Source organism: Acanthochromis polyacanthus, chromosome 18 (genome assembly GCF_021347895.1).
Source record: "Acanthochromis polyacanthus isolate Apoly-LR-REF ecotype Palm Island chromosome 18, KAUST_Apoly_ChrSc, whole genome shotgun sequence".
Classification (NCBI taxonomy): Eukaryota; Metazoa; Chordata; class Actinopteri; family Pomacentridae; genus Acanthochromis; species Acanthochromis polyacanthus.
Window position 1 is genome coordinate 11,144,498 of NC_067130.1, and position 63,975 is coordinate 11,208,472.

The 63,975-nt window shown below is 40.0% G+C and overlaps 3 protein-coding genes and 1 non-coding gene across 18 annotated transcripts in view; 2 read left to right on the forward strand and 2 right to left on the reverse strand.

The window, feature by feature from the left end:
- The window catches only part of LOC110957698 (alpha-synuclein-like), a 14,259-nt gene extending 12,867 nt beyond the window's left edge, over positions 1-1,392 (forward strand). The window contains exon 6 of the mRNA XM_022203877.2: positions 582-1,392. Coding sequence (XP_022059569.1) covers positions 582-599 — 18 coding nt within the window. The 3' untranslated portion in view covers positions 600-1,392. The remainder of the gene's footprint in view (positions 1-581) is intronic.
- A 5,638-nt stretch (positions 1,393-7,030) lies between these two features.
- Positions 7,031-7,103, forward strand: trnav-aac (transfer RNA valine (anticodon AAC)). Its single transcript has one exon. It is a non-coding gene; the product is annotated as a tRNA-Val (tRNA).
- Positions 7,104-8,479: 1,376 nt separating this feature from the next.
- nop14 (NOP14 nucleolar protein homolog (yeast)) lies at positions 8,480-20,230 on the reverse strand. The gene is made up of 19 exons (XM_022203852.2): positions 20,074-20,230; positions 19,508-19,690; positions 18,413-18,547; positions 17,820-17,961; positions 17,254-17,402; positions 16,328-16,465; positions 16,098-16,220; positions 15,850-15,981; positions 15,430-15,757; positions 15,114-15,244; positions 14,925-15,010; positions 14,684-14,819; positions 14,134-14,235; positions 13,589-13,742; positions 13,329-13,488; positions 9,664-9,811; positions 9,460-9,578; positions 9,171-9,326; positions 8,480-9,089 (listed from the first exon to the last, which is right to left on the reverse strand). Exons 2-19 carry the CDS (start codon positions 19,688-19,690, stop codon positions 8,993-8,995), a joined length of 2,619 nt encoding a protein of 872 aa, XP_022059544.2. The 5' UTR covers positions 20,074-20,230; the 3' UTR covers positions 8,480-8,992.
- Positions 20,231-21,475: 1,245 nt separating this feature from the next.
- Positions 21,476-55,186, reverse strand: add1 (adducin 1 (alpha)). 15 transcript variants are annotated; one of them, XM_051938158.1, is made up of 19 exons: positions 46,746-46,982; positions 41,953-42,161; positions 40,841-41,003; positions 39,295-39,446; positions 38,884-38,964; positions 38,564-38,713; positions 38,323-38,466; positions 38,137-38,235; positions 37,625-37,798; positions 36,395-36,745; positions 32,444-32,539; positions 32,159-32,251; positions 31,759-31,776; positions 30,426-30,512; positions 29,398-29,554; positions 27,337-27,426; positions 26,401-26,434; positions 25,805-25,820; positions 23,552-23,663 (listed from the first exon to the last, which is right to left on the reverse strand). In XM_051938158.1, coding segments are annotated over exons 1-18 (2,208 nt in total). In that variant the 5' UTR covers positions 46,855-46,982; the 3' UTR covers positions 23,552-23,663; positions 25,805-25,819. The 15 variants fall into 15 exon arrangements, with proteins under 15 accessions (XP_022059457.2, XP_022059473.2, XP_051794117.1 ...); XM_051938157.1 differs by lacking the exon at positions 26,401-26,434 and having other exon boundaries at positions 23,500-23,663; XM_022203797.2 differs by lacking the exon at positions 25,805-25,820 and having other exon boundaries at positions 23,522-23,663; positions 46,746-46,981.
- Positions 55,187-63,975: the final 8,789 nt, after the last annotated feature.

A 63,975-nucleotide genomic window follows, 5' to 3' on the forward strand; every position in this document is an offset into this window, starting at 1 on the left:
TCAAAATTCAAAACCGCAGTGAGAGTGAACTGGTCAAACTTTTGTCATGTTTACATATTTTGGGGTAATTCTTGAAAACATGCATGAGTTCACATCTGAAATTGATTTGTGGGGAACCCTGTTTTTGTTCTGTTATGCCCAACAATAATCTTGACTATAAAGACATGGGAACAATGATCTTTAAATCAAGGTAGCATTTCTGATAAATTATTGAACGGCGTCTATATTTTATGAGATCTAGGGGAGAGCTTTCATTATTAAACCTTACTAAATAGCTCACATTTTAGTTTCAGTTGTCTAAATCTGTTCAATGAATCATCCAAAGCTTAAAAAATGCTGAATCTCAGAGGTTAAATGCTGCTAAGGGCAAGGACTGCCTTGAGTACTTCATAACAGCAGCCAGAGTTCATAAATAAACCATTTTGATGGGTGGTGTGATTCTACCTCAGCTGCTTCAAACAGTTTCTAGGATGTAATATCATTTCATGTTACAGCGATGTCTACTTTAAGGTTAAAATGATCACTTCTCAGGAAGTCATCTTGTCGGTAAATTCACAGCTCTCGTTCCTTTTCTCTCTCAGGAGGACTCTGATGACTGAACAGCTCGAGAGCTTCACAATCAAAGATCGATGAACATTCCATGTTGCTCTGCCAAGTCCAGTCGTGCCTCGTTTTGGTCCTTCATGGAGTCTGTGCTCAGCGTCCGTGTGTGTGTGTTCCTGTTTGTGCTGTTATGTACGTCTGTGCAGTATAAATGTTGTGGTGACTGAGAGATGTGTGAGTGATTTTTTTTGTGTGTGTGTGTGTGTGTGTGTGTGTGTGTGTGTGTGTGTGTGTGTGTGTGTGTGTGTGTGTGTGTGTGTGTGTGTGTGTGTGTGTGTGTGTCTGTCTGTTTGTGCCTTTTGCACATCAGTCCTGAAAGGGACCTCAGGTGTGTTTCGTGTTTCGTCTGTGACCAGCCGTCATTTGCAGTGATTCCCTCCCACTGAGAAGACCACCTGGTCACTGTGCGTGTGCGTGCATGCGTGTGCGTGTGTCTATGTGTTTCTTGTGTGGCTATGTCAATAACTCAAACATGAAAATATACCACGATCCACAAACACCTAAGTGTCTATATAAATGAACAATTTACAGTGATCTGTTTGAAATGGAAGCATAACGATATTCTCTATTTTTGTCTGTATACTGTCACTGTTTTTTGCGGTGGACTATAAAGTGCTGAGCTATTTGTGCATTCATATAAGTATTTTTTAAGTTGTCACTGCTGTGACAGATATATATCATACTGAATGGACTTTTGAAAACCCAACAGCATGGAAACTAATATTCAGCTTAACCGCTGTGTTATGAATTTACTGGGATTTAAATGTTGAATAAAACATGTCAAATGTGGGGTCCGAAAAGTTTTTAGAATCAATTAATGCATGTATTTTTGCTAATTAGTCTTGCATCAATAGAATGAATGAATGAATGAATTTTTATTATTGTGTCTTACATACATTCAGTATGCCCAGCCCTAACATGGGCTTAGAAGACACCAAAATACACACCAAGCCAATTGCCAGCAGTAGGTACAATAAACACATTTTAGAATTTCATTATTTAAATAAAGAAGTCTGCCGCCTCTTCCAGGCTTTACAAACAAATGCAGCCAGGTTATAAAAATTATATGTAAGCAAATATTTCATCTTGTCATCGTCACTACACCAGAACAAATCAGGCTTTTTAACAGATACTTCACTGAACAAAACATTTCTGAGGTCATCATAAAAAGAATAATACAACAAAAAATGAGATTCACTCTCAGCTTCTCCCAATTGACATAGTCCACAGAGTCTCTCTTCCTCAGGCATTTATGAGAATCTTCCAGTCTCTAAAGCCAGAGGTAGAATTCCAGTTCGTATTTGAGCAATCAGAGATCTCTGGCTCCTTGTCAGATTAGATTTAACGTAAAATTCTGCCTCGAAATTATCCTTTATCTGAACATAAGTCCGTAACTTGGGTTTAGCCAAAATCTCACTTTTCCACTTTTCTTTAAATGTAGACAATAATTTTGTTTGAATGTCTTTAATATTATTATTAAAGACATTAATAATAGATTTCAATGATCTAATAGTATATAAAGGTGATGTCAACCAAAGAAAAGAGCTCTTTTCCATATAAGAAGAATATAAAAAAATGTGCTGCCATGTAACCCTCTATTGTGTACTCTGTGTAGCTCTTATATATAATCCTATTTTAAATATTATCTCATGCTTATATGTCATAATTTATGACATGCTCCATGAGAATTACATTCGTAGCTATGTAGGTATAATGTCTTTGGGAAAGCGGAGCCATGTAGCCCAAAGGCAGTAAAGTTGAAAATAAGGGACTGTTTGACATCTTTGAAGCAAAATATTAAGTTGGACATTATTTAAGAAAATGCATCAATCTCTAAAGAAGCATCATTAATGGTTTAATGCACAGTGACCTGAATAGGAAAGAAATCACATGCAGAGGTGTAAAGAGAAAATATGAGAAAGACATACATAAACAAAGGAATACAGGGAAGACACTTTAGAAACATGAATTGCTATGAGCCATTAGGGGGAGTGATCTCTTGTGGTTTGTCAAGTATTTTTGTCTCATTTCAATTAAAGCCAGGGTATGCAAATATCTAGAAAAGGATTTTTTTTTTTTAAAAAAAGGTCAAAAAGTAAATTCTCCAGCCCACCTCCCACAGGTCTCCCCTCTCTGTTCAGACCAGATGAGTACTTTGAAAGCGTAAAGACAGTTGAGCTAAAAGCCGACATGCATTTGTGACTTCACCTGAGATTTGAACCCAACTTTTCCAAGTAAAAGTGTTCTGTCCAAAAGAATTGCGCCTCCACATTCTCTTTGTACTATCTCGCCTGTTCTTGTTGACAAGCTCTGTGATTGGCTAAAATCTTCAATCATGAGCAAGATTTTCAACAACCTGAAGACAGAGTCAATAGGATGTGCAAAAGTCTAATTTCCCTTCAGACCGTTTAAATCACAAGTGTATACAAAGTGTATACAAATATGATCAAATCAGCCAGATGACCACGATGGATCCTCAATTTTATTCCACAAGAATTTCCATTTTGATTTTGCAATCAGTAACGTGTTAACAGCCAGTTCTCATTGTCATGAATGAAGATAAAATGTAAGCCAATGTAGTAATCAGCATTAAACTCTCGCTAATAGGAGAAAATTACTGTAAAGTAAGACAATGTAAACGTGAGCTGGATGTCTACGCCTCAGGAGCAAAGTGGAGAAAAAAAACTACTCAGTGAACAATTCCACCAACAATAGTAGCAGCAGCAACGTTTGTGTAGAGGTGTATTTGTGTGTAGGTGGGAGAGCATGCATGTGTCAGCTAACAATCAGCTGACGGAAAAATAGAAGAATATGTTGATCATGCGCCAATAATTGATTTCAGTCTCTTCCACAGATTTTTAGCAATATAAGGTTTTGATGTACTGTCATTTTTGGTGCATTTAAATCAGAAAAAAACATGTACTTCAACATTTAGTTTGCACAATAATAATAATTCTACTTGTAGCCACAGAATCAACCACTATCTGATGACAATAAAGCATATTATCCTCTACAGTGTGATGTATCCAGCTTTAGGCTCTACAGTGTGAAGGAAAATGAAAAAGACATGTACTTATAAAGGTCTGTCCTTGCAATCAGCTCCTCCAACATGTTTTTCTCTGACAGACAGCTCTGCTCCAATTGCGCTAAGACCGCCAAATCCTTTAGTCCTGCAGTATATCACCAGCTGGACTGTGCTATTTGTTGCTCACAACACATTCCTCTACAGCTGCAGCAGGATAATATGTTATACTGCAAGCGAGAGGAGGAGCTATGACACAAGAGATATGTCTGTTTTTAAAAAATAAAGACAATCTGTTTTCTTTCTTGCTTTGTTCACAATGGGATCATGTCTTTCTATTCAAGAATTTTAGTTTTCTCAAAAAAAAGTGAAGTTGCCATATATCAATAATGATGATAAACATCATATTTGAAAAATTAAATTCTGAAATCATGTAAAAACTGTAGGGGTGATAACATGAATAAACCAGTAACTATCTGATGGACATTCCAAGAAAGGAGCAACATGCAGTGTAGATTTTCTCCATCTCCACACATTTATATTTGAGTGTATTTTATTTGCCCAGAAAACAGTCAAAAAGCTAAGTTTAGGATTTGTTTTTGCATTTTTTTTGATATCGCAGACATATTGTTATGAGAATTCTTAATAATCATGTGTTGTACACATTTCTAACTAACAGAGTGAGTCATTTAAACTCTTCACCTGCACTTTTTCACTAATGAATCTGCTGAGAGGCCTGGAGTTGTGTGACTCAAAGTTGTTTCTTTTTTACATCTTCGCCTGTAAATGTACGTACCTGTCAACTGCCGTTTCCTGGAACAACCCTGTAGTCCCAAAGTAGCTGATGACTCTCTGTTGTTATTGTTCACCATGGACCACGCAGAGGGGTCCTGTGACGACAGCATGAGTCAGTCGAGAGGCACTCTAAGTGCATTTAGAACAACAGAAGCAGAACCAAAGTAATTTCCATTTAAGATAAAAGATTATAGATTTACTCGACTAAATCAAAGTCCAGTGATATTCTATATATCACTATATACAATATATACAATGATATTGTCATTGATATGACAAAAAAAGTCGCCACCTGGATTTAACTAAAAAAAATAGGTAAGAGACATGTAGTAATGGAGACATTGCTACGCGTCCGTGTATGGTGCCATAATTATCCGTGGAGCTCTGATCTACGCGCGGGGAGAAGACTTTTGACCCTTTGTGGGTGGATACCAGTGCTCGCCACAACCTCACTATGATTGACTGTCTGCGACAGCAAGAACTCACCCCCATGTGGGATGCCACTGTATAGGAGAGGAAATGACACAGTCCACTGGAGCCCCTTTGATGCTGCTGCCGCTGTTCTGCTGTGCCCATGGACTGCAGCTCCACCGAACACACACAGAGCCGAGGCCGGATCTCCAACTGCCGGTGGGTGAGTGTCTCCACGTATTTCTGGCTCTAAACGGGAGGTCTGTGTTCCATTGCGGGGCTGTCAGCCTTTAGTACAGCGATTAGACGATAGTTAGCTATTAGTATTTTTGGCCACTGTGGAGATTTTGGGGGGGGCGGGGGTTGAACATAAACACAGCAGACTGACTTGAGCAGCTCATAGAAAAGTTTTACTCCCCGTCGGGGAATCGAACCCCAGTCTTTTGCGCCCGGACCGCGTATAGTTAAGCTTAACTTCCTTAACTTTTCCCATTCATTCTCTATGGTAGTTCCTTACAGTCAGCCCGATCGCACGAGGATTCGTGAAACTGTCACGTAAGTTTTAGTTTCGGTTTCGTGCGCACCAACACGATTTCGTCATGTTTTTCGTGCCGCTCACCATGAAATGCGCACCAATGTATTTTAAACGGCGGACTTTTCGTGCCACTCAGAACGTATTTCAAAAGAATGTGTATATTATATTTTTAATGTAAAACCGTGGCGAATCCAACGCTATATTTTGCATGACATCGTCCCTAAACATGTGAGCGGCACGAAAAACATGACGAAATCGTGTTGGTGCGCACGAAACCGAAACTAAAACTTACGTGACAGTTTCACGAATCCCCGTGAGACCGGGTTGTTACAGTACGGATGTAATATATTTTTGGCCACTGTGGAGATTTGGGGGGCGCTGTTTCACCGACATGACTAGAGTGCCTATATAATGAGAGTGGCGACATGACGGGTCCAAAAAAATTTGGTCACGTGATCTATAGGAGCCATTTTGTTTCCTATTCATGAACGCCGGTTATGCCTGTTAACGTTGTTTACAACGCAGAGAGTAATTCTAGGTCTTTTTTGGCTTCATAAGTACCTGAAAAATGACGGGCTGTTGTGCCTTTGGGTGCACAAATCGATCGGAGAAGGGATTACACATGTTTAGATTTCCCAGGAGTAGTGAAAGAATGAAACTGTGGGAAAATAAATTCCGGAGAGTGGGATGGAAACCGACTTCATCATGGTTTTTGTGCCAGGTTAGTCCCATGTATGTACTTTCATGTTATGATGTATGGGTGAATGACAGATAGAAAAGTTTGATGTGATTTTAGGCAGTTGTGGTTATTTTGACTTTGACCATTTTCATGCATGGAGATGCATGAAATACGGGCCGCTGAAGTTTAACGGGTTACCCCGTTAAACTTCAGCGGCCCATCTGAGCTTCGACAACAGCCTCCCTGTTCATTCACGATTTTCAATTCAACACACAGCTGACAGTTTTCTGTTTCCTATTTTCTGTTTTCCGTCCAACCTGCAGTCACTTATCAGCCTCATATGACCCGAACAGGCTCCGTGTTGTTCACCTGTTTCTGGGCTGTTAGCCGCCGTTAGCATGAGGATGCTGTTAGCCATATGCTAACAGCTGCAGCACCGTACAGGGGACGGGAAAACGTATTTTACTAAATTGACCGAAGCTGCAAGCTCGATGATAGAAACATTATACACCTATGGAAAGCTTAGATTCTCATGAATCCGCCGGTATAAACCACTTTCAGATGTGATTACCACAGCGGGTAATATAAACACATTTGTCCAACAAACAGCAAATAACGTAAACAGCACAACTCACCTTTGAAGGCTCAAAACTAGTCACAGATGAAAATATTCCACTAAAAACGGCCATAATCCAACATTGGACATCCAGACAAAACAAGCCAGTAAATTATTTTGTCCAAAACATGTCTTGAAATCAGTAAACACTCCATAGTTTTCGTGAATGTGCACCTCGCGCTGCGCGTCCCATATTGAGTGAATGGAAACAAAATGGCTTCAAATCCCCAGTTGTCGCCACTCTCATTATATAGGCACTCTACTTTTGGTAGCGCTTCAAAGCCCCAGCTTCTTACTGTATGATTGCCTCCATGTCTCCAATATTTTCTGTTTAGTAGTTTGACGTCATCTCTACGTCTACTTTACGCAGTTTCTGTAGTGTAGTGGTTATCACGTTCGCCTAACACGCGAAAGGTCCCCGGTTCGAGACCGGGCAGAAACATTTTCATGTCTCCATGTGGTGCTGAATAAGGACATCGAACTCTACATCAATACAAATTTGTACGCGGTGTCTTTTGGCCTCCACGTGTTAGGCAAACGTGATAACCACTACACTACGGAAACGGCGTTAATTTACTGGAGAGAAGACATCAAACTACTAAACAATGTAATAGTTGACAATTTCTTCTTTTTTCCTTTTCCTTCTAACTTTTCCCTTCATGGATCACTTCAGTGAATCATGTTTCTACCTAACCTGCATCCTCTTCTCTCATACCAACTAACGTCATGTAAAGTTGAAAATATAACTACTATATTATCATAATTAGGTAAACAATGACAAATCCTTCAATCCTTTCCTTCAGGCACATCTCCCTGTGAATTTAAGGAAAGAAAAAATATTAAATGTGGTTTCCATATACATACATTTCATTTAGTGGTCCTTTTGAAACCAGCTGGAAACAAACATATTCTTTGTGATTTCCAATCGAATGTCCATCTGCCCCTTATAAGATTGGCAATAAGCCTATTTATTATCATTTTTTAATTATCTATCTATCTATCTATCTATCTATCTATCCAAAATCCAGTGAAATTCGCTGGATTTCTGTTGCTTTTTTGTGAATGTTCTTAAAAAACATTTTTTAACATTTTTTTTCCCCACCAAAAAATGTTTAAAAATTTTCTTAAACAACTCAGGCTTTCTGGTGTCTGTAGAGAAATCATGTTGCTTTTTTACTGCGCAACCACTGAGTCCATACTGATTTGGGGCTCTGAAAGTCAAATCAAAAACTCATAACCTGATACACATGGCAAGCAAGATTATGGGTATCCCTGCTCCACTCATGCCACAAAACTTGTTAAACAGGCCACCATCAGGCTGGCAAACGGTATTCTTTCAGATTAATCACACTGCCGAGTATGTTCTGTTAAATTCAGGCAGAAAATAGAGTCCTGCTGTGTAGACTCAGCCATTTCAAACATTATTTTATGTCTCTCTCAATCAATCTCATTAATGAGCAGTTAGGTGAAGCTATCAAAAAGAGGTAGCCAAATGTTGAGTTCATAGGGATGTATGGTAGTTTGTGTATTTTTTTCAGACTCACCATTTAAAGCCACACCGTCACAAGAACACTGTTTTGACTGAGCATGACAAAACCTGTAAATGCAAATATAAACACAACCCTACTATGAAACCTGTGCTCCCTACTATCACTGTCTACACCCACTCTACTGCGTTCCCTCATTCTATGTTTAGCATCTTCTCGATATGACTGACCTGTTTTTACAAATAAAAAACAGACTAAACAGCCGGTTTCATCTTCTCTAAATACAACCTGTGAAAAATCTGAATGTTTTTGTGACAGAAGCTGACAAACATTATGCAAAATGAAGCTTATTTATTGTTCCTCCTCTACCAAAGCATTTGACTGTGACTTTATTAGAAGTTTTACCGTGATTGGAGTAATCCTTTAGCTTGCTTGGTTTTACTGGAAAATATAAGCTTTGCTGACAGGACATATGACACAATAAAGATGATGTTTTTTCCCCCTGTATTTTAGCACATTATCATGCTGGTTTCTGTGGCAATAAAAAGGAGAATGTCATCAAAATATTCACTGCTTTGTTGACTGACACCTCCAACAACAGTATCTAATTGTCACGTCAAACGCCTACGCCGGCCACATTTGACAGTGAATCACGTCAGCGAATTCTCGGACACTATGAAATGTGTCTTTAACAGGGAAGCTGAAGGATAATCATTAAAAAAAACAGTACAAAGAGTTAATACCGCACATTTTAAACTTGTACAAGCTATCCACAGCTCATTTGAATAAGTCCATACGTAAAAGAAGAGGTGATGAAGGAAATTGTTGACTAAGAATCGATATTTCACTTCCTCTTCTTTCTCTTCAGGGCTTTCCACTCTCCCTCCTGAGTGGCCAAGCTGCCGAAGAGCTCTCTCACTTTTCTCTTTCTCTCCGCATCCCTGAAACACAGAAATTGAGCGAGTTAGATGCAAGAACATTTTAATTCACCGTTCTACACGGACATCCTGTTTTATTCACACCTGTTCATGACCTCGTTGAGTTTCTCTCGGGCCAAGAAGCGTGAGTCCTTCCTGATCTCCCTCAGAGCGCCCTTGAACTCCTTCTTGTACTTGTGGTTCAATCGCTCCCTCTCTTTTTCCTCTCTGGTGCTGCCACGCTTCTTTCCGTAGTCCAACCTGATCAATATCGAAGATGCAAATGAGATATTTCAAACAGATTCAACACACGCAAATACACATGTTCACAACCAGTTTCTTTAATGGAGCTAAAGTGACAGGTCTGGATGGATAATTCCTCAGTGTTGCTTACACTTCAACTATCTTGGGTGTGAGCAGCTTCAGAGGAATCGGCTTTTTCTTCTCAAAAACTAGCGGACTGTGAGTCACAGGAGCGCTGCTGATGATCTCCAGGATCTCGCTGTGAAGCTCCTGTAGCAGAAACACCAGAAAATACTGAAGATGCAAAGAGATAAACAGACAGGCACTCTGTGTATCAACCCAATCTGGCACTAACCTGCAAGGGCTCTGGTAACGATTGAATGGAAAGATGTTTGGAAAGAAGCATCCTAATTGGCTGGAAGATGTGCTTAAAGGACGTGAGGTCTTTGTAGAGCAGGCAGCATCTCTTCACCAAATCCAGACAAGTAGACAACAACATTAACCTGTGGAGAGACACAAACATGAGCATTATAGAGTCACACTTCATTGTTATGGTTTACTAGCATCCTTACATCTGATTTCTCAGACCTTATTGGCTGAGTCATCTCATGGAAAGCACTCGCTGAAGCAGATATTACAGATCACTGCCTCAGTCGTCTTTTCACATATGGAACTTCAGCCTTTTCGCAGATATAAAGCCCTAAAATGTCCTGGCATCATAATTTCTGTCAAATGAGCTCTAAATAAAACACCTTGCTGAACACTATGCATACGTGTATGTAAATTAATATGAGCATGTGCTGAGGATGTCTGTGATCTAAATACTGTGCGCCATGTCTGCAATTTGGAACGTACAAATTCCACCGCAAATTACCAACCATATTTCACCAAACACCAACGTCCTGAGATAATACAAGTCCCGTGTGAATCTGTATCTAAGAGATTAGGGGGTATTCATTTTATTTTTTTTATTTGCGCGCCTTTTTCTACCTCTTTCATGGTTGAATCATGTGCGCTGCGGTGGAAATTATTGACAGCATTTTAGGTGCAAATGCAGGAGTAGATCTATACATAACAGACCGATGGAGCATTCACAGAAACGGCAAAATCAAATTAACAAGAGGAGGGAAATGTGGGAGGATACTGAGATGGATGACGTGTGTTAGCAGCATGTGGTAAGAAACATTTTTCTAGGTCTATCTTTCAACAGGGTAAATAAATACAAACGCTCTGACATGCAGATTGCATTGATGGCAGCATTAGGTGTCACAAGAAATTGTTGATTGCAAAAATTAAAAAAATGTAAGCTCACACGTGTTTCAAGATTGCGATTTTTTTTCAAATTTGTAAAATGTGAAATAGATTTATTGTCATGTAAAGAAATGAGGTTATGTGACAACACATCTTTAGGGGAATATGAATGTACAAATTTTAGGGTAATCTATACAACAGCTGACCAGAAATGTTAATCGCACTAAAGACAGTTAAACAAAAAAAAAATTAATCAGTTCAGCTAAGTCAGTAGGATTCACTGTCTGGGTACTATAATGCAGACATGAACATTTTGTGTTAGTGGAAAGTCAGTGGACCAAAGTCACTTGGATGCATCATCTAGAAAACACGAGTCTGTGCAAAACTTTATGGCCATCTAATGCAACCATGTGGTTTCCAGCAGTTGAGAAGTGTTGTTATTTAGCTCCATGTGCAGCTTTCATGAAGAATCTATGACCACTAGTTACTCTGAAGGGCAAAAAAAATGCAAAACATTTCACGATAGGTGAAAAACTGTGACAACTTTAAAAGTGCAAGTTACTTCCCCGGCATGTAGCGACTGAAAACAACTGTTCCTCACTATTACTGCATGAGCTCTATGTTCTGTGTGCAACGGCGTGTCTTCATCTTTACACATTTAGACACTCTTCAGCCTTCATGCAGTGCACACTCACTCTATCCTCTCCTTCAAGAGGCCTGGCAGTGATTACTAAGAGGACTGGACCTGTCACACAGCTGCTGGTGTTTATGTGCCACCCCACATCCTGAAGGAATGTAAGAATTAAAATATAACCGGGCACTCAGGTGTGAGAAACAGGAGGACAGAGGTTTGGATCAGACTGTCAGGCAAAGCACTGAAGATGATTTACTGAGCATGTATTTATTGACACTACAACATTTAATTTGCATTATTATAATATAAAACATTGAAGTGTTGCTTTCAAATTAATGCATTAGATAAATGGGTGCAGTTTTTTTTTTTTTTAGTAAAGAAAAAATCTGCAAGTGACTGATTTCTTTCCATCATGTGTTTCAGTCTGAGCGTTTTATGAAATGTTGTAAGTAATAATTCTAGTTGGGTACAAATAAAAATGTATGTTCTCTCAAACTGTGCACAATCACGGCTCGCTGAAGCCCGTTTGCAAGCTTTGCTTTGTGCCCACACACCAGCTGCTGTGTGAAGCCGTGCTGGCGACTCCTCACAAACACATGATTTGGATGTATCACTTCTGAGCCATACAGTGTATACAGGTAAACACAGTACTAGAGCCTATCTGGGGTTTTCATGTGAAAACAGTGGCAGCCATGATAAGGAATGCTCATACTTTATCGCCAATGCGGAACATGCAACTTTTTGCAAAATGCTGCAAAGCAACTAGAGACATGAGATATCTGTAGAAGTGCATGTTTGTGCACTACTGCTTTGAGGTCACGGAAAAAATAAGTGAGCTTTTATTTCCGTCCACTTCTATACAAGGGAATTAAATCCTCATCGTCACTTTTCATGTTCCAGTGCAGCCACTCCATTTTTTGGTGGTCTTACTTTGGTCTAAACTGAACATGAGAAGCAGTGTGAAGATGAAGATAGAAGCTTTAGTCACACCTTCGCTCCCTCTTTGCTTTCCTACTGTGCTTGTAATTGTCCACAGAAAAGTGTTCATCTCTGTTATAACATGTTGTTATAGTTTGAGAACACTTATTCTCATACACACATCAATAATTACACTGAAAGATGTATTTGTCGTGACCACTGCTTCTGTCAAGAGATTAATCCATATGTGTGGAGAGAGAGAGAGAGGACCAAATCTATAGTCCTTATTTGTAACAAAAAATACACTTTAAAGTTTGGCAGCATGAGAGAGAAGATCTCATCAAAGTTAATGTAATTGTAGTTTCCTTGCTAGGATTTAGTGGAGATCTAGTAGAACAAGTGGCTAGATGGTTTACAACAGACTGGCAAAAAAGTGAATTTAACCTTTAAGTAATGTTAACAAGCGTTAGTGAAGATTAACCGTGGCTATTGTAAGATATGCAGATGAATATTATAGCTAACTTACAGTGAAAATGACAAGTTGTTTTACAGGGTGCTATGTGCAACCATCTATTGGTTTTAATCTTTTATGGACAAAACTAATTACATTAATTTGTTCTATTATCTGACTCTACTGAAGGCCAACAAACTTATTTTTTTTCTACAGAAACACTTTTAGGTGAGCTACATAACAGAATCACATCTTGTTAAGTCATGTAACTTCACTGTCTTCTTTGTTCTTTATTCAAATGAACTGGGTACCTCAGAACCAAAACATTTTGTTCTGAGGCTAGTCCACACACGCACACGCACACGCACACCAGCTGGCTCTCAGCCAATCAAAGGTGAGCTAACTAAACATGGCATGTTCGCTGACATCAGGTAAATCTTGAACTGAACAATAAACAATAAAACCTCAACATCAACAACAATTTACATACCGTTACAGTATTCTGTTGTCTTCTTGTAAAATGACTCATACATGCATGAAAGTCATCAGTTTTCACTTTCCGAAGATCTGATCAATACAGCGATGCACATAACGGCTTTGTTTACATTTTCATCGGCGTTCTGACTTAAGGCGAAAATCGACTTATGTAGATGAGTAGGAACAGAACTCTGATGTACGTCAAAACCCCCCTGTATATAATATCATTCAGTAGTATTGAGGTTTAACTGGTCTCTTTGCCTACATGTCTACTCTCCTGCCCTCCTACCTGTGGTTGTCTCGGTCCACGTCACTGTTGAGCTCCAGCTTTTGGGTTGCATACAGCGGCAGGCATTTCTTGCTCCAGTTCTTGCAGGACTCTGAGGCTGACAACACCAGCAGGTCACTGTGTTTCCCTGATGGCCTGAAAGGTGGCACCACTGTGTAACCTGGAACACAGTGTCATAGTATGTCAGTTCCTTTTCATACTTTATCAAAGCTGGAACCTAAACATGCATGTTAGATTGTGGAAAAGTGTAATGAAGCTACCTAAAGAAGTCTTGTCCTGCACTGCCAGGTGAAGAGTTCCAGACAGAAAGTTGATGAGCTCAGGCAGGAAGCGCTTTGAAAAAGAGACGTACTCCACCGCCAGACAGCACAGGAACAAACCTGACGTCAGGTCCTGTAATGATCTCACCGGACACTAAATGGACAAAATAGAGATATTAAAACACAGACATATAAACACAGTCAACATTTCTACAGCATTTTTACTAAAAGCCGAACACCTCTTTCTTCACTTACTGCCCTGATTGTTTCAGAGGCAGCTCTGGAAAGAAAACAACTCCTCACAACTGTTGTGATCTGGCACACTAGAATAACTGTAAAGGTGTCAGAGGTATATATGGTAAAAAGGAAACACACAAGAAAATAATCACAATAAACAATAAGAATGAGAGCTGAATTCAAAACTAATGACAGATGGTGAAGCCTCATTAGAAGCCACAGAGATGTAATAAGAGACACACAGACACAAAGATCAAAACAACTCGAACAACACAGACAATAACAAGCATATCAAAGGCTGTGTGTACCTTAGTGAGCGTCTGGCTGATGTAAAGCAGCGCTGGAGTTGTAACTGGGTGTCTGAAGTCTGAGGTAGGAAACAGCAGGGCTGTCACCTTCGAGTAGATGAACTTAAAACACAGGAACAAACATAATATGATTGCATTTGTCATATATAGTATGTGTAAGTGTATCTACTGGGGATCAAAGGGCATATCTCCAATCATTTTTCAAAATCCTATTCATGTCTCCCATAGATTTCAAAAGGACATAATTTCAAACAGTGTGACTGTTGAGCTGCCAACACCAGATGAAAGAAAAGAGCTGATAATGTATATGTCCCCTCAGTACAGTCATTTCTCACCCAGGCTTAGGGGAACAGAGCTTAATGAGTTTCAACAGGCTTTGCTGAGTTTCATTCTGTACAAACGCTGACCATCAGCAAACACAAACAGCAAAAGAAACAACAATAATCATAGCTGTAGTTAGAATGGTGCTGATCTACAAATAATGCTTCAAAATATTCACTTTTGTGACATTTAGCACAGTTTTTTGGTACTCAAAGCAAACAGTGCCCACCATGTCTAGTGTGGGGAAAGCAGCATGACCTTTGACCTCAACCACTTCCTCCATGCTGTGACCAGCATCACCGAGGACAGTCTGCACGGCCTGACAGGCTGCTTGAGGAAACATCTGGCACAGAGCGTACAACTCACTACAGGAAAGGGAGAACGTAACACAAAACAGAGACATAGCTTTGAGAACTTCATACTTGAATCCAGAGGTAAACCTGAGGAAGAGAGGCACTTAAAGAACTCACGGTATAAGCTTATCGATGGTGGGAAGTTCAGGTGGACTGCTGGTGGCCAGTTCTCCAATGTACTCCAACAGAAAGCCAAACAGTTTCTGAGACAGAGAAAACACTCTAAGTTCTGCACATCCTGAAAGATATATATGTAAAAAGTACTCCACTAATTTACAGAAATGATTAGACTGCTGGATTTTGTACCTGCAGTTTGAGTTTATTGCCCACAGCCAAACTAGGGTGGTTGCACTTCTGAGTCCTGGCCACAATGAGGCGCTGGTTGTCAGGGGTGTGACCATGGAGCAAATCTTTTAGGCCGCTGTAGCTCTCTGGGGCTTTAGGAGGAAAACGTATGCATTATTGAATGCTTTGTGAGGGAAAATGTGATCAATATTCATCTGAGCATCACTTAGAACACTGCATTGATCCTATTTAAAATGAAAACCAGAAGCAACCACCCACAGAAAATGCAGGAAATGTAAAAAAACAAATTGATTTCAGATCTTTTAGTAATAGTTACCAGCAAATGTGTAAGGGAGCTCTGCTTTAGCTGCCTGCTGCTGGGCCTTTATTTCCTCTGTAGTGAGGCTCTTCTTTGGTTTGGCACTGATCTCTTCATCCTCCTGTTCCCCCTCCTCATTCTCACTTCCTTGCTCAGAGTCCAAGTCTGAGTGGCCATCTTCTTCTTCCTCTTCTTCACTGCCCCCCTCCTCCTCCTCCTCCTCTTCTTCCTCCTCTTCTTCATCATCTTCATCTCCATCTTCACCTTCCTCCTCTGCATCAGATTCCTCTTCTCCATCTTCATCCTTATCTTCCTCCAGCTCCTCTCCGATGTTCCATTTTCCATCCTATAAATGGGAGTAAAACACATTCCATATCATCACAAAAATCAAGAAAAAAAGTGGCATCTTATGTACAGGACACACACTAAGTCCCATACTTGATAAGCCAGAGTCTTCTTGTCGTGTTTGTCCAGGATGAAGCCGTCATTGAGATCATCAGCAGATATGTGGATTTGACTCTGTGACCCGTCCCCGTCTTCATCTCCCATCATCCTCCTCAGACGGTCAGCCTGGAGAAAGCACACAGCAAACAAATCCACCACACAGAGCATTAAGACATAAAAAAAAAAATCCAGTAATATTTTTCAACCATTGCAGATAACACAAGCACACTTCTGCTCTATACCTCCAGTTTCTGCAGCTTCTCCCTCTCCTCCCTGGCGAGCTCCTCTGGGGTTTTCATTTTCTCCGAGGGCTGAGCCTTCATCTCAAAGCCGAGCTCTCTGACCATCATGTCATATTCATCCAGCTAGAACGTACAAAGAGGAAGAAGCAGAGATCAAGGGAATATCGGGGTCTGACAAGTGGAAAGGAACCGAAAAACAGCGTATTGTTGATTGACCGATGCATTCCTACTTTGGGTTTCTCTTCCGGTGTGTCGGTACGTTCAGCTTTGGGCGTCTTTTTCACCATCAGAGCCTGGATGCTTTTCCACTCCTGATCCAGCTTCTCAGTCAGCTCCTGCGCCTCCTCTTTCTGCACCTGTCGTTCCCTCTGAGAACGAACACAAACATCAGTCATCTCCTCCAGAAACCCACTGCAATCGTTAGTCGGTGGAAAAAAGAGCCAACAACCCTAATTACTAATTAAAATTCCACAATGTCATCAGTTTAGTGCACTTTTTAATTTAAATCCAAGAGTAACAACGCAGCAAAAAAGTCAGCAAGAATCCACATCCAGACAATAAAATGCTTTTTAATCAGCAGTAGAACCCGGGTCAATATATAATTGTGAGACTGTTCGTGACATAGTTGACATTTTTGCTGTTTTCAGGCCTAAAAATCAACATGACCACCTATAACCAAACACAACAAGGCATTTTTACAGAAAGATTCTTCTAACATATTCTATATACAATTGAGTAAAATTGAAAGTCATTTACAAAGATATTGTAGTAAACCTGTTGACACATGACTCACACATTATCTTAAATAACTCAGAAAGCCTGGGAGTCTTTTCATTCGTTTCTTCAGGAGGAAATGACATCATGTGGAGCAGGTCATGTGATCTGGAATTAACACACTTCTTTGGGAGGTGTTTTTGTAATGATAACTTAGGTGAAAGTGATTTCTGGGACACAGATACAATTTGTTACTTGTTTTCCATATAAAATTTGATATCTTGCCAAAAAAATATCTGTCATAATTATCTCAATAAGAAGAACACAATCGAAACAATTCTTGAATAAGCTCATTTTATTGTTTAGCTAATTAGAAGGTGGTTGATATTAAATTTGGACGGTTAAAAAAGTCCCTCAATGATATATTAGCCCAGCAGCTCACCTTCTCCTGCCTGGACTTCTGGATGAGCTCTTCAATGAGCTCCTGCCTGGACTTGGCCCTCTGGCTTCCTTCCTCCTCCTGCTGGTCCCCTGATGTTTTCTTCCTCAGCAGGCCTCCTCCTCCTCCAAAGTGGGAGGCAGTCAGCTCAGCTAAGCGAGACAGAAAAAATATTGTCACGGAAACATGCCAGCTCTGTCACCTGTAATATGAATTATCAAATCAAGCTGTGGGCTGGGAATTATCAAACCATGAACAACAAAATACACAAGAAGGATGGTTATGAACAAAAATGCTCACAAACATCATGCTTAATCAAACAAAAGTGATTATGAATAATAAGGACCAGCACACATAAACAGATTATAAATTTACTCTGTTGATATAAATGGATTTATGCATCAATTCTGAAGGACTACACAAGAAAAGGGCAACTAATAGTAACATCTCTAAGATTATATATACAAATTCCACATATTTTTAAAGGGAAAAAACTGTATTTCATCAGTTTGAAAGGTCCCACATAAATGCTATATATAAGTGTTATAAATGTGGATTCTAAGACTCACCTGACAAAAGACCTTTCTCTTCTGATTCATCGTCACTATTCACAGTGTCGTTGAATTTCTCGATTTCAGCCAAGGACTGGCCATAGTGAGTCAGCTCTTCCTCCTCGTTCAGGTTGTACACATCCTTCTTTTCATGGGTACGCTAAAAGACCATGCAAAGTAGAAAAAAAGAGAGGTTTTACATCTTGTCACAGACGTAAACATTGTGATACATTTGCTCTTTTTATCTGTATGACTATTACTGTCAGTTCTGTAGTGTAGAGAAAAGAATTGTAGAAAAGTCTGCTCTTGAGGTAGCTTTTCCTTCCACTCTGATACTTATGGACAGAAAGACAAGCTGCAGCCAAGGCCTCAAACCTAAATTAATCATGCGAGATATAATAACTGAATAAACTAGGACGAAAAATGGTTTTATGTAGAAAATAACACAAAAAATATGTCAAGTTAGTGGAAAACTGGGCCTTAAATAGAGATGTTACATGAATCAGTCAATATATCTGCCTGCATGTTGGGCTGGTTGCATCCTTCACATCATGACCTGATGTCCAATCGGTCATTTCAGGTCATAAAAAGAGCATCACCACATCACTGACCTGTCTCTCCATAGCGAACCTCTGCAGGATTTTGTCTTCTGGTGCCATCTTGGTGTCATACTCTCCAAAACGTCTGTCAATGAATTTGCTGGACTTGTTCTTGTGTTTGTATTCCTTCAGGAGGGTCTCTTTCCTCTACAGATCAAAAATAAATATGATTGATTAGGTGCACTCCCTCTCAGGTGAACACGCACACAAAAAAATAACCACAACGACACTTAAGGCTGAAAAACACATTCAAAATCATACAATAGAGGCAGTTAAGATTTCACTTTTGCCTGTATTAAGATTGCTTCACAGTTCCCTCTGTTCTTACAAAGCTCTCAGTCACTCCTGTGGAAAATCCCTCTCCCAGCATGATGCTGTGAGCGCCAGGCTTTACAGCACAGAGAGTGTTACATGGATGGTGAGCTGTGACCAATGGTTGACAGATACAGTGCTATAACAGGAGATTTTATCCCTTATTGTATTTTTAATTCCATCAAACTGCAGAATCTTTTAGATTTTACTCAGTTTACCATTTTTAAATTCATTCTCTCAAATTCTCACAGGTATTTTTCCCATAACCTAAGTGTTAAGGATAGGAGTACAGAATTCACAAAAGATTTTATTGCTGAAACAAACTCCTCGGTGTGGGAGAAGTTACAGGTTGTACAATAAACTCCTAAGACACAAATTATGAACTTTCAGAACTATAATTTGATGACAATAGACTTATTAAGGACCCAGTCACTAATAAAAGTAGGTAAACTGTGAGATGATTTGCATGGCAATTGTCTGCATAAACACACAGCACTGATGAAAATCTCAGCTAGATATGTCAGATGAAGAAGAAAATTTTACAGTATCAACATGCAAATAGGGTTTAATGGCCAATTTGCTTCATGTATGACTTCTAAGACAGTTTACAGGATTTACTATAAAGCGCTTGGTACTAAAATCTGTTTATTAATGTAATGCAAACATAACTACACTGTAAAGACCATACCAAAATATGAATTTACTGTATTAGATCACATAAAACTCATTTAAATGACATGTGCATTGAGGTAAATGAAGGAGGTGTGGTAAAAACAGGAGGTTGTTATCTCTTACCTTAGAGATGGCTTTGGATCTGGATACACCTGGCAGACCCACATCGTGTTTGCTTTTTCTGCCGAGAACATCAAACTTCTTTCTGTTGATTTTCACCTCAAACGGGTTGTTCTTGATCTCGGTGGAGGTCTTGGTTTTGCGGACCTTGTCAGCAAGACTCTTTTTCTTCTGTGGCTTTCCCATCTGAAACAGGGCAGAAGGCTAAAGAACTGCTTCTACAGCTATTCTGGTTGTCTAAATTGGATTGCTGTAATGGTAAAATTATCGTTCCTGGATATGTCAAGCTTCCTGTGACTACTATGGTGGAGATAACGAGGTAAAATAGCTTGTGGAGTCTGACGATGCTACAAGCTAAAGGTTAGCATTAAAGGCATTTTACGTAAAGACTAACGTACATGAGTGACTCAGATTTACTCATTAAGAAGAAACTATCAAATTATTTTTTTTAAAAAGACGCCACTATAACGAAAACATTAAATTTAGAACTTATTTACAGATAATTTGCTTGTCTATGAACCGTTCACAGATTGTAAACAAGCTAACGTTAACATAGATAAACTGTTTACCGTTTAGCCGCGTTCAGGAGTCAAATTAATGAATCCGGACGGAACAAAACATGGGACAGAAACGCTCTGCCAAAGCTCAGTTTAATAATTATTAGCGAAATATTTTACTCCCCACGTTTCTTTACTGAGTTGCCATCTTCCAGCGTGCACAGCCGGGGGGGGGGGGGGGGGGGGGTGTCAAAGTTGAAAACAGTTCAGCTGGAAAGAGCCACTGAAAATCCCCACAGCGCCTCTAGTGTCCAAAAGTGGAAGATTATCCTAAAAAAAGCACAAAAACAAAACAAAACAACAAAATTTGTTTTTCATTATCTCAGCAAAATATATATTTACAGTTCTGGGTGGAATAAACCTTTGAGCTCATAATTTGTTTGTCAGAAAATCCTATTTACTTGGACAAAAAGTAGTATATTGAGGGTTAAAATCCTTTAAAACTAGAACTATATGGACAGAAAGTAATATTTTGGGTAATATAAACCTTTAAGGTTGTAACCCGTTCAGTATGAAGTACTATTAAATACTAAACATTAGTAATATTTCAGGTGGGATTTGTTAGTCAGAAAGCAATATGTGGGTGAAATAATCCTTTAAAATATATGCATTTAAACAGAAAGTAAACTATGAAACCTTTAAAATTATGACTTGTTCATTAGAAATCTTTTTTTTTGTGGCTAGAATCAACTTTAAGACTATAAATACCAGTACATAAAGTTGTATTTTGGTTTGAATAAAATTGAAATTTTTCAGTGCTTGCATAGAAAATAATATTTTGGTGGAATAAACCTTTAAATCAGTAACTTCCATCCATCCATCCATTCTCTATACACCGCTTTATCCTCACTAGGGTCGCGGGGGGTGCTGGAGCTTATCCCAGCTGACTCGGGCGAAGCCAGGGGACACCCTGGACAGGTCGCCAGTCTGTTGCAGGGCTAAATCAGTAACTTTTTCCAAGTACTGTTGCAGCAGAATAAACCTTTAAATCTACAAGTATATGCACAGAAAGTAATATTTTGGGTGATATAACCCTTTAAAATTGTGACCGGTTTGGTTGAAAGCACTATTTGGGCAAATGTCAGTAATATTTCAGGTGGGATAAACCTTTAAATCCATAATTTGTTAGTCAGAAAGCAATATGTGGGTGAAATAAATCTTTAAAAATATATGCATTTTCATAGAAATCAAACTTTTAAACCATTAAAACCACAACTTACTCATTAGAAAGTAAATTTTTTGCTGAAATCAACTTTGAAACAATAAATGCTTGTACATAAAGTTGTATGTTGGTTTGAAAAAAAGTACTTTAAACTCTAAAGTGCTTGCACAGAAAGCAATATTTTGGGTGGAATAAACCTTTAAAGCCGTAACTTTTTCAGATTCTTCGTAAATGACTACAACAACACAATGCTGATTTTCAAGGTAGTGTTTTTTATTCATGGCTGCAACCATGAGAAAACAGAGGTGAAGTATTAAGTCTGTAGATGGTATAATGATGAGACATTTAAATTGGAAGTAGTTCAGACAGAGAATACAAATCAGCATAGTTGTGAGATTTTTTTAAAAAATGACTGAAATGACTACAAGGACTTTAGTATTGTTATCGGCACACAAGAAGTGAAACAAAACAGAACTGAAATATAAGAGGGTAGTTACAGTCATTTATAGGACAGCTCACGTTCTCAGCTCTCTCCACATGCAGTCCTTCAGCTTATACGTAGCGTGTAAGTAAACCACTCGCAGTGAAAAAAGGGTTGTTAACCACATCGGATAAGGTGAAGCTTGGACGACCTTCGTTGAAACAGGAGGACTAAACACAAGTAAAGCAAAGCATGGGAATGGCCTCGGTACTAATGCCCTGCAACCTCCAGCACAACTCATGATTCCAGTGATTCTCCAGTGTACATTTGTGTCTTTAACTGGAAGCGCACAGGGGTGTTTAAAGTATTTCTGCTCAGAGTGGAGTTTAAACACAGGAAAGTCCTGATTCATGATTGCTCGCACGGCTTTGTACTGTAACAGTGGCATTGTCATTTTTGTATGAACTGCATCCATCTAAAAGCAACATGTGGTTTGAGTTCCCAAACATAAAAGAGGAGGTTCACAGTGCTCTCTCTCTCTCTCTCTCTCTCTCTCTCAGCAAGAAGTCACGGCTCAATCTACGATGTGAGAAAAGGCATAAGAAGTTGCAAAAATGTAGTGACACAATCGGGAACAAAATAAAATCTCACAATATGTAGCATCACTGCTTGTTTCTCACCTTCAGAGACAAATCAAAACGCAAAACAAGCTCAAATAATTAGAATAAATGAAAAGCACAAACTGAGAATTTGTTTTACACATTCCTTCATATTAAAGACTTATAGCCAGTAGCAGATACATTACATCAACCCTGAAAGCATCCAAAAGCACAAAGCCTGTCGCACTTGCAGGGATGACACACATTTTGCTGTGAACTATGCTCAAAGCTTCAGACAATATCATCTGCACGTTTGCAGCACCTCAGACGGATATTTTTGAGGAATCTGGCCTGTGAAAGACAAAACCAAACTGCCACATCGTATCAAGATTGTAAGCACTTTACAACATATCTGGCCGTTTAGGTCAAAGATTTGGAGTTTTAAAAAAAGTAAAGAAACATCCAGATGTGATAAGAGTGAATGTAGTGAAATATTTAATCAGAGAAATTGCATTATTGGACACATTTTCCAGTATTTTATAGCCTATGTGCAAACCGTACTTCTCTTGGTCTGCTAACAAGTCATTACATTGGTGCACAGCTTCAGGGGCAATTAGAACTATGCAATTTGTAGTTTTTCACTGTCAGAATTCACCACCAGTTAAATGAGAGGGTACAAGCTGCTCTTCCTGCATTTACTGTTTTTTTTAAAGACACTTTTGACATATTTTGATACAATCCCAATACATTCTAGTGGTTACAATGACTTAGTATTACTTGTTTCTTAAAAAAAAAGAGGGCTAAAACCCTAAAACCTCACATCAAGAGTGTGGGCTTGTAGTAAGAGACATGCATAAAAGGCCAGATGGAGTGGACGAGACAGAATGCATCACTCACTCACAACTCAAAGCCTCTAATAATTAAAAACCTTTATGCAATCATTTTTACATTGTATACAAAATTGGCACACACTAACGAGGAAAAAGAGGTTAATAAGCCAGCAACGAATGATATCAAAACAACAAAAAGCATAACTGCGTGTAACTGTGGCTTGCTCGAAGGGTGCGATGATAGCAGACAAAAAGCGAAAACGAAAAGAAGCCGAGGCCAGCCTTGAGGACCGATCCAACAATCTCCAATCTAGGACTCTGTCTTTTTTTGTTTTTCTTTAGGAAGGAAGGAGTGCGGAACTTCTTTTTCTTTTTGGAGGGTGACTTGCTGGGAGACTCGTCGCCCTCCTGGTCGCCAGCATCAGCGGGTTCCTCCCCCTCGGCTGCTTCTGCGGCTGCAGGGGCCGAGGCGGAGTCTTCGGCAGGAAGTGCTGGAGCGTCAGATGGGTCGTCGGGTGTTAGATCTGGAAGGGTCTGTCTCAGGGTGGCTGCGTCACTCTCGTCCTTAAAAGTTTGTTCTGGCAAGGACTCTGGTAGGGGGGGAGAGTGAAGAGAGTTATGGATCTCAGAGGACAAACTGATGGATATGCACTGCTGAGCTCACAATGCTACAAATCAACCACGAGGTAAACTGAAGAAACCACACAATATTTCCACACTTTCATTTATATGCAACACTTACATATAGAAATCAATCCACGACACTCTTAACTTCGTGCTCTTTAGTCTAAGAAAGCCTTCAAAAAACTTTGACAGGCAGAGAACTACGTAACAAAACACTCCACTAAGACAGTATTTATGTTCTACACCTTTCCTCAAATCAAAAGCCAAACCGAGATGCACTGTTTTTACATCACATACACCAACTACAAAGTTTTTCTTGTGACTATGAACACCACGCAGCTCTCACTAATCAGGAGTTCTTCTCTCTTGATTCCTTCTACTTTGACAGATCCAAGCTGGGACACGGCATTTCTGCTTTACCTTCATTTCAACAGGCAAATCTTAATGAGTGCAGTTCCCTTGCTCATTTGTACCCTGTGTACAAACAAAACACAGATGGAACAGAACAGAACAAGCAAAAATGAAAGTCCACAGCGGTTTTTTGGATTTTCTTGACGGTTTTAATAACGAAACCACAAAGTGAGTTGAGATTATACATTTAAAAAAAACATATAAATGTCAATTAATTGAAAACACGAGCAGCTCTCAAGAAGCAATAAGTGCTGAATTATTAACAGGAGCCACAAAGCCTTGACCAGTGAGGACAGTTTTACGTGTTACTGTATTTTAATCCAGATGCTGGGAGCATAAAAACTAACTACAGATCTTCCCTGGAATCTTGAGAGAGTGTTTACATATTACAAGTAGAATACTTTTTACTTCTAAATACTGATAATGTCCATATATAGCCTATCATGAGCTTGAAGAAATGGGGTTTACATTTCCCATACAGCAAGCCTCAAGTTGTCTATACGTAAATGGGAGATCAAACTAATTGAGAGTAAAGGGATCAATATATAGTTGAGGGACTTTTGAAGTCCTTGGGATATATCTTGCATACATTTTTATTTAAAATAAAAAAACTAATGTTTTATGATCATGTCTTTACAAATTCCATAATTATTTTTAAGGAAACAATCACTTAATAATAAAAAATGATTGGCTATCACTAAAATGTCAACTAAATAACTGTCTGAATTTAATGACAACCAACCTTCTCAATAGCTAAACAATAATGAAATGAGCTTATTCATTATCGTGTTCTTTTATTAAGTTGAGATATTCATAACGCACATTTCTTTTTTGGCAATATATCCAATTTTATATGGAAAATAATAAATCATATCTGTGTCTGAGAAATCATTTTCAACTAAGTTACCCATTACAAAAAACATCTCTCAGGGAAGTGTCACATGACCTGCTCCACATGATGTCACTTCCTCCTGAAAAAAACAATGAAAAGACTCCAAGGTTTTCTGAGTTATTTCATATAAAGTAGGGTTTGAGTAAAATGTGGATTTATGGCATGTCAACAGGTTTACTACAACGTCTTTATAAAGAACTTTCAATTTCTATTTTACTCCATTGTACACAGAATATTTCTGTAAAAATGCCATGTGGTGTTTGGTTATAGGCGGCCATGTTGGTTTTAGGTCTGAAAACAGAAAAAATGTCAACTACGTTACAAAAAGTCCCACATTTATATATTGATTCATACACTGCATGAATTATAATTTTACAATCAGTCTGCAATGAATCTGTGAAGCTTTTCTACTAACCTAGCCAACTGATCTTTTAATATACTCCCAGCAGAGAGATTTGTGGTGCACAAGAAGGGTCGGCTTCAGGGATCAGTGGTTCTAACAGCATCCATAACACTGCTACAAGCTCACACTGTGCAGCCAGCTGCAAACCAACTACTTGTTTTTAATATCACTCACATGCGACAGAGACTAAGAACGAAACAAGAACCGAGAAAACACTACGCATCAGTCTTCATTTTACACCTCTCATGTCTGTCAGGACAGAGATGAGACCAAACAACACAGACAGATAAATGGAGACTAAGCACCACACAGCCAAGCTTTGGGCCTCAACCATGTTTCACGCTAAACCAAAAGCAGCAAGTTTGGTGGGAAAGCGACACTCAAAGAAAGCACTGATGTACCTGGTAAAGGACTCGTCTGGAAGACAAACGACATACAACACAATTCAAAACATTACCTGACTTTTCCATGAGACAGAAGTATACAGTAGTACGTAACATTTAGAGGATGTGCTCATGTGCAAGAGAGGTTGGTTAATTCCATAGTGGATAATCGACAGGTAGAAAAGAGAGGTTATCTAATGTAAAAGAATCGGCAGGTTGTGAGGTTTACTTCAGGAACATCCTCCACTTTCATTTAGACCAGGTCGCTATCATTCAGCTTGGATGGGACTCAGATCTAAGGAAATAAGAATGCCAGGGAAATGTAGTGAGATAACCAAGTATTTCTTTGCCATGGTCATTTCAAGTTTTGACACAGCTATGAGAGAGAGAGAGGAACTCTGAAATAACCCCCATTAACCGCCATGGAAGAGATTTAGAGGAGTTTAGAGAACCAACTGAAGAGTCATAAACCCCAGCAAACGGGTTAGTTCAGACCACAGGACAGCTCTGCTACTGAAGCCATGCAAAGAAAGAAGGGTCAATGATCAAACACAGGCGTGGAGGGTGACCGGTAATTAGGAGGGTGGTGAGGAGGTGGAACAGTACATACTTACTATGGCAACAGGTACTCTTTTGTATTTCCATCTCCTGATTGTAATCGCAGCCACAAAGAAGAAAAAGCACAAGTAGAAACAAATGTCTATGCAGATCAAACCACAAGCACTGTTAAATAAAAAAAATAAAAAAAGTAAAACAAAAAATGTGAAAGAAAAAATAAAAACGCCAGAAGATTCTGGGGGAAAAAAAGAAGAATGGTTGGGAACCATTCTTAGTAGACCCCAAAAAGATGGAGAATGGAAGTGAAGGGGGAAATACTGTACAGAGAGACATATGTTATATAACAACATTTCTGGTATTAGATTACACCTGCGATCATATTTGCTCATCCCCTTTCTCCACCCTCACACTGACTGTAGCTGAGTTACTGAATGAAGCTCTCAAGATCATTTAAATTTAGTAAATTGTGCCTACAAGCTAAAGATTCCTGTTTTTAAAGGTGAGTTTTAGTATCATTATGAATGATACTATTGACATAGGTGTAATCCAATAGTAATAAAGACCAAGAGGGAGAAAATAAAATAAAATAAATACTTAAAGGTCTGCACTGGGGTCTGACAAAAGTTGCTAAATAGCCACTAATATAATAATAATTTTATTTAACTCAATATGTCACTGTCTATTTCAGGAAGTTAAACTAGGAGATGCTTGGCTGATTATCAACCCTCGCAGCATAAACCTGATCAAATAATCAAAACCTCTTGGCCTGTTATTACAGAAAACACAGCACAACACTTGTAGTAGTATTATTAAAGACCACAACGACAACAGATCCCTACACAGACAGGCAGGTGGATCGACAGGAGCCTCTGCATTCCTTCTGTAAACCCTGGAAGCACCCAAACCACCCAGCAAGAGAAGCTGGACAAACCCATGCTGTACCAGGCAGGACTAGGCCAGGCCTGTCAAGTATGTCTGTCTGGCTATCGTACCTTCCTCTGCTCTGACCGGGGTGCTCGGTGGTGTGGAGGTGGGTTTTGGGCCTTTGGGCTCCTCCTCAGATTCTACTTGTTGCTCTGGATCTGAAAGAAAATCAGCAGAAATTAAATAGTGAGAAACTATTCTGCCCAAATAAATGGGGGGGGAAGGATTAAATTAATCCACAATAAAATTATCTATAGTTGTCTGGGTATTTTTGGCCTAAATTTTTTGCTTAAACACGGCATTTTATGTCAGAGAACCATTTTGAGGTAACACCAACAGCAATGCAACACAAAGGAAAAGGAAAGTCACACAAAGAACCAAACCAGGGAGTAAGCTTTAATCAGAAGCACACTGCAGATCTATGCAAACAGACCCCACTAAATCAAACGTAAAATATCCCACAGACCTGATTCAAATTATTAGCTTTAATTGAAATGAGTCAGATGCACAGAAGGGAGAGCTGACACCAACAGAGATATAACCAAGACAAGTTAGCAGGAAGAGAAGGAGGACCATTATTTGCTTTCCACACACAGGATGCTCTGATTGGATGACTGAGCTCGGATGCAGCTTCCTCAAGACTTAGCAAAACACCTCATAGCTAAAGCGCTTTCACACTTACGTTAGATCCCTAAAAGAGAAGGAATGAGCCTGAATCTTACAATGAGCTCGATTTTACTTTAAACACTCTCTCTTCAGCTCCTCGTCCAATCAAACTGCAGAAAGGTTTCTGATCTGCCAGAGCTCTGATGTCTCGTTCAAAGACATCAGAGACAGGAGATGGGGGGGGAAAATAATCAAGCAAAGGCATCAGATTGAACTGTGGGTGGGGAGGGTGCTTGCGCATGGAAAAAAAATATGGCAGCAGACTCCAAACCCTCAGAAACAGGAAAAGACACAGCAGGCGGGGATCCCCAGTTTCCCAGTGCAGTGGTATGTAGTAAGACGGACCAGGACTGAGCGGGGGAGGAGGGAAGTGGAAGGCCAGAGCTTAGGCAAGACTCCGCTTCATCTGCTGTACCTGGAGCCTGACCTGCCTTAGCTGCCTCTACCACTGATGGCTCCTTGCTGAGGGCTCGCAGCACAGCCGAGTGGAACTCCTTATGTGGGGAATCTGGAGCCGAAAAAACCTCATCTGCGGTCGAAAAATCGTCATCCGCTACTGTCCCTGCAGAGTCTGCCCCGCTCTGAGCTGGCTCGGCCACACTGGACGGGCCAAGGGAAGAAGATTGCTGCTCAGAGGCTGCTGTTGGAGCTGAAGGCTGGGCTTTCTCTAAGCTGGGCGAGTCGGCTGCAGACTGTCGAGGTGTGGAGACCGAGGCCTGACCCCTCGGCATCGTTTCAGGCTGTGGACCGGGTACGCTGGAGGCTGATCCCTCCCTAACATCGCCTCGACCCTGCACTGTGAATCCATGCGTGTGTGTGGAGAGATAACATCACAGTTTGGCCAATCTGAAGGTCATCGGGTTTCTCCCTCAGTCTGAAGGAATTCAGCTATTTTAATACTTTTAGATTCACATCTGAACATTTTATACACACTGGAAAACATGTGACATCAAAACAAAGTGAAACTGAAGACAACAGCTTAGGTGGATTCAGCTTGATTCTTCACTGTGTAGAATTACAGCAGCAGTAACCCTGTTCTAAACAATTTTACATTATTATGATGCATTTCCTGATGGATGCCATGTAAGTGATTACAGATGGAAGAACTGTGAAATGTGCAACACATTTCGCTGTTGTTCCTGCAATTTTACCACGAGAAAATAAAAAAATATCCCTCTGCTACATAGGCTGTTATGTGTCAGAGCAGACTAAACTGATATAAAAATGACTCATGGCCATAGAAAATGTTTGGTCTTTTTCATGTTTGCCTCCATGAGAAAGGTCTTAAAAATGTAAAAAGATTAATAATTACAGGTGAAATCTGCCCTTCTAAACATACAAAATTTACTTTTTTAACAGTTGTGACCACTCAGAATTAGATACCAAAAACTCTAGAAGAATAGATGCATAAATAAACATAATTAACTTAATTTCATGCTCTCTGTTCTTCTTATCACCTTTACCTTCGGTTCCTTTCTGTTTCTGCTCCACCTCCCTGCGGTATTCCTCCAGTTCCTGGTCGGTTAGTTTGGTGAAGGGGTTGGGGCCCTGCTTGCTGACAATAACCTTGGGCTGGTACTCCTTTTCAATGATGGCCTTTGATGCAGTTATTAATTCGCCCTTCAGGACACACAGAAACAAAGGGGAGCATAAGGGGAGGAAATTTTCCTCTAATATGCATAATATATTCCAATATATAAAACTGGTTGCAATTCAGAAACATTTTAAATGTAAATATCACATAGGAATCCTGGCGGCATTAGTAGTAACATGATCCATAAATGGATAAATGTTTAAGAGCAGAAGTAGGAGCTGTCAGGCTGTCTCCTAATTAAAAAAAACATACAAAAAAAAATCGAACAACTAGACATTTTATTTATTAGAAAATACAAGCACTTGACCTTTGTGAAATTTCATATAGTACAATTGATACAGCACAGCTCTGACAGGTCTAAGAAGCAGTCCAAGCCAACAGTAGAGCACAGAGAGCAGTCAAGATGAAGCAGATATTCATGACTTTCGTGCACTAACAATCACCTGCAGAAACCGTATATCTTAAGCTAAAAACATCCCTTTAAGTCACTTATAAATGTCAGGCAATATATTTAACATACTGTCAGAAACATGCAGTGAACGCCACCATCACTGGATCTAAACTCACTACACTCCTCACCTCACCTTCAGAAGAAAGGTTGTAAATAACTAAAGTCACAGCAGTAAGGTATACTTAACATCTATCAGCAGCAACATGAAAAATCCTAGCCATCAAAAAAAACTAACTGCATTCAAAGACTCTAGAATAAACAAATACGTAGAAATGACCAGGTCACATGATGCTACAAACATAACGAGACAGAATATGGCCTCATTCTAGCGCTATTCTCCACTTTGTCTACGCAGATCCAAATATCAAGTGCCTGTCTGTAGAGGACTGATTAGAGGATGATGTGAAGGACAGGTGAAAAATATTTGTGATTGGAGCAGTAAGTACCTTTCTAATTGATTTAGCAGGACTATAGGACCCCTCGGACACATCGAGGCCATCAATAGTGTCTGTACAGTCAGACAGAGGGGCGTCCTGCAATAGTAAACCCAGTGAGGGGGGGTGGAGGCATAACCCAGCTCTTCAGCACCAGCATTCAAACTAGCAATCTGTCAGGCAGCCGTGAATGTGTGCAAACATTCACAAACATGCCACCTTACACACACACACACACACACACACACACACACACACACACACACACACACACACACACACACACACACACACACACACACACACACACACACACACACACACACACACACACACACACACACACACACACACACACACACACACAAAGGGGGAAAGAATATAACCTCTCACTCAAGTAGAAGTAAATGAATGTGAGTAATCCTCAAGCAGATATGAGGTTACTACTTGAAAAGTTTACTCATTATAAAGGAGGCTCAAAGGGAACAAGTCCTCTTTTTAGTTTAGCAACTGCAGGTTTATCTATAATTCTACCTTTTCAAAAGTAGTTGCATTAACTTACTTAGTGTTAATATTATTTCCGCTGTCTTTGTGCTTCGTGACTTTCCACCTCTGCATTCATACGTACCATTCGAACATACACAAATACTGTATGCATGCAAAGAGAGATGGCTCTATAAAGATGTTATGAAAAGCGCAGCAGTGATGGGACAGGGAGCCAGAAGCATGCACTGTAAAGGCAAAGTATCCACACAAGGGGGTGCTATACAGTGTGTGGATCAAACAAGCTAATCAGCACCTCCTTTAGTTTTTACTGCTGGTGCACCGAGGAAGTTTAATTTACCTCTAAAACTTGATAAACTTACTCAAATATATATACAAATAAATAACAGCCCAGTCTTAAATTACCTATGTTATGCTCCTCTTGGTGTTTGGGAAAAAGCTTTCTAAGTCTATTTCACAGATGTGGGGAAAAAAAAAAAACTTAGCCAAGAGTTGCACAGTGAAAGGAAGGGCGAGCCATGCAAGCTGAACTCTAAAAGAATATTTTAAGCATGTTCTCATGTTTTGCATTTGTTTTTCTCAAAAGAGAAAAAAAGGTCACATGCACAGAGAGAAAACAGATATTATCTGACTGCAATGGGGATTTTGTTTTTAGCATTTCAAGACACCAAAATGACCGGCTTACAAATGCTGTGAGAGGTAACAGCCGTGACTCTGAACTCCCGAAAAGAAAAAGGCAAACCAAATAAAAACGCTCACAAACAATGTATGAATATGGACACAGCCTGAACTGGCAGGTTTGGAGAGCAGAGTGAGGTTACCTCTCCCACATACTACTCACCTGCCAGATTGACATTCTCTGTGGTCAAAAAATAATGTCACAGTTACAAAGTCCCCCCATGCTCTGGTAACAACATGGAGGACATGTTTTGCTCTCTGTTATTAATGGATATTCTGTCTGATAAACAGATGTCAAATTATAAAGGGAAGTTTTGATTTCAACCAATTTCTGTCATTACAGCTCAGTGTCCAGGACAATTTTATGCACAATATTCACACATTGAAGCATCTTGGTTTATGCAGCGACTCCAGACCTGGACAGAATATATTAAGAGATTTTTGTTTTAATCTCAATAGAAGCAATATAAAACCCAGCTATTTCACAAGTATGAGATGCATATTCATCTCCAGGTCAGGATAGTTGCAGCAGGGAGGTATTTAAGAGCTGATTTGAGACTGACCTGGTTTAAAGAACGCTCCACCACAGTGCCTGCACACAGAACCTGAGACTGGGGTCCTGCGGTCTTTATGTCCTGCAGGTTCTGCTCCCGGATCTACAAACAACAACATTTCAATTTGTGAAATATGATGAGAAGCATTAAGTGCATCCTGCTCTATGCACTTACATGCACACCAGGAGCCTTAGATGGTCTTTAAAGTACAAGCAGCATCAGGAGAAAATTATTTATAAAGGGCAAATGAGCATTAACTCAGCTGAAACCAGAGACGGAAGAAAGCAGCGATACCTTATTCCTCATTTCCAGGACTTCCTTTGGGTTGGTGTTCAACGGGATGAACTGATTGGCTGCGGCAGCCTGGCGGAGCCCATCTTCCTTTGTCCACTGTAAACACCACGTAAAGTGTTAAAATCAGCTAAAACCAGAGGCAAAGACATGACCCAAGCACAAAAATATATTTAGACATAATACTATGCAGGCTTCACAACACAAGAATCATGCTCAACTGAAACTGACAAAGTTGGATGACTGTGAAAAGATCTGAATGTAAAAAATGAACCAATGATGATGAGGCACATTTTGGAAAATGTGAGCAAGCTTCCTTTTACTAGCTTTTATTTTTATTATCAACCCCTGATAATAGGTGGTATTTTCTAAGTAATACAAAATGCCATATTTTAATTGAGGCTTGATTTCCGCAAAAAATGCTGACTGGAACACGGACTAAATTATAGAAATGGAGAGTATTAAGAACGTGCTGATATGATAGATCATATTCCTAACTGTAATTTAGAAATTGTGCAGTCACAGTTGGTGATTCTGTATAAAACTATGAGCGCTGTGTCTGCAGCACATGCAGCAGAGTAGAGGATGGTGCAGAGTCAAGTGGTGTCTTCACAATAAGCTGCTAACTATTTCTTGAAATACATTCAAGATAAAAAGCTAATAAACAACGACCACATGATTTTTCTTTGTCCAATGATACTCTAACATATATATGTATCTATAAAGAATATCAGCTGATACATCGACATCAGAATGTTTAATCGCCAGAAAATCATACATTGGTCAGGCTTTGATATAAATTAAGATTTTTGCCAAGAAATGCAAGAAAGCTCTAGGCATGATGCAAGTCCTTTAAATCAGTTACAGACTGTTCTACTCATGTCACAGAAAACAGCTGAAGGGTGTGGTGTGCACATGATTATATTTATAGGTGTCAATGCTACTAGAAGCTGTCCAATGAACCTTAATTAAACAGTTGGAAGTAAAAAGTGAATCACTGCTGACCAGATGTTTTTGAGACTGGGCAAATCAGATTGAATGTTTTCTAAACATATCTGCTGTATAAATTGAGGTCTCTAGTTACTTCTAAAGTGCTAAGAAGCTTCTGCAATAAGTTGTAGGTGCCCCCGCAGACAGGACAGACTGTGTTTAAAGGGAAACTTCAGTTTTTTTCAACCTGGGGTCTGTTTTCATGTCATTTCATACATGTGAGTGATGGAGAAATGAATTTTCGACATAGCTCCAGTATTTAGCCAGGCAGGCAGCTTAGCAGCTCAGCTAGCAGCTCAGCTAGCGAAAAGTATGGAGCAGCTGGCCCCCCCGCGTCAAAGTCTGCCCTAACGTGCTTTTTTGCCCCACACTGACCGGCTCGGATAGTCTCAATGAGTGTCCCATAACATACTAGAGATGAGAAGTGAACGAAAACCTCCACATTACCTGGCGATCGCTCTTTGTTGTGGTCTGTATCCAAATCTCAGGACGCAAGGAAGCATAGAGGACGAAATCGCACGAGAGCTCGCACCAAAACAACGGTTTTGGCACGAGCTCTCGTGCGATTTCGGAACGAGATTTGCTTTCTAGCGTCCTGAGATTTGGATACAGACCACAACAAAGAGCGATCGCCAGGTAATGTGGAGGTTTTCGTTCACTTCTCATCTCTAGTATGTTGTGGGACACTCGTTGAGACTATCCGAGCCGGTCAGTGTGGGGAAAAAAGCACGTTAAGGCAGACTTGGGTCAAGTTGCCCCATACTTTTCGCTAGCCGAGCTGCTAGCTGAGCTGCTAAGCTGCCTGCCTGGCTAAATACTGGAGCTATGTCGAAAATTCATTTCTTCATCACTCACATGTATGAAATGACATATGGAAACAGACCCCAGGTTGAAAAAAAAAAACGAAGTTCCCCTTTAAGGCTGTGTTTTAACATCCTTCAGATTGGTATAAGCCCTCTTGCTTTCAAGACGACCCGTGTTGGTGATGCTCAGTCAGAAACAGATGAAAAGATCTTATGCAGGACAGGTTAAAGCATAAGACGCACTGGCTAACAGTGCATCTGTACTACTAACGATCATCTGTTCATATGTCATCATCATTGATGTAGAATTTGATTGAAAATAATAAAAAAAACAACAGGAGGAGCACACTGAAGATCAACTGAGAGCATCACAGAATGATATAAAACATAAAGGGGTGAAGGAGAAGTGAGGAGTGGGTGGTGGCGAGGGGTGAGGGAGAAGTGAGAAATGCCTGGGTGAGTGGGTGACTAAGACGATGAGGCTGGCTTACGAAGCGAGAGTGGCAGTGAGGGGTGAGCTGGCATCACCAAAGTCATTTTCCAGGCTGATACACAACAACAAGGACGACAGAGATAAGAGAGAAACACACCCGAGGACACTCTCCCATGTTGGGACAAAAAAGCCATTGTCACAACACTACAAACTAAAAAAATATCTTCCCTGCAGAGGCTGAAACCTTTGATTTTCTTGGTAAATGTGAAGAAATACCCCTTATACTGTGTTTTTGTAAACCTGGTAATGCTCAGCATGATTGAGGGGAAAAAAATCTGCAACCTTTTCTTGCACCAAACTGAATGAGCAGCAGGTGAAAATATAGAAATCAAATCTTCAGCTTTCATGCAAAAAATGTTTCGTTCAACCTTTTTTTTTTTTTTTTTTTAAAAACTAAGCATGTAACTCGCAGTGGAAAGCATAAGCTCATGACTTCATTCCTGTGTTTACTCCAAGCTTGGCTGGTTAGCTGCCAAACCAGATGAGGAAAGGGTTCTGGATGGAAATAGCTGGGTTGGGTTGGTTGAGTATGAGATGAACATGTAAACACGATATACTCACTGAGATAGAGTCTCACAACACAACATTTCCTACTTTCCCAACAGGAGATAATTGATTCAAAAGTCAGGTCAAATTTCATATTCGTTTTTGTTTGTTTTTTTTCTTCCAACAAATCCACTCATGCAGGCCTTGAGGTGCTCAAAACCACTTTCGGAATAAAACTGAAACCAGAAGTTAGAGAGAACAAAAATAATAGAGGAAACACAATCGTACAACTGGGAGCAGTTGCAAGTGTTCAAGTAAAATAAAAGTTAAAAAAAAGCAGGCTGCATAACTCATTTGCCAAGGAAAGCTTTGCTTTGTTGTATAATGCTAAGTATTTTTTAATAAATGTTATATTGTATCTAGTATTATTGTGGACAAATGTTCTCAGAGACATGCCACTTTCCTCCTTTGTCTAATAAAATGTCTAATAAACACATTTTCTGAGAAGTCCACAAAGCAAAGTCACACTTGCGAGGTTATGGTTAATATAGTCTCAAATCTTTCTTAACCTTTCTTTTCTTGATCATTTCCCCCCCAACTCATCTTTAAGTAACAAAGTTAGCCGACGTCAAGATGCAGAGACAAAGCTAAGAGTGTGAATTAAAGAGTGGTGAACAGTAGTGTGGTTAGCAGAAACATCACCTTGTCTTGCCACATTCACCTGCCTACTTGAGGACTCATGCCACACCCCTGCTGCTCGCTCCTCTGGGAAAAACATCAACACCAACAATGCATTTCACTACTACACATGCAGTGGGGCATGCAGTGGGCAGCTGGCCTGGCATCATGAAGCATTAGGAGACCAGAAGGGAAAAAGAGCAAAGAGGGCTGACAAATAATTACAGCAACGATACGAAGTAATTAACAGACAGAGCTGACAGCATTAGAAAGGTGGGTTAATAGGACACTCAGTATTACAGTGAGAGTGAGCCAAAAGTTGTGAAAAGTGGCAAACAGTTTGGCAAAAGGCTCATGAGAAGATGATCAGAAAGCAGCAGATTCAGCTTGTATATAGTTTAAGTTTAAAATGTCCCCAGACCCTCAGGATGCCGACCATCTACCCGTTTCCACCAACAAGGTAGCTGTAAAATCTATACTATGAACAATAAGGTAGGCACAGACCAAGCAGTTGGTTATACAGCTTGGCACGCAGACACCGGACGAGAGAGACTGCAGCAAGGGTTTGACGTGATCGTGTGTTATGTTCGTCCACACCTTAGGCTTCGACTTGGGGCTGCTGCCGTCGGGCCCGTCCTCGTAGGGCTCGTCGGGGCGACCGCCGGCATTGAGCCAACGGGTCTTGTCGCGCTGGCCGCGCTGGAAGCTGTGTTTCAGCGGGGAGCGAGCACCTGAGTCGCTGTCCTCCCCGTATGAATAACCACCGTGGGCGGAGGAAGCGATCTCCACGTCACTGTACTTTTTACCTTTGTCTCGCAAGGCCGGGCAGCGGTAAGGATAGCCCGTCCTGTAGCCCTAGAATGACAGAAGATAGAAGAACAGGGGACAGAAAATACAGAGTAATACATCAGAGTGTAACTTTTAAAATACAAAATAACACATACGAATAATAAAACAAACCCTTGTTCAATCATACACATCAGAGTTTCACTGCAGCAGTCTCACTTTAGCACTAATTTATGATGACAAATGTTCGCTGATGTTAGTAAACTGCAGAAGGATGTTGCTGTGCAAATGAAAGCAAAAAATGTCTAGCTTGAATTTAAATCCCACAACTGAAAATTCCACAGAAATGTGAGCACATATATTAGGAGCTCATGTGGTGACCTGAAATTTGAGGTTCGGGTGATCCAAAAATATTTTAGCCACATTTTAAAGTCACTGTGGAGCTTATGCTGGTTGCTCTATGCTTTCTGTGGAGATATACTTTTATTTTTAGAGTTTTTGAGATATACTCCTCATCAACATTTGTCCACACCTTCAAGTATTTTAATACTGAAAGCATGTCTTTTCCAAAACATCGTCTTAAAAAGAACATGTTATCACACAGATCTAAAGGGAAACATGCCATAAGAGCCTTTTAATGCCGTTATCTGCCCACAGCAAGGTTTGTAGATTAGTAGGCTGAGTAACCAGGATATTTTCCTGGAAAGACACTGAAATGACATCTGATAATTACCACCTGCAATGTAGTTTCTGGGAAAAGAGTAAATTGAATAAGAATGCAAATAGCCAATAGTGGGATAAAGGGTTGATCATTCACTTGCTAAATGAATTCACTAATTCAGAACATTTTTTAAATATTGTGAAAATCAAGCAATTAAGAGGTAAATGTAATAAAATTGTTCCATCTTGCATACGAGCTTAAAGTTACAGCCCGTTCTTTGTGCTTACCAAGTTGTCGAGCATTCTCATAAGAGCCTCAAACTCCTGCTCCCCGACTTGCCACTTGGGGTGTGTTGCTGACCCATCCCCAGCTGGCTCAGGGACCCGTGGGCGCGACTTGTATTTCCCCGGGTCCAGCATCACCAGATTATCTGGCCCTCCAGCGCTAGCCAGTGTTCGCACCTGGAAAACATTAAGGGGGTATACACAGAGAAACCGCAGACAGGTCCAGAATACAGAAGGAGGAAATGAAAAGTGTGGACATGAGCACATGCACAGAGACACAGACATCCAACATGAAGAAAAGGTGAACATATATAAAGATGTGGAGAGACAAGGGACAAAGGGAATCATTATGAGTAATGCAGACAAACACGGTGCCAAATACAACAACCCAAATGAAAACAATAACTCTTCTATGTAATTCTACCACAATGATAGCAAAGTGACAATATTAAAGATACTTTCACTACTCAAGCGATATTTTAGAGGGCTGTTATAAAGCTCAGACTGTGTCCTACCTGAATCTCACAGGCGGTGACCAGATTGTGGATGTAATAGAAAGCCTCCTCCACTGTTTCACCTACTGACACCAAGCCATGGTTCCTCAGGATGAGCACCTGGGGCAGAGTAGAAATGTAATTCTCTTCAGCTGCAGAAATAAGATTTCTTCTGTATTAATTTCTCCGTATTCACACTGCTGTCACCTTGCTGTTAGGCCCGAGGTTCTTCTGTATGAGAGCACTTTCTTCCTGATCCACCAGTATGCCGTGATAGTCGTGATAGGCCACTTCACCGAGAGACAGCGCCTCTGGTGAGATGGGTAACAGCCCGCATTTCATGGCCGACACCTGCACCCAAACAACGCATTTAACGTCATGCAACATGTGACTAAGTATGATAATTCTGTGTTTGGTACCGAGTAAAATCAATGCCACCAAATCTTACCGCAGCCCCTGCAGGTGTGTGTATATGTACAATACACTTGACATCGGGCCGTGCAGCGTAGATGGCAGAGTGCAGGGTGAAGCCGGCCTGGTTGACCCCAAGGTTGGTGCTTCCTCGGTCCACAACCTCACCTTGAAGGTTTATCTTCACCTGGAGGGCAGAACAGATGACAAACAGTGAGTCACAACAACAGTACGGGCTTCTTGAAACACATTTCACTTCACAAAAAGTGAACTCATTGACATCAAGAGGTTAAAATAAGGAGAAGAAACATTAAAAAAAGGCTTGATATTCAATTGGAGACCTGAACTGATTCTTACCAGACTGGAGGCTGTAACTTCACTGTAAAGGAGGCCAAAAGGAACAATAAGGAAGCGCTCCTGGTCCGAGTTCACTCTGACCTACAAAACCAGAAGGCGGTTACGTTAGATCACATTATTCCATGGAAAGTGGCTTCAATTGAGCTGAACTAAATCAATCAATTAAGGCTGTTAGTGGACACAAAACCATTTTTCTTGTAGCCCATAATATCGGACGACAAATGGATATAATGAAACGGATATTTGTCAAGATATGTATTGGTTGAACTGTGTACAATGCACATAAATACAAAGGAAATGTGAGCTAAGAAGACATGAAAAATATCTACTAATCTTTGCTCTTTACTGAACTCCTGCACGGCTGAATCATTCAAGACGTTCGATTATATTACAGTGAATGAATGATCTTACTGTGAGGTGGTTATAGATGAGCTCGGACCAGCCGAACAAGTCAGCGAGCCGATAAAAGGCAGCCAGCTTGCAGCGGAGCAGCTTCTCTCCCTTGTCGTAGGAAATCGAGTCTGAGCCGCGCAGATCGTTGACTGGAGTCACCATCCCCAAACCTGAGAGGAAAAGACGGGGTCACACACAGACAGTGTTTATTTGCAGGGAAGAGGTTGGAAAATAATAATACCAGTGAGAAGAAACACCAAGAAACTGCAAAGTGATGAAGTATAGTGCTCTGTAAACAAAAATTAGAGCCACTATCCTCCACGTTCCTTCTCAACAGGACAAAAACAAACCTACTTACACATAATACACTGCAAAACTCAAAATCTTATCAAGTCTATTTAATTTTTAGTCAAAATGTCTTAACAAGTGACATTTCAGCAAGATGGAGGGACTTGTTTTAAGACAAAGCATCTTAAATATCTTATTAAGTCAAACAATCTTGAAATTATCTTGTTTTGGGTTGAATTTTACAAGAAAACTCAAAATAAGTTTAACCCTCGTGTCGTCCCGCAGGTCAAATTAACTCGTTTTAAAGTTTGAAAATGGGAAAAAAAATTATTTTTTTCAAATTCACAGTGAAACTTCTGATGTCCACATTTTAAACATTTTTGGGAAATCTATGAACATTTTTTGGTGGGATAAAAGAAATGTTCAAAATGTTTTTTAAGAACATTCACAAAACAATCAACCAAAATCCAGCGAATGTCGCTGGATTTTGGTTGATTGTTTTGTGAATGTTCTTAAAGAAAATATTAGACGTTTACTGATATATTTGTAATCACTTCAGATATTTTTTGAGGGGATTTTTTTGGAAGATTTTTATTCATTTCTTGAAAATATTTACAAGAATTTTCTTGCCAAATTTGGGGGATTTTGTTTTAAATTAAATTTTTAAGGGAAATTTTTAAGGAATTATTGGATCATTCTTCCTGAAGGTTTTTGCAAATTTTCAGAAATTTGGGGAATTTTTTGCCGATTTTTTTGGATATTTTCAGACAAGGAAAGGATATTTTTTTGGTGCCCGTAAATGACGACAACAGGAGGGTTAATGCATCTCAAATTAGGAGGTTACATGAGGTTACTATTTTTGAGTGAAAAACTGCATTTTCTTTTAAGCATATCTGGCTTATTTTAAGACACCCACGCTTGACAATGCTGGTAAAATACAGCTTAAAATAAGTTTTCCCAGCTAATGATGAGATCTCAAGATTCAAAATATCATATCTTATTTCAACAAATCTCACCAAGCCATTTCTCACCTGTTCTATTGACAGATTTTTTCACTTATTTCAAGGTCAAAGTTTCTTGAAATAAGTGTTTTTTTCTTGTTTTGAGAGGGGCATTTTTTCCAGTGTAACAATTGGATGAGTTCTGCCTACTGAAATCCAACTGGACTCTTTGTCCTGAAATTAGTGCTGGCATACGCTGCATTACTCATTGTGAGTGCAGACATAGCAGGGCTGGGGTCAAAAAGTCACAAACACTCATTCTCCTCTCTGCTTACTCATGTTCAGTGCCGCCATGCCTCCCTGTGGTGCAGCGGGATACATGGAAGGCATGCTGGTGGTCATGAAGTCTGCGATCTGCTGCAGAGCCAGCAGGCTTGTAGGCGTCTTCCCCTTCTTCAGCTGATCCTGGATCATCGTCTCCAGCTCCTCGCAAAATGCCTGCCGGTCATCAACACAGACAGGATAACAAACAGAAGTATGCCATCAGTAGTGTAAGGGGCAGAGTTTGTACGTTGTGAAGTATGGTGGCTTTTAGAAATAATACTGTTGAACAAAAACTGTATACAGAAAGGCCGACATAACCACACAATCAGGCAATAATTCAACATACAGTCCTGATCTTAAAGGGGAACTTCGGTTTTTTTCAACCTGGGGTCTGTTTCCATATGTGATTTCATACATGTGAGTGATGGAGAAATGAATTTTTGATATAGCTCCAGTATTTAGCCAGGCAGGCAGCTTAGCAGCTCAGCTAGCAGCTCAGCTAGCGAAAAGTATGGGGTAACCTGCCCCCCCGCGTCAAAGTCCGCCCTAACGTGCTTTTTGCCCCACACTGACCGGCTCGGATAGTCTCAACGAGTGTCCAACATACTAGAGATGAGAAGTGAACGAAAACCTCCACATTACCTGGCGATCACTCTTTGTTGTGGTCTGTATCCAAAGCTCAGGACGCTAGAAACCAAATCTCGTTCCGAAATCGCGCGAGAGCTCGCGCCAAAACCAGTGTTTTGGTGCGAGCTATCGCGCGATTTCGTCCTCTACGCTTTCTAGCGTCCTGAGACTAGGACGCTGACTAGGATACATCAGTCCTTTTCCTACATACAATAGGCCTTCAAACAGAGCTGCTCTGTCCTGGGCATTCAGCTGCTCACAAACACACTGCTGATGAGGAATAAACTGGATCCATCATGTGATGTTGAGAAGGCTGCTTTCTTTACACCAAAGCAGCATGTTCACATTTTAAAATGGCATTCATGGCAATGTGCATACATGAACCATGATCACAGTGTTTAGTGATAACATACAGCCAATGTAGCGTTGCGTTTTAAGTGTGAACAGCCAGATCAGCTGAGTCTAAATACAGAATTTATGAGTTGGTGCCACTGACCGGGCTCTGTAGTATCATGGAGACCCTCTTCCTCTGCTCCATCATGTTGAAATCCTGTCTCAGGTCCGGTGCCATGTTCCTCTCCCTCTGGTACTCTGGACTGCTCTCGTCCACCCGGTCGAAGTACCGCTCCTTGTGGGGGGCAGTGGTGGGAGGGGGGGCCGTCACCACTCCGGCACCTGACTCGCCGTTCATTCTGGGCTGGCCTCCTGAAGACGTGACAGAGACGACCGCTCAACACAGAGTAAGACAAACAAATCCCACACAACAGTTCCACGCATCTGTTTCTTACATTCTCTCCAAATCTGGGTGACAAATCAAGGTTTCTCTGGGGATGACAAACATTTTCCTGTAGAAAGTTGACATGAGTCTTGCCCAGTGTTTGTCACGATCAAGGCAGGCTCCCATCACAAGCAAATTAAAAACTACTGGAGCTAATGAGAAGAACGACTCCATTTGATGCCTATAACTCAACACCAGGACGTCACTATCTAGGATTTACCTTCTTTCGAACCAGTGCCACTTTTTGTCAGCGCTTGAGGGTGGCAAAACAGTAAAAGTTCATCAAACACAGCAGTTGGTGTCACATATATGGAGTGACAATGGTAACGCTGCATAGAATCTTAATACACAACATGGTGGACCAGTTGGATTCTCTTCTGTAAATCCTGTTACAGTACGATGGCAGTATGCTCCTCAAAGTTGGTTTTCAAGTTTCTGTGTGAGGTCATTTATAACAGTAAGGTCAGATCAGATTATAACATTCTAATCATCATTTTAGATGAATTATTAAAGCATTTGGTGTGCTTCACTTATGCCATGTAACTTTACATTATGCTGTCACTGATGTACACTGTTTTACATAAGCTTGTGTGGCAAGCTTAATATGAGGTCAAGCCCAAATTTATTCATACCCCAAGCAAATTTTGACTTAAAGTTACTTTTGAATGTAAACAAAAGCTGAGTTTTTTTTTTTTCCCACGTTGACGTCTCATGTACATCATCTTATTATCTTTTGGGAAACACTTGTGTCATTTTCAATTAAAAAAAAACTTGCTGGTTGAATAAAAGGACCTTTAAGTCAAAATTTGCTCGGGGTATGAATAATTTCAGGCTTGACCGTATGCCTTAGGGCTGTTAATCAGGACTATTAACAAGATTTGATTCTATTAATTTAGTCTATAAAATGGAAGAAAATGGCAAAAAAAAAGACCATCCTAGCAACCCATTACCCTAAACCACAAGATATTTGGACTACAGCAACATTAAATAGTGAAAACCACAAAAGCTACAGATTGGCAGAACAGCAAGCATAAAACGATTAACTTTACATGACTATTGTTGCATGAAAAGAACCATAACATTATCAAAATAGCTGCTGATTTGATGTTAATTCAATTATCGACTAAATGTTTCACCTTCAATATGTTTAAATTTCAGGGTGTTCTGTGTTTATTGATGGTGTTTTACGCTCAACAAAAACAGGGCATTAAAGCAAGAGTGTAAAACGCGTCAAGTTTTTATTTTTTAAACGTAAAACATTATGAACTGTGGACTAAAACATTAGCCACATACTAATAATAAGACAGTTCATTTTACATGCTTTGTTACTTTTTAAAGAAGGCCATCTAAATATTAATTAATAATAAAGTATCAAGAAAGAGGCATTAAGATGCTGACAGTGAGACAAGCAGAAAGTTTCCCCATGTAAAAAATGGAAGTGAGCATTGCCAGTCATTGGACTAGAAAGCCAATCACATAAACCACACACTCTTCTACTTCCTGCCTCGGTCATGTGACTTTTTCTTCTCAGCTCTGAGAGGTTTTCATTGATTTCCACAACATGTTTCCTGGAAACTCAACACCACTCAGCTGTCAACACTGGGCAAAAGGAACGAAATGAAAACTCTACGCACGGACAAAACTCCTCTATACCACCCAGTTATGTTTTTATACACACGTGGACAAAATTGTTGGTACCCCTCAGTTAAAGAAGGAAAAACCCACAATTCTCACTGAAATCACTTGAAACTCACAAAAGTAACAATAAATAAAAATTTATTGAAAATTAAATAATCAAAATCAGCCATCACTTTTGAATTGTTGATTAACATAATTATTTAAAAAAACAAACTAATGAAATAGGGCTGGACAAAAATGATGGTACCCATAACTTAATATTTTGTTGCACAACCTTTTGAGGCAATCACTGCAATTAAACGATTTCTGTATTTGTCAATGAGCGTTCTGCAGCTGTCCACAGGTATTTTGGCCCACTCCTCATGAGCAAACAGCTCCAGTTGTCTCAGGTTTGATGGGTGTCTTCTCCAAATGGCATGTTTCAGCTCCTTCCACATATGTTCAATGGGATTCAGATCTGGGCTCATAGAAGGCCACTTTAGAATAGTCCAACGCTTTTCTCTCAGCCATTCTTGGGTGTTTTTGGCTGTGTGTTTTGGATGGTTGTCCTGTTGGAAGACCCATGACCTGCGACTGAGACCAAGCTTTCTGACACTAGGCAGCACATTTCTCTCCAGAATGCCTTGATAGTCTTCAGATTTCATCGTACCTTGCACACTTTCAAGACACCCTGTGCCAGATGCAGCAAAGCAGCCCCAAAACATTACTGAGCCTCCTCCATGTTTCACCGTAGGGACAGTGTTCTTTTCTTCGTATGCTTGGTTTTTGAGTCTATGAACATAGAGTTGATGTGCCTTACCAAAAAGCTCCAGTTTGGTCTCATCTGTCCAAAGGACATTCTCCCAGAAGCTTTGTGGCTTGTCAACATGCATTTTTGCAAATTCCAGTCTGGCTTTTTTATGAGTTTTTTTCAGCAGTGGTGTCCTCCTTGGTCGTCTCCCATGAAGTCCACTTTGGCTCAAACAACGACGAATGGTGCGATCTGACACTGATGTACCTTGGCCTTGGAGTTCACCTTTAATTTCTTTGGAGGTTGCTCTGGGCTCTTTGGATACAATTCCAACGATCCGTCTCTTCAATTTGTCATCAATTTTCCTCTTGCGGCCACGTCCAGGGAGGTTGGCTACTGTCCCGTGGGTCTTGAACTTCTGAATAATATGAGCCACTGTTGTCACAGGAACTTCACGCTGTTTAGAGATGGTCTTATAGCCTTTACCTTTAAGATGTTTGTCTATAATTTTTTTTCGGATGTCCTGGGACAATTCTCTCCTTCGCTTTCTGTTGTCCATGTTCAGTGTGGTACACACCTTTTCACCAAACAGCAGGGTGACTACTTGTCTCCCTTTAAATAGGCAGACTGACTGATTATGAGTTTGGAAACACCTGTGATGTCAATTAAATGACACACCTGAGTTAATCATGTCACTCTGGTCAAATAGTTTTCAATCTTTTATAGAGGTACCATCATTTTGTCCAGGCCTGTTTCATTAGTTTGTTTTTTTAAATAATTATGTTAATCAACAATTCAAAAGTGATGGCTGTTTTTGATTATTTAATTTTCAATAAATTTTTATTTATTGTTACTTTTGTGAGTTTCAAGTGATTTCAGTGAGAATTGTGGGTTTTTCCTTCTTTAACTGAGGGGTACCAACAATTTTGTCCACGTGTGTATATACTAGCTCATACATCAGAACATGTGCCCTTCATCTGCTTCCAGAAAATAATTAACTGACACAACAGCAAGAGATTTAGAGACAAGACAGACTTCCTAAAGATCCCTGTCTATCCAACTGGCTGGCTGTTTGTGAGGATGAAAAGTCTCCACCTGTCTGTCACAGCACAGACTACTGGAGCTCTGACTCTGAACGCCACAGCAGACTTCTGAGCAAAGGGAAATGTGTGTGCAAGTATGCATGGGTAATGGGCGGTGCTCTGCTAGAGACCGATGCAGCCCATTAGTTCGCATCAATACGAATGTGCAGCCAGAACTACCATGACAACAGCAGACTGAACCCAAAGCATCCAGTGTCACACTGAGAGCTGACAGACCCTCTCTCTGTTCCTGTCCGCTTTTATTGGTTTTCACAGATTTTCCACGACAACAAAAGCAACATTTTCACAAGTCTTAGGCCACCTGCTTTAATAAAAGGTTTTGTGTTTGCATGCTGTTTGTCTAATTCTGGGCCTACAATTGGTTTGGTCAATTTTTTTCCCTCATAAAAACATAAAATGAACCTGTCGAAATGCTAGAGATTGCTGCCCCAAAAAGGCAGAAGCTAGCAGCAACTATAAATAAAAAGCAGAAAAAAGTAATTTTTAGGCAATTTTACAATAAAAACGGTTGCAACAATGTACACATAAGCCAAAAAAAAATATCTGCCTTTTGTAAATAATGTTATTGTAATTTAATACTTTTAAATATGCAATTAAAAATCAAGTTAATGATACCAATTAGCTTCAAAATGTAGAGCAGCAAAACTACTTCTCCATTAAGATTTAGAACTGGATTTAGCTACATTTTACTTCAATGGATTATCAAACTTAATTGCAAAGTTTATTATGACTGAAAAACGACGAGTAAATCGTTACCATTTTGCTTTGGCCCAGGCTAGTTCACATTACTAAACTTAACTCGTCTTTTAACTATTATTTTGTTCTTTAGCTGCAACAAAAAACTGCAAATTCAAATTTCATTTTAGATCTAAATACCAATATAGCATTTAAAACATTTATTTCTAACTCTCTTTACAAACTAAATAGTTTCTACATTTTGTGCATCCCTATCCAAGCCTTTCTCTCAATAGAATTCCCTTCCTCAATCTACACTTTCTATAGAGACAAATAATAAAATTAAATACTGTATCAGTCCTTACGCCTTCCTCGAGTGAAGAAACTCCGAACCCTCTCCAAAGAAGAGGCAGTTTGACCTGAAACCGACAACTTTGTAACAACATCCGCTCCCGTTTTCCTAAAACTCTTCATGTTCTTCTCTTTGCTGTCTCCTCTCTTCTGTTATCCTTTTGTCATAAAAACATTAAACAGAAATTTAAAAAGAAAAGAATGTGAGAAAACCAGGCCGCATGCTTCCTCTGCAGTCATTCGGGAAGGAAAACTCTGGTTGCTCTGTGTCTCTCATGTGATTAGGACATCAGTTATTGACAGAGAAATAAGGACATCATTAATCTGGTGCCAAACGCGCTCATTAGGGAGACAGAGTCAGCCAGTGTTTCACCAAAATGTAAAAATCTACTTGGATTGGCGCTATAATTGAGCAGTAATGGTGTCCTTTAAAGTCGCACTTAACAGACGCGTCACTTAATTTCTGATAGATTCAAGCAAAGTTGAGTCTAATACATATCAAAGCTCCCTTGCAGTGTGTGCACTTTTTCAAAACCTGGTTCACTTAGGTCTTAATGCTTCCTGACTGCTAGTCACATCTTATTCACCACAGCTTGACTCGTCGACAAGCCGAATGCTGCGTTTGCTGTTGCTTGTTCATGTTAGTCAGTGTATTGCCAGGTGAAACGACTGTGCACCGCTGACAACGGAACAACTGAAGCAAAAGACTGCACAGGACTGAACAATCAAGCTGTTCTTTCTACTGGACGTTCTGTTTGCAGAGAATATACCTTTTCAGACGTCCATCTGAGCGGTGAAGACAGAGCTGGCAGCATTTTCACTAATGTATCCAGTTGTGTTGCAATGAACAAAGCAAGGCCACGGGGTGTTTGTGTGTCGGCAGTTCACAGAAAAGAGTCACGAAGAAGGAATAGTGTTTTATACAACTGTAATTTTTTCATTTAGTCTGTAGTCTTTGCTTTTAAATAAACACACTCACTGTAACATTAATAACTCATGATGGAAATCCCTGAGCATTATCCGTTTGAGCTCGATGGCCTAAAACTGACATTTTGTCATGATCAATGTTGTAATCAGCACTACTTAATGCTTGAATTGTGTATCATTTTTATTATATTGCTATCCAATGAGCGTATTATCTGAGCGTACTCGGCTTTTTAAAAGATTTTTGAAGTGTTCTGGAGATGCAAGTCATGACTGAGAAAGAAAACCTGAGGTACAGTGAGGTTTCATCTAGAAAGCCGGAAATGATTTAAGCCCTAAAAGCAGAATTTAATGTTAATTTAATGCTAATCTTGCTCACAATGACCCACTAAAGCACTGCAGGAATTGTGTAATAGGATCCTCCAGACAGAGTCCAGCGCTGCAGTGCACAAAATCTGCTAACACCTGCAAATACACGGTGAATGAAGTGATTTATATCCAAAACTGCAAAAAAGAGAAAGAGAAAAGAGGAGCCGCTGGAGGAGGAGGTAGCAGACTATCAGGAAATCACCCAGCTTTCAAAAAAATTCTACATTAGATCAGCTTTATGCCAGCGTAAACAAAACAAGGAGAGGTCAAAAGGATTCAGAGTAGAACCTCATGCATTAACAAAAAACACTAATGGCATTAAAATCAGGTCACTTCCACTAGAAACTCAAAAAGCTTTTGTTTGAGTAAACTAATTTCCTGCTCCACTCTGCCTTGCCACAAATGTTAACTGAATCACTCCAGCTGTGAAATAATACGACACTCTCCCAGCACGAACATCTCAAGTGGATCCTTTTTTTTTCTGCATGTAAACAGGCTGCTGGAACAAACCCCCAGATCTCAAAGCTGTTTATTTCTTGTGGACAGTGAAGCAACAACACCGGCTGGAAATGCAGGAAGTTTTCTCCATCTGTGCAGAATGTTGTCATGCCGTTTCACCAGACGACCTATTCTCGTCTCTGCTCGGAAACGGAGGTGCACGGGCTCGGCTAGCCTCCTCTCCTGTTGAGAGTGCAATCGCTATGGAAACCAAACACATTACCATGGAAACACGGGACAGCCTTTAAAGATTACCGTTATGTAAGAACAGCTGTAGGCCAACATCACACTGCAAGCCAGCCGGTGTCACAAGGAGCACGGTTTCTAACTGATGTGTTACTCATTTCACATTAAGATCAAAACATGTCAGAGGCTCAGATTCATTTGTAGAGATTGTAAGTCAGAAGTGTACATGTATTTATAGAAAAATACACTGAATTACAAATGGCACCCTTTTGTTTCAGATGTAGAGGAGGCTGGCTGGGTATCAAAGACTATAATTTAATGAAGAACTGAACCAACTGATAAAATAAATACTGTCAGTTTCCAAAGATACAATGTTACAGGAATTGCACAGAAAACAGTGGGAATCAGACTAACACACAGGAAAAGTATGCTGTTCCATAAATGCATTTTACTTTCAAGATGTTAACCAAACACTAAATTCAAAAAATGCAACAGGCCATCCATCATTTTGCATCAGTGAGTTAATCCTACGCTGCATTAGTCCAAATCATGACAACCACAAAGTCCTCAGCTTAGTCTTTCTCAGAAGGGTCAGAATAATAACTGAAAAAAGCAGTATTAATATAAATGGAAAGTCTTGTGCTGGCCTCGCTTATAGCACATTCACTGTGAATTTCATAACCACACTGATACAATACAATATGCATTTAAAAGTGCTCTGTACTCACTGAGTGGAACTGTCCATTCAAATGCTGGAGATCTTATGACTACCCTGACCGTCAGTATTTCATCTCAGCACTGTACTGTCTTGCCTAACCGATGCGAAAGGGTCCAGAAGGTTTGGAAGAAATGGTTCCGTTTCTCCAAAGCAAGTTATAAGGCAGTCATACTGATGTAGATTTAGATTTTTTTTAATGGCATACTGCAACTGAATCCCAGCTTCCTACATGTTGAGTAATCATCTTTGTTTATTAAATAGTGGAGAAACAATAATTGTGTTACCTCTAACCTGCAGAAAAGACAGTGAGAAAGGAGATATGAATCGAGAAACTTGCTCTGAGAAGATTCTGGCTAATGGCCCATGGCAGACTTTCTGTTATCTCTGACTAGAGTAATGGCATAATCACCTTGTGTGAAATTTTCCCTTTAGGGCTGTGGACAGCCCGCTGGAAAGACCTCGAAGTACTAAAGGTTTGATATGCACTCAGGGAAAATCCTTAGTCTGCAATGATAGGTATATTTAACGACTGTGTACAGAGTATTAATACAGAATATCCAGAAAGTAAAAAGTCATACACATGAAATTCTATAAAAAAATATTATGCTGGGCTTTGTGAAACTCTGATTGCAAAAATGGTGCTTTTTCTGTATTTTCTGACTTATCTGCAAATACCTCAGTGAAGATGGATGGATGGATGGATGGATGGATGGATGGATGGATGGATGGATGGATGGATGGATGGATGGATGGATGGATGGATGGATGGATGGATAATATCCATGGACAAGATATCATAATAATATCTGTTAGTCAATCCAATTAATCAAATACCTGACAAATCACCATATTGTTGCAAAAAAATCATACAAATTCTATAGCCTTATTTGACAGAAATCAATGCATTTCCTGCTATTTTTGACCATTTCAAAAACAAAAGTGTCTGTTATGCTTGACTAAATGAAACCCCAAATAACAAAACCAACCCAATTCTGATCAGTTTGGCGATTTCTCTTTGGCACTAGCTTTCCAGTGCACTTAAAACTTCATTTGGGGGCACCAAATATTCCTCTGTGCAGGACAGAACCGTCACACAACAGCTCTGATAAATGATTTTCAACATTATCCACGATGGCCTAATGCACTCAGAGCTGTTGCGTCATCCTTCCTCAGTATCAACAGTGTGGCATAATGTCAGCAACAGCAGACAGACTCATTTAAATATATCACTTTACAGTATGTATCATCATATTGCTGAAATGTGCCAGAAAAATCTACTTTCTCAAGCAAAACATCTCTTATCTTTGACACTCATGAAAACTTGTGTTCTTTCAGGAAAAGGAAGGAAGGAAGATGAACAGGATGTTGTTGTACCAAAGGAATTATCAAATGCTCACTGGATAACTGACATCACCCAATACAGAGGTTTCTGTTCTCTACAGCAGCTGTAACGAGACAATGATAGTTAGAAAAACATTACAGAAATACAGTATGACGACAAGAACCAGGCTCTCTGTGTCCAGCCCTTTATGGACTCTAACTTGCATTGTGTTGTTAGTATTTCACTGCTATCATAAATTAATTTTGAGAGCCGGAAGCTGGCACTATAGATCCCTTCAGCATGACTAAGCTGTGACTAAAAGATCCATTTTGTTCTGTCCAAAAATATGCCAATCAAGCAGTCGCCAGTGAAAAGATCATTATGAGTGTTCAAAAAATCATGGCCCCAAAGTGTTGCTGGTCTTCCTCAGACTGTTTTAATGTGTGTTTGTGTGACAGTACAGTGGGAGTTTCAATCAGCTTTTAGACATTGAAGGGAAGCACTCAGACAAGACCTCTTTATATCTCTGAGCTGGATGCCAGTCATTACTGGGGCTCAAGAATCCAATAGCAACTGCTTGTGTGTTTCTGTGTGTGCGCGTAGAGTCTCTGACTACCGTGACCAGTAAGAATGCATTAGGTGTCATTTTAGCGGTGACCCATGTGCCGTCTTATCTTGTGCACTGAACCGTAATTGGCGTAGACAGAGGTGATAATGTAATTTATCAACATCTGCTAACAGCAAAAAATAAATAAATAGAACATAGGGTTTAGCTAAATGAGGAGGCAGCAAAACATTTGAACGTTGCTGACATCTCTGATTGGGGCAAGAAAAAACTGATACATAGCAATTTTACTATTAAAAACTGCTTTGACTTGATACAATATCTTTCTTTGCATAAATATAGTACAATGTCACATGCAAAACATAGAGATTTTAGAATCAGAAATGTCTTTCTATTCCAAGCACAGGTAGTCCAGCCCACCATCAATCATATTGTTCTCATATTTTAAACATGACATTATAGTCCAGATGTGCAACATAGAATACATTTTATCAGGAATATACTATGTATAAACAAAAAAGTTGACACATGAATATATATATATATATATATAATACAAATTGATTTGCCAATATTAAAAATTTCTGTGAATAAGTTAACTCTGAAACATGTTGTCATTTTATCAAATGTCCTTTCTACTGTAATGACAATACAACAATATAATTATATTTGTAAACTAGAGACGCCAAGCTTTTATAAGATGTGTAACATGTTGGGATTGCCCTGAGTAAAAAAGCTACATTAGCTTTGTCAATTTTCGGTAAAAAAAGAATTGAAAAATTAGTGGAAAATATTGCATTTCCGGGTAAAGTAGAATGCAGCATAAAAGATTACACTGGGAATGAGTTATTTTACTGATACCACTTAAAGTCTCATTTAGGACATCATCAAGGTTATAAAAAAAAAAAATCAAGTGGCATTGGGGGGGTGCATGGTAGGCCATCTGGGTTCCCGATCTACATATAAACATGTGAGCATTTTGCAAAGATAGCGCATACAATCCACCAAGAAGCCTCAATTACTGGAGCAAACACTGCATCGATCTCTGCATCACTCCCCAGGTAAAAAGGAAACTAGTGAACTGATAAGTCCTGTTAAGACACTGATGATGAAACAAAGACTGGAAACATTAAGCAAAGAGCAGTCTAAGGCAGGGCTGATGTGGTTATTTAATTGAGCAACCTTTCAAAGAACCCCACCCTCTGCAGAGAACATGGCCAATATTTCCACTGGACGTCATTTAATTTATGTGTCCCAACTAGACCCGATTGTTTATATCCATAATCTATCTGCATTAATCAATATTACAGGGAAAACTGAATTGGTGGCATCCAGCAGCACACAAAGAAGAGCTAATCTTCGGTTCAGCGGCCACTTTGAAAAACAATGTAACCGATTGTTAGAGGTTATGAGCAGTAAACTTCAATTAATTATTACCAGAATGAAGGAAGTCAAGAGTTATGTTCTCGTTTAAGTTGCCAAAGCGGCAAATCACAAAGAAGATCAGCGATATATTCTTTACCTTACAGTAAAATAACTAAGCTCGACCATCATTGAGACCATCAGCATGAGAAAGGTTTTATCTGTCGCCAACCGCCCTGACGAGACGCTCTGTTGTGTTACTGTGGGAGTACAGTTCAAGGTTTATCTGGTTGTTGCATGTCATATGGAACAGAGTGGTGGGAGATTGCTGCCTGAAACAACACACTCCTCCCTGTACAGCTTCCCTAGTCTCACACTCGGGCCTATTATATCATCTGTGTATCTCCACAGCGCTCTCCTATTTAAATATGTGACCTAGACATGATCTTTACTGACTTCTGCGGTGTGAAGGAAAGTTCACGAATGACTTTCTTCACTTCTCTGATTTGCAAAAAACGAAAAAAAAGTCTTGAGACTCTGCTAAGCGATCACATATGGAGAGGAGGGAAGGAAAGAGTGAAACAGAGAGAATGGAGCTGAAATGAGGAACACATTTTCAGCTGCACTGCAGTCAAGGGTGTGGGCGTGGGGAGTGGGAGTTAAACAAACACTGAGCTCTCAATCTACAGTCAGTGTGTGCATGTAGTAGTATAGTGTGTGTCGAGGGTGGCAACATGCAGCCAGACCGACCGAGATGAGCGCCGTCCTTTGGGAGTTTTACTCATTCTCACAGAATTACCAAATCCAGGGAGTTACCATCCCTCAACTCACACACAGTCGCACAGAAAATTTATCTTGGCAGCTCGGCTTTGCTAATCCTCATACAGTAAGAGGGGGAAGGGACTTCACAGTTGACTTTATAAAGAAGCCAAACAGCAACAGATTTAGTGGTTATGTGCTACAGTGTGGACCAAAAAACAAAAACAAACAGGCAACAATTTACCCTCAAATATTAAAAACCTTTCACTGCAAGACACCAGCTTCCTTTGCTCTTCTCACCTCTAAATCCTATTGCTAAGGCTAAATGATATACAAATTGACAAATATTGTAAGGAAGACACACATTCCCTTACATCTATAGAATATGATTGATAGGCTCGTGTCTCTGTAGCACCACAATGTTCATTTATAATCACATGCTGTGATGCATTTTACCATTTTCAAAAAAAACCCTGCAGTTTCTGCAATTCATCTATTCCACATACTTCATACTGTGACTTGGCTAATATTTCCACCTCTACCTCTTTGTAACATTTTTATTTAAAGCTGGACAACTAAATCAGCAAGTAACACATTTTCCATTATTGGTTCAGTGTAAAAAAAGTGCAGAAAATAGTAAAAAAAATGATGTGATCTACACCTCAAGACCTGATAGCAATCAATTTACAGTCCTGCGAAAGAGGGAAAAGCAGTAAACGAGCACATTTGAAAGGCTGCATTACATTAAACTGTAGATGAATGTGCATATATGCACACATTACAGCATACTATTTGTGTTTTTTTTAACTGCCATTGCACAGAATATTAGCATGCACTGTCATTTTGTAATTCATTGTTGAATTGTGGCTCAAATCTCAGCATCTAGTTGAAATGTGTGGCTTCATATCTGTGTTTATTTTTAATGTGTGATATGGCTGCTGTAATAACAAACACCATCTCCCCATTGGATTTCGACTTCTCTCTATCTGACCTCGTGGTGTTTCCTCTTTGCAAAACCTGCTTACAATTTAAAAACGTGCATAGATATCTTCATGCAGGACACACAGCTGCCTGACCTCGGTCAGGAAGCTGCTCCATCCCTACACAGCTGAACACAACCCAAATTGTCTCACTTGGAAACGCACCCTGACTAGAAAAAGCCCTGCACAGGAAGAAACCGACTACGCGACTATCGATAAGAATCCATATTTAGCAGCTACAGTAACCGTGCGCATGGAAATATAAAGAAATAACGGCACCACAGGCCTGCTCGGTGCGGCTAGCTGTCGATACTAGGGGGCAAAACACTCCGGACACAAAGTGAGTGACCCTCGGCTGCTGTTGTTCCATCCAGGAAACACACAGAGACATGGTAAATTCAATACACAGCAGTGAAACACTAAAAAAAAAACACCAGTTTTACAGCGCTTAAACAGAAGCCTTTGAGCAGCCTCCCCCGCTCAGAGGCAGCATATTAGCAAAACACAGCTCGCCACAGTGAAACACAACGACAAACATAAAACACACATGGGCCATGTTGCACCGGATAAACACCGCCGCTGAAACGCAAACCGTATCGATTATCTCGCAGCTTACCCTCTCTTTGATGAAGTGATGAAATATAAACAATTCTGGGTGAAAGCAGGACGGTGGTTTTCACTATTTTTATCCCCTACCCTGCTGGTTTCAGAGTGGGTTTATCTCCCTGCGCTTGTCGTCCTCCGGCGTCGCTCCGCCCATCCACCATCATCCTACTTGGGTGCGGCAAACGGGATAATCTGCGCCTCACTATTGGTCAACTGAGATCACATGGCATCAGCGAGGACGATGATGGGACAATGAGTTGTAGGCCCGCCCTCGAAAAGAGGGCTTGGGATTTTCATTTCACTGTTGAGAGTTAATACTATGGTTAAAACCATGAAAGCAAAGGTGGAGTCACATTTTTACTATTTATTAATCCTCGAATCTTCTTGATTTGTAGATCAATTAAATATTTATTCAGGTTATCGCTCAATTAACTTGCACAGGGGGAAAAACATGCATTATCTGTTGCTCAAAGTGAATAACGTGTAACTGTAACATGGTATCCTGAGCCACACAACTGCATTGTCATGTTGATTTGAATACATTTTATTGTAAATAACATCTAAGTAGAACAGCTCAGATTTTGTAGAAGTAGCAATGCTATAATGTAGAAATAGTATTGCTAAACTAATTTCAAAGTTGTGTGTACTACTTCAAAGCTAACTATAATACTCTATAAATCTACATGTGGGCAAACATATTCAGCTCAAATTATCATTAATATTTGCATTTCTTTTGTGTCACTTCTCAAAAGATTGATGCCAGTGCATATTTTCTATCCTGGAATGAAGTCTCAACATGATCACAGTTACAGTCTTCAAAAAAAATTTGCGAACTTATCGACAGTTTGGCATTTTTTTCAAATGTCTGTACGCCAAGTATTCTTTTCGACCTCACACTTTAAGTATAACATGTTAAAATTATATGTTGTATGTATCCTCAGATGTACGTCGCTTTGGATAATAGCGTCTGCTAAATGAAATCGTAGAATTGTAAATTCTCTGTTTCAATTAAAAGCCATGCATTTAAAATTTTAGCAAAAATAAAAAAGTCTGACAAATCAAAATACACTAAAAGCACCAAAAATAAAAGTCCAAAATCTTATTTTGATTTGTTTAGAATTATTGATACTTAACACTTTAAAGGGGGTTTAACTTTATTTAATTTATCTGTTAGGTGCCTTACAAATTCCCCCAGGCAATCAATAAAGTTTTATGGCACTCTATAATATTACACCCTAATTTTTTTGTTGATCATATTTGTGTTATTAAACTAAATCTGCATAAAAACAGACAACTAAAGTAGCCAAATAAATGTACTGGAGTAAAAAGTGCAATGTTTGCCTCTGAATTGTAATGAAGCAGAAGTATAAAGTAGAATAAAATGGAAATACTCAACATACAAACACCTCAAAATTGCACTGAACTACAGTACTGGAGTAAATGTACTTCATGCATCTACTGCAAATAATTTACTCTAACCATTTTATATAACATGCCTTCAGCTTGGACATGCTAGCTGTCCAAAGAACAACAATACTGTGTCACCGCTGCTTTTGACCTCCAGGGACTGTGCAAATAGACATTTTGTTATGCATCATTGCTATCAATCAAGATATTCAGGCATTATCCTTAAAGTATACTTGGCATACAGAAGTTTGAAAAAATAGTGGGAATATGGTTAGCTTTGAGAGAATACATACTACTGTGAATTTAATTTAGCTGAATCATCTAAGCAGTCAAACCAATTTAATCACTGAGGTGCCTTTGTCCCAGTGCAAGGTCCCATTGTCCAATCCATCAGGCCTCGCCTTGTTGTAACTTGCAGCTGTGGTGTTATTATATATTTCTACTGAGCAGTTGTCCTCATGTTAATTTCACTGAGTAGGTGTGGTGCACCATCCTAGTAAACCTTTAGGCCGATTTCATTGTGCTGATAGTAAGTGAGGCCACATGTCAAACACTGTACACAATATTGTGTAAAACTGGACACATCAGCTGGCAGCCAGAGGACGCTGTTGTTTGATTTGCTTGGAGACCCAAAGCAGGATATCTGGAGAAAACAGCACCCTGGTATAATCTAGTAAGAGAGACAGCAGGTCTGATTTGTGGCACTGGCAGCGAGCAGTGACACTTTTTGTGGCACCGCTGCGGTGCCACGGTTAAAGCCACTGTTTGGGCGAGATGCCACTGCCGCAGCGGCATTTCCAGTGGCCTCTGGAGATGCCAGCAGAGATGCCACGGTAAATGCCACTGTTTAGGGAACATGCCATGGTTAATGCCAGTACTTTTACCGCTGTTTGGGCGAGATGCCAAGGTTTATTCCGCTGTCTGAGGGAGATGCCACCAGGGGTGAAAATAAGCCGGAACGGTCCGGAACTGCGTACCGGCAAAAGATCTGGTGGCGGAACGCAGTTCCGGGAAAATATCTGCTGGCGGTACGCCGCTCTTCCACCGGTATCCATGGGTACGCTGGTACGCCGCCCGGCCTGCCGGCTATCCATAGATATCGACCGGAGTTCACTCAGCAGTACGTGAGTGCGCATGCGTGTCTACTTCCGTAACACAGCGATTGTTATGGCCAGTAGCAGCCAATAGCAAATAGGTGCGCTTGATTTATTGCACTGGGACGAGCAATAAATTACACGTGAAATTCCACACGTTCTTGTGATTGGCTGAAAAACTTTCAACAGGATTTACAATGGTTAGCAGCATCGACGGAATGGGGTGAAAGTAAGCCGGAACGGCGGCAAGAATTTAAAACTACTTTCACCCCTGGTTTGAACGTGTGGACCTGGTATTATTGTTAAGATGCAACAGTTTTATTAGTCTGGATTTTATAATCCTTTTTCCTGGTTTGAAAAATCAAGCATGTTGTGATCTCTATCACCTGTTAAGACTAGGCTAATTAACACCTAAAATACCTTCTTCTTTGTGCAATATACCAGAAGAACCTGAAGGCTGGTTTCAAGGCTGATTGGTTTAATGTACTGACACTGTGAGCATGACGTCTGGATCTGTGGTCTTTACAAGAAACATATTTTGGCAACATATTACTTTCAAAACCTGAGGCAAAATGTATGATTGAAAGATGTAACGGAAAGATAAACAGCATAAGACATGACAGTCCAGTAATGGTACAGTCAGACCAAGTCAAAGTCTACAGAAGTAGACTTAGATATGTAGAACATATAAATTGTTCCTCAAAAATGTAGCACAATTATTTATATGCTTTTATTCATGTATCATGTTTACATCCCTGGCATCTTTCCCAAAAAGCAACATCAGCTGTGGCATCTTTGTGGCAGTTGTAACCCACGCCTGGTAAAGGCTGTAATAATCAAGAAAGCACACAGACAAGTTATTTCAAACAGTTTTAGTAAACATATTTTCTGGTGACAATCCACACAACATGTGTAACAACTGAATGAAAATGGAAATAAAATAGCCTATTTCAAGAGAACTGAGGATGAATTTGTTTCACATTACTCCAGTCTGCCAGCATTTGGCAGCAGTTTCTTCCCTCAAATAACTAGTGTCTTTAGCGCCCCTCGGGGCAACGACCACTAGTTCGGTCACCGGACAAACCACAGAATCGGATAACCCCATCCAGATAGTAGTAGTAGTAGTGGCATCTCCCCAAAAGAGTGACATTAACCGTAGCATCTCCTCCAAACAGGGGTAAAAGTAGCTTGAAATGTGGCATCTCTACCAGACCGTGGCATTAACCGTGGCACCTCACAGTGGCATTAACCGTGGTATCCCCAAAACCAGTGGTCGGCAACTGGCGGCCCGTGGGCCAAAACTGGCCCGTCAGGAATAATATCTAGCCCGCCAGATGATTTTGAAAATTTGATTTGGCACGGAGCCAAGCCAGTCCGTCACCGCAACACGAAACTCGCGTAGTCGGCTGCTCCCGGGCATTTCCGCGTTTGCGCTACTGGTCGGACACGGTTGTACCAGCCAGATTTCACTGAGCAACAGTGTGTGCAAAACGTGTGTGTGTCTCGGGAGTCATTTTTAATACATCTGTGATCAGAATTGAGACGTGTGTCCCAAGCAGCAGCGATCAGCTGTAGAAGCTCTGCTGCTCGCGGTGTCGCCCCCCGCTCGCGGAATCGGAGCGCACCCCCTCGCAGGTTGGCCCGCTGTTAGATTGTTTACAAACATTTTGTCCCGAAGCCACATCTACTTGCCGATCCCTGCCCTAAACAGTGACATTAACCGTGGCGCTCTGCTGGCATCTCCAGAGGCCACTGGAAATGCCGCTGCGGCAGTGGCATCTCGCCCAAACAGTGGCATTAACCGTGGCACGGCGGTGGTGCCACAAAAAGTGTCACTGCACAGTGGCATTAACCGTGGCACCACGGCGGTGTCACAAAAAGTGTCACTGCACAGTGGCATTAACCGAGGCGGTGCCACAAAAAGTGTCACTGCACAGTGGCATTAACCGTGGCACCACGGCGGTGTCACAAAAAGTGTCACTGCACAGTGGCATTAACCGAGGCGGTGCCACAAAAAGTGTCACTGCACAGTGGCATTAACCGTGGCACCACGGGGGTGCCACAAAAAGTGTCACTGCACAGTGGCATTAACCGTGGCACGGCAGCGGTGCCACAAAAAGTGTCACTGCTAGCTGCCAGTGCCACAAATCGGTCTTGCCCCTACTGTCTAGTAAATAACCGCTTTCATTTCTTGCATTCAGGATAGCAATATAGAGTTCTGAGTTAAGAAAAATGCATACAAAAACATACTAATTCACTGTATCAGTAACCAAGATGTATCAAACCAGCCTGTTTCTGGCAATATCTAACTTTTTCACGAGCAGTTATGTATTGTAGTAATGTCCATGTTTGTTTTTTATTTTTACAGAAGCAGGCAATGAAACGGTCAGTCTATCTGTAGTACATCTCAGTGACTTCTGATGGAAGTATTTAAAAATATATCTCCCCAGCAGCACAGGCACACTACTTCCATAACTGCAGCAGAAACAGAAGGTAATGGTTCATCCAGCATATTGACATGTCCAGTATTGGCCGCTAGGTGGTGCTGCTTTGACACTTTTGCGTTGGACAACCCACAGCTGCCTCTGCATTATAATGATGTTGCCTCATACATCTAATGGAGGGGAAGAAACTACCAACCTGAGCAGTTATACACCCAGTTTCCAGTTCATTAGTCTCACCTGAAACTAATTCCTGTCCAGTCCTGTTGTAAATCCTACCTTTATGAAGCTTATAATAGAGTTGTTTTGTTTGTTTAAGAAATTGTTGTAAAGACATGTTAAATCAACTGTATGTTCATTTTGGAGTTTGTAGTTTACGCTGCTTTAGAATTGCATCGTGTTACAGTTAAGATTCCATTATATTGTCCACCCTATTTATATCAGTGAGTGTAGAATACACAAGAGATGCATATTTCTGTAAAATACAGTCCAGTTCAACAGCAGACAAACATCAGCTTTATTATCCCAGGGCTGCAGTATTTTTTGGGTTAGTCAGGTGCAGTGATGGGAACTAACGAAGTACATTCATTGCAATACTGTAGGGAAAATATTGTACTTTCTAGTCTATTACATTTATTTGACAGCTTTAGATATTTATAAGATGAAGATTTTACGCAATGGATAACAGAAGCTCTTATTAAATTATCCCATATGTAATAATATATCAGTCAGAGGCAGGCATCCACTGCAACACTTTATTTACTGTTTACTACCAATATTAATGTATTTTTGCTTGAGTAGGCTTTTTCATGCAATACTTCTACTTGTAATATTTTTACATTACTCTGTTGGGACTTTTATTTATTTAGGGATTTGAATATTTATTCCACCACCGGTCAGGTATAACTTCTAGATGGTTATTATTCTACTGCTATTGGTGTAGGAAAGTATCTATGCATATACAACAGCTTAAGTATCTGACAAATGACATGTATTTCATTGCAGTAAGCCTACTCAGCGTGGAAGAGGAAACATCAGAGAGGACAGGAAAGGACAGCTGCAGGATGCAATATAAAGAAGTGCACAAAACTCCTTCTTCCTGCCACTTCTGTGTGTTTTTGAAAATATCTGGTATGAATGGAGCAGAAGGGCCAAACCAATCCTCTCCAGGGGATTTAAGCTCAACAACAATCCTAACAGGGGTCTGAGAAAAAACGTAATATGCAAAGCTCTGCTGCAGCTGATTATGATACCGCTGTTTTTATTTCATTAATACACAGCGAGCGAGTTCTAATATCATTTAGTTATGTGACAAAACTCTGTTTAACCTCTGTCAGTCCACTGATATTCATATTTATTAGCTGTGAAAGCGGATAAATATGAGAACCCTTTTAATATAATGTGAAGTCGAATGTGAGATCATTTTACACCTAAAGTTCCTAAGTTTACTGCACATACTTTATTATGAGTGGCACACTGGCCCTGACCTCTGACTCTCGTGGTGTTAATCCTCAGCCCCGTACCAGCCGCCACACATGCACTCTCCTCTTGACTGATCTCAGACCAGCGCTGGCTCTTCCGGTGTTGTGAATAATTGTGGTCTGCCTTGTAGCATGGATACACCGGCTAGGGACTCTAAATATATCCAACTGGTGTGTCTGAAGAGCTCAGGCGTGGAGATCATATACTTAAACTGGAAATCTACACCTTGCTCTATTACTTTTCCCATCCATTGTGTGTGCGTGAGAGCGTTCGTGACACTCCCGTCTCTGTTACTCTTACATCTGATATTCTTATCTAATGCAGCATTAAAATAAGGCTCAGCCTCTGGTGTCTGTATGTCTCTGTGTCTGCCTGCTCCACTTGTTTAAACGTCTACAGTTTAACTGATTAAATGTCGCTCTTGTGCAGAGTCGCAGTAACAAGGTTGTGTCCGTGAAAGAGACTCAGAAGAAGAAAAGGGTGACAGACGAGATAAGAAAGGAGGATTTATAACACAGAAATCTGATTAGCACATGAAATATGTCTTTTAAAATCCATGCTTGCCTAAGTGGCAACAAATCATTTGAGCTGCAGTATTACATTTAGGTTTCAGCACACATTCCTGGGTCACCTGTTTTCTCTTAGCAGCACATGTCACAGAGCGAGTGAAGATAAACCCAGCTGCTTTTCGTATTCATTTCAGCCGGCACTTGCCATCCCCTTTTAACTGCAGCCAGCCTTTAACTCTGAGCTCTCAAATCACCACAGGCTGATATGAAAATAAACAATTTGTAGTGTAGCTCACAATGCCTGGGAGAGTTGGCATATTTAAGGGCATGGCTTGATTGTCCCTCGTCGAAGTAAAGGGACGTTTTAGAGTTATTTCAGCTCAATTGGGCAGGTAAATTTCTCCACATTTGTTATTCAGTGAACCCACAAAGCAGCCATAGAGGTAGATTGTAATACTGTTCTATCTCCTACCAGCAGTAATCTGTCCTTTACTCAAAGATGGTATTGTATTCGGCCTGCACCGCTGTGGAAAGCCCCACTCCCTCCTCCTCCGGCCTGCACAATGAGACAAGGGTCAGTCTGTCTTTCCTCCACTGTGTTTTTGAGTCACTTCTCCTTTAGGAAAATGTTGTATAACCTTTGACCTCCAACAGTGACCTTTTAAACTCACTGGCCCCACCTATCGAGTCCTCCCTAGCAGAGTTTAACCCTCCTGTTGTCCTCATTTACAGACACCAGAAAAATATTGTTTCCTTGTCTGAAAGAAATCCAAAAATTCTGCAAAAAAAAATTCCGGAAATTTCAGAAAATATGCAAAACCTTCAGGAAGAAAATTCGAATAATTCCTTCTTGTAAATATTTTCAAAAATGAGTAAAAATCTGCCAGAAAAATCCTAAAAATATCTAAAGTGATTACATATACATCAGTAATTTCGCTGGATTTTGGTTGATTTTTATGTGAATGTTCTTAAAGAAACATCTTTAACATTTCTTGTTTTTCACCAAAAAATGTTGAAGGATTTCTCAAAAATGTTGAAAATGAAGACATCAGAAGTTTCACTATGAAAATGTACTTTTTTTCTCCACATTTTCAAACTTTAACAACACGAGGGTTAAGGTAACCGATTCTGCCACCACAGAGGACATTTAAGTCCAAATTACAGTACTAATAAAGAAATACGGAAAGATATATATACCTATGTACCACGGGAAATAAAAATATCAGTTACATATAAACACAATTAAATGCATAGTTCTGTGACATTTTAAAATACATTCCTGGTGGTCAGTTGACAATTTTAGCAACCAGAATTTTGGTGGGGAATTTGCATTCAGGATTCATAAATCTTTGCCATGGCCAGTCACGTAAAGCACAAGGAAAGGTCACTAAAAAAACACAAATACAGCAGCCTGTTGCCTTATAGTGAGCATGTGCAGTGTGGTCACCCTTCAGCAGCTGTCTATTATGGTTTCAGCAGTGGTGGAAAAAGTATTCTGATTCTTTGCTTAAGTAAAAGCAGCAAACCACACTATAAAAAAACTCCACACATAAATTTAAGAAAGTAAAAGCACAGATGTGTGCACTTGTTCTGTGGATTTTCATTGCATGGGTGCATTATTATGTATCATATGACTGGAGTATTATTAGAGATGAAAGGGTTTACAGAGTAGTTATATCAAAATGTAGAGTATAGTGTGTTTTATTGTAGTAATTGGAGGCTAATTTTAACTTCTAATGCAGTGTTTGGCGGTTTTCTTTAATAATGCATTACACTTTAGGAACAGTTATATAATAAAGATGAATTATTTAAAATGCAGTGGACCCTAAAAAGACCCCTTCCTGTGAAAATAAAGTCTTAACCTTGTTAACATTTCCATATGATGTTTTGTTTATACGGCAGAAGCCACATCAAGAGCAAAAAAAGGCAGCTAATGCCATAACTGAGCATTTCCACCTTAAAACTGCAGTGTACTGATGGCTGTCTCAAAAACATGGATTCAGAAGTTCAGGTTTTGTAAACA

What these genes read in the sequence shown, in the direction of transcription:
- add1 (XM_051938149.1), bottom strand. Translation starts at nt 46,854, where the DNA reads ATGAAGAGTTTTAGGAAAACGGGAGCGGATGTTGTTACAAAGTTGTCG. An exon ending in CCATGATACTACAGAGCCCG is followed by an intron (nt 41,004 to 41,952) that starts GTCAGTGGCACC and finishes GATGACCGGCAG; the next exon opens with GCATTTTGCGAGGAGCTGGA. An exon ending in TGAGAATGCTCGACAACTTG is followed by an intron (nt 36,746 to 37,624) that starts GTAAGCACAAAG and finishes CTGTCATTCTAG; the next exon opens with GGCTACAGGACGGGCTATCC.
- nop14 (XM_022203852.2), bottom strand. Translation starts at nt 19,690, where the DNA reads ATGGGAAAGCCACAGAAGAAAAAGAGTCTTGCTGACAAGGTCCGCAAA. An exon ending in AGAAGTCCAGGCAGGAGAAG is followed by an intron (nt 16,466 to 17,253) that starts GTGAGCTGCTGG and finishes GTTCGTTCTCAG; the next exon opens with AGGGAACGACAGGTGCAGAA. An exon ending in ACCATCGATAAGCTTATACC is followed by an intron (nt 14,820 to 14,924) that starts GTGAGTTCTTTA and finishes CCTTTCCTGTAG; the next exon opens with TGAGTTGTACGCTCTGTGCC.